Source organism: Leptinotarsa decemlineata, unplaced genomic scaffold (genome assembly GCF_025532065.1).
Source record: "Leptinotarsa decemlineata unplaced genomic scaffold, Ldec_3_MD MMD2_P_RNA_scaffold_6, whole genome shotgun sequence".
NCBI lineage: Eukaryota > Metazoa > Arthropoda > Insecta > Coleoptera > Chrysomelidae > Leptinotarsa > Leptinotarsa decemlineata.
In genome coordinates, this window is record NW_027412533.1 from 9,756,344 (window position 1) to 9,828,432 (window position 72,089).

Consider the following 72,089-nt stretch of genomic DNA (forward strand, 5'->3'; position numbering starts at 1 on the left):
AACACGTCAATACGGAGGATAACAGAATGGATTCTGAGAACCCAGAAATTTTGGATAGAGAACTAAAAGAACATACTTAGAAATGACCCACATCAATAACGAACACGAACAAGTAAATAGATTTTGAAAATTTGAGTCAAATTTTTACATTTTTACTTAATTACAAGAAAGACAAGGAAAATCATCAGAATTTTTCCTCATTCCACTCTGTCAAAATTAGACATATATAAAAATTGTAATGCATTTCATTTCTGTTCGTTCTGTTCCAGTTTCTTCATTATTGTCCCGTTAGTTAGTGTTCCGTATTTAAATCTTTATGAAAAATTATTCATTTCAGTTGTTCTGACGAAGGTAACAGATCTACCCAAAGATAATAATGAGTCTTCTTTGTAACAGCACTACCAATCTGACTGCAACTCCACAAAATCCATTTATACAGCGTGACTCACGGTCGATGGTAGGTTAGACGTTTCTGGAAAACGCAAAGCATGATTTTTCTGAAAATTTCACCTCTCACATTTCCTTACCTGTTCTATCGATCTAAAATATTTTCAGCAATGCGGCGTTGCTACTTCTATCAAAAAGTCCTACAACTTTATTTTTTTAATGGAACACTCCGTATATTAATACATTTTTGGCATCGCTCTAGTATTTTAATACTTTTTTGTTAATAATGTCCTATACCTATCTCTATCTGTTTTCGAGATAAAAAATAAATTGTGCTAAATGTGCTCCAAAACATAGCCTTAATTGAAATTAAGTACATCAGTACCCTCAATTCATGAAAAGTTGATATTTTGAAGATAGTTTGGACAAACTCGAAATATTCTAATAACACCAAGAAATCGACTCCATATCATACAGGACGTGCTGAAATTATTATTATTTCCATTGTGCATAAAAGTAGTCGAAAGTTAATTTTTTCAAAGGAATCCTCCTGTATATCACCGATAAATTGAAAGATGGTGAAAAATGCTTCAAAATGATATGCATGTCCCTATACCTAAATCGTCAGGTTTTCTTAATAAAGCCGTTTTTGGGGAAAAATAGTTATTCACGTTTTACCTACAAGTGTTGAAAGCGGCATTTTATTTTGTGATTGGGGATTATTGCAAAACAAGCATCAGCAAGTGGAGCGAACTCACGAGCAAAATAAAATCACTTTTAACAAATGTATCATACATATTTTTTGTATAACGTTACTGATGATAATAAAAAAAATTATAGGGTCCATGGGATTTGAACACACGATCTTTGGATTACAAGGCGTATGTTAAAACACAACAAACTTCAGCTTTTCCTAGTTTCCGAGTGTCAATATTTCTTTCTTAGAATGAAATGAATGTTTCGTTGTCCTGTTTACAAGTTTGTGGTTTTCTACAGGCGCAGTTTTAGTTCTGAAGTTTCTGTATACCTATGTATATATTCATTTTCAAGTATGGTAATGCAATTTGTAAGGTGATTTTTTTCATTTGCTTTTCCCAGATGAAGTTTTTTTCTATTGAAGTTTTCCACAATATTTTTTGCCTATCATTGGAGAAATTCTTTGATTTTCTTCCAAAGCTCCGATTATTCCGTCGAATGTCGGTATTTCTTTATTAAAATGAAATGAATGTTTTGTTCTCCTGATTACAAGTTTGTGCTTTTCAACAGGCGCAGTTTTTGTTCTTAAGATTCTATATACCTATATATATATTCATTTTCAAGTATATGTTGATGCATTTTGTGAGGTTACTCTTGAGAATAAATTTGATTTAATTTGTTTGATTGTGAATTTATGAAAGTATTGATTTTCAGTGGAGACCTGGTGAATAGGTAAAAAATATAGTACTTCAACAATTGAGAAGCACACGAAACCACAACGACTCGTAAAAACAGTTGAGAAAGCATTGTTTATGCTTCACAATTTGACTTAGTTCTAATATTTTCAATAAACATCGTATGTGGACGACAAACTTTCCTATAGTCGAGTAACACTAAGACAGTAAATTACTTATTCAATGTGACTCCATCTATCACTTGATATTTCTTACAGTTTTTGCATGTTACCTCAAGAATAAGATACAACGGCGATTCGATATAAACCACAAACGACTAACATTGATTCCTGACTAACTGGTGGCTTATTTGTTGAATTCATAAGTAAAACTTGAATGTTCAGTTTTTTCTGCACTAGACCCTTGCTGTCAACTGCCTTTCAAAATATTTTATATTGGGTGTTAAGATGACAGATGTGAAATGTCGAAACCTCACAGAAATCAGAAAACAAAATTTCGGTAGTTTATCACTGCTTATCTCCATTATCCGCTCAATTTCCTTTCTTTCTTTTCATATAATTTACTTCAGATTATAGTGCATGCCTATGCTTATGTTTTTGTGCTTTCGACACAAATGGAATTTGAACGCATTCTTCCTCCACTGTAACAAAAATGCTGTTTCTCTAAGCGCGTTTCGATAAACAAGTTAGCATCTTCGGAAGATGAGGAGTTTTTTAGACATCTACTGATGATGCTAACTTGGTTAGCGAAACGCGTATCGAGAGATAAAATTTTCATTCTGGTAATGAAAAAGTATTCTTAATAGACTCAGTTCACGCCAGTCGTTCCATATTCTACTCAAGAAATTGAACATTTGTATATACCCACTAGATTTTTATTGCATACAAAGATTTAAATTTCTACATTTCAACCTTAAAATACACGTTCTACCTATTATCCCAAATCAAATAGTGTAGGTAATTTCTTTTTATTCAATTATTTTTCCATTCATTCATTTCAAGCAGTTTTAAATTTCACGCGAAAATTGAATTAAACTAAAAATAACAACTGGTGTGATGACCGCTGACATTTCATATCTGTTAATTTGTGTTCAGCTGCCAAACTGCCAGATAACTAATTCTCACAAAAGATATTGTGACGCTGAGTTCGTATTCCTATTATAAGATTTGAAATGTTCACATATACTGTGTCATCCCAAAAGTATGCACCATATGAGAAACTTCTTTATTAATGGTTTTTCGACAAAAAGTTATTTCTGAAAAACTAAATATGCACTAACAAAATACAGTAAAACACACGTGATATACGAGGAGCCTTCAAATATTTGATTTTTAGACAGGAGTAAAATACTCTTATTTTGAAAAATCTCGGAAAATGATATTTAAAAAAGTTGTTCAGCATTAAACAAAATCTAGATTTGAAGTCATGACCATCTTAGTGAAGTTTTATTTTTTTACCCATTTTTTTACGAAAAAAAAAAGTTGCTAAAACGATAAATAGACAGCATCCTGTATACGACCTTTCATTTTAAAAGCCTGCAATATTACAAATTACACAACTATGGTGTTAACTACGGTCAATTTTTTGAAGAGCAAAATAATTTTCAAAGTTTTTGGTTCAATTTTTTTTAATTTTTTGTTGACACCGAAAATTACTCAAAATTATGCAGTATTGTAACAAGAACCCAATATTCAATAATATCAAATCACAAAACATCGAAATGAAATAGGTATTTTGGAACAAACTCGTTGATTTTCTGGAGTTTATTACGGAGAATTATTTTGGACAAGAAAATCTCCAGAAAATCAACGAGTTTATTCCGAAATACCTATTTTATTTTATGTTTTGTGATTTCATATTATTGAATATCAAGCTTTTGTTACAGTGCTGTGAAATTTTGAGCAATTTTAGGCGTTAACAAAACATAAAAATAACTGCACCAAAACCTTCGAAAATTATTTTACTCTTCAACAAATTGACCGAGGTTGACTTATGTAATTCGTAATATTTCAGGTTTTTAAGATAAACCGTCTTATACAGGATATTGTCTATTTATCGTTTTAGCAAATTTTTTTGTAGTGCCCATATAAAAAAATGAAAAATAAAACTTCACTTAGATGGCCATGACTTCAAATCTGAATGTATTTTTTGATGCTGAACAACTTTTTTAAATAACATTTTCTCAGATTTTTCAAAATAAGAGTACCTACTTTAGTAGGTATTTTGTATTTGTATTTTGTTGGTGCATGTTCAGTTTTAAGGAATGCACAAACTTTCATCAAGAATAACATTTTGACGAAAAACACTTGATAAAGAAGTTTCCCATGTGCTGCATACTTTGGGGATGATACTGTATGTGCCTATAAGATTGTTTTTTATTCAACAGTTTAGTGAACCGCTCAATTAGCAGACATTTAGTATTCCGGATCAGAAATGAAACGAAAAAATGTTTGGAATATATTCAATAAAAAACAAAAATATTCAGCAGCATCAATGAAAATAGCTTCGGGTCATTTGACGAATGATAGCGGAATGATTGAACTTTCGAAAAAAAATCAATTTCGCCATATTCTAAATATTTACCCTACTCGATGTTCAGACAGTGATAAGAACAATACTGAAAATATTCTACATCAATATGAATGAACTTGTATGCTATCTAAGAGGTGAATTTGCATTAGAAATTTGGAAAAAAATATATATTTGGTCTTAGGCCGACTTCATAGGTCAGTCATTTTAGGGAGTTTGCCTAGGAAAGTGGACATACCCAGCTGTAAATTTGTATAAACTTTGTATTTTGGAATCATTGAAGTATTCTCAAAATTCACATATGATAGACGCAACTTCAAAAATTGGGGTCACAAGTCAAAAAAACCGACTTATTGCGCGTTTTTTGCCAATATCTCGTTTCCAATGGGTTTTTTGCTAATTGTATTCATTATCAATATTGTAGGGAATTGAATTCTCTACAATTGTTTTTTCAAACATTTTTTTATACGTTGAAGATAGAGGGCAGCGCGAGCGCAGATTAAATGTTAATTGAAATCAACTGGTTGTCCCGATTGAAATCAGCTCATTTAACGTTTATAAATTATTACTCAATGAATGATTATGAATAATTTTCATTTTTTATCAACAAATAAATTATACTCAAATATATTTTTCATTAATTGTTTATTTTCAATTCAGTATCAATTTATTTAATAACACTTACCTGCCCGTGTAGTTATAAATTTGTAGAGGGAAAAATATAACATTATAATTCAAATCTAATCTATAGTAATTATTCTTTAATAAATAAAAATTAATAGGAAAGAAATAAAATTTTGAAAAATATTTTTATTGAAAAATCTCATTTGATACATTTGTGAATGTCAAAATTAAAAAAACAGATGAAATAATTAAAAGAATAATGAGTTTTAATTTCAATTTTCTTCTTCATCGTCGCCGTCTTCTCGCAGTTGTAAAAATTCAAGGGCGTTATCATCTTCATTGTCATCTTCACCCAGATTCGTTTCCAATTCTTCCATGATTTCTGGATCAAAGGACCTATCTTCGTTAACATTGGTCTCATATGGTACATCATTGAGACAAGCTTGCCCGTTACACTGACCACAAGCTGAAGAGCATTGCAACCCTGCTTTCCTGCATCCACATCTTGAACCACAACCACTTTTGGAGTTACAGAATATCGTATTGAGTAACTCATCTGGAGCAGGTGGTAAAATGGTCTTGATAGGTTCTAGCAATACGTTACGCATTGTCCAACTCCATTCCTGGGATTCCAAATCATGTCTTAACCAAGTTTGAACTTGGTGATAAACACGATCGAAATGTTGGTGAGCTGCTCCACTTGTTGGTGGGATATTTGATAACTGCACAGACTTTAGAGCATTATAAACAGCTAATAAAGTTTGCAATCCACTATCAAATAATCTTTGAACCGGGCAGTTTTCTTCTTGAAATGCTGCGGCAAGTTCATCCAAATTAGATAGTTTCTCGAATGTTCCCAAAAACGTTTTTTTTTTCTTTTTTAAAGAGCGCAAAAGTCGTATCACAGCCGCTCAAAGCGTGAAGGAACAAAATGTGTTTTTTAGAACTTGAATATTTGTCGAAACTCTTAGAGGAGTATATTTCCGTGTTCACATTTGCTTTGCCAACTTTTTTAAAGAAAATTTCTTGTTCAAGAGAAGAGGCTACCAGTTATGAAAGAATTTCAGAGTTTAGAAATTTCAAACAAGATTTACCAAATTATTTTCTACTCAAAATGCAATTACCGTAAAAAATAATACAATCAAAAAGTAATCAAAGTATATCCCTCAATGACTTTTTGAAATACAGGAATAAATTGCATTATTAAATTCATAGATCGGTTCATTAATGAGAAAAATATTTAAATATAATGTAGTTGTTACTGAAAAATGAAAATTATTTATAATTATTTATTAAGTAATAATTTATAAACCTTAGATGAGCTGATTTCGAACGGGACAACCAGTTAATTTCAAATAATATTTAATCTGCGCTCGCGCTGCTTTCTATCTCAAAAACGATTCAACGTATGAAAAAATGTTTGAAACAAAAGTTGTAGAGAATTTATTTCTCTACAATACCGATAATGAATGACAACCATCCTGTGAAAATTGACAAACTCTGATGACGGTTAAACACCTTCTCTTAGAATGCCACCAATATGAAGCCGATCGATATCGATATAACTTATCGGATAATATCAGAACTTGCCTCAGTACCCAAGCTATAAGGAATGTTTTGAACTTTCTGAAAGCAACAGACCTTCTCAACAAAATATAAACAGTTATCGTATACTACAAAATGGCTAATGACCTCAGTAGTCGATGCCAGAATAATAATTTAAAAAAAATAGCATAAATCCCATTGGAAACGAGATATTGGCAAAAAACGTGCAAAAAATCGTTTTTTTTGACTTTTGACCCCCAATGTTTGAAGTTGCGGTCGTCGAATCATATGTGAATTTTGAGAATACTTTTATGATGCCAAAACACAAAGTTTATACTTTACAGCTGGGTATGTCTCCGAAATACAGGCCTAAATCAACTTAAAATTAATGGACAATTCATATTTTCAGGAAGGGATGAGAACACTACTAAGAGAATCATTTATCAATATGAATGACCCGTAAACCCTCTGAGACGTGGAAAAAATGTATAAGATGATGATTCTCTTATGTGTCTCATATAACTAACAAACGACTCTCTCTAGAGTACAGAGACAAAATAGAAAGAAGTGCAAAATTGTGAAAGTATATAATAAGAAGTAGAAAAAAGCCACACCTTGATGTACCTATTCCCATAAAATATTTAAGCCCGCCAGTATTGAATAATCAAGTGAGCTCATTGTTGCACAAATAAAAGAATAGTTGACTGTTATTACTTGCAAAAAAATGAGAACTTCCTCTAATAATCGCAACTGAATAGCCATGACGACCCAGTTATCCATACTTACAAATCCCTTATTTATGAAACATAACATTCGACCTAACTACTTATTAGATCGTTGTCGCTATCCAAGCAAGAAAAATGAACGTAATACTTAAAAAGATTTATTAACAAAAAGTTCCTATATGCTCATTTTCACACTTATGTACACTTTGGTAACATTAAGAATACTGAAGTATCATTATTAATAGTTTATTATTCAATAGACATCATTGTTAAAGTAGTTTCTACATTTAAAAAGTTGTTTATGCGTCCATATGTATCAGTTTATTGAAGCGTTGAATTACGTTCTGAAAATTCAATAAATATATTACCAACAAAATGCATGTGTTTACTGTTTACAGAACCGTGACATGTTTGTTACTATAAAATATCTTCTTCAGACGTATTGAAAATATGACAACACGCCTGATGGAACTATTGTGGAGTTAAACACGTGTTGAAATTTGATAAACTACTGAAAATGTCACAATAAATTGTCGTTCGAATATAATACATAAAAATTTGCGATATATTTAAAACTGCTGGGACAATTCAACTACAATAGAGTTCGAATACTCATTACATAATGAATCATTCTAGAAGGTCCAGGCTGTGAGCACTATAACTTTCATGTCATATTATTTATTGTTCTTACTTATAGATTGAGAGATATTATTTTGAGAATAAGATTTGAACATTGTTTTTTCAGAGTAGAATCCATTCAGCCCATATATATTTACGTGGATGAACCATATTTTATTAGTGTTTCATCTTAGTGAGGTTGCAATTCAAAGAGTTTCAAGAAGAGACTTATCAAATATTTAGACATAAAATTATCAACTCTGAAAGCTTACAGTTTTCGTGTTGGTATTTTCCTTTGTTAGAGTCAAGGCTCTCTGGTACATTTAGTCAAGGTCAGTATGTTAGATATGAAAAATGAAATATATGTAAAAGTACATATACACAATGAAGTAGCAAAGTAGCACTTTGGCTACTTTGCATTACTTAAAACTTAGGAAAAGCAGATATATATCAAATTTGTCAAAAAACCTGATGGAGAAATGAAGCAAAAATTGACTTTTGGGCCATCATATTATTGCAATTGAGAATATTGGAATACAATATAAATTGATGAGCAAATCGCTCGAAATTATTGCATTCATTTACCCTTCCACTCATATTTATTCATCCATTTTCTTATCAACTATGAAATTATATGAATAATTCAATGTCAGGTAATGAAATTGTGAATAAGGTAAAGTCTTTCCACACCCGTTCTATAATATTTTTGCCATACAAATTTTGACCTGGCCATAGAACTGAAAACATTTTGTTTTCACATTTCTTCAAGGACCAGTGGACAATTGAAGTACGAAAATTTATAATTAAACCCCGTGTTTGCTAATATTTTAATATTTTATAATCAGCGTTATATTGCTTTTCCGTTCAGACTTTTATTCAAATCGTAGTTTAACGAAAACCAAATCAAAAATTCTTGGGAATTATTGTACATATTTCCATTTATTGATTGGAAACAATTGAATATTGATAAAATTGAAGTTCAGTGGTACTTTTCGCAAATATTTTTCTGGATTTCATTTCATTCGTACAAGAAGGAATTTTAGTTCATTAGTATAATAAAATCACCTGTCCATCATGAAATTGCATTCCACAAGAAAGTAAACCGTAAACATATTTGCACAGACTTCGGTCTCACAGCGTATGCATATATGCATATGCATCAATCTCTCTTTGGCCTCTTTTATGATTTATTGAAGTTTTTGACAGCCTTTTCGTCAATAGAACATTATACAGAATGCAAAAAGTCAACAATTTCTGTTTCGAAGAATTCTGTCTAATTGGAATTAACCAAAAACGGAATGGTCTATTTAAAACAAATTTTTGAATATATTCCCTGACGATGATTCGAAAGTATGTAATCAAATTCGGATACATTTTACATTTGTATCATAATTTAGCGATATAGCAAATTCAAAATTATATAGATTCTACTGCTTTTATCTCATTTGTGGAAATAGCCTTTGGAAAATGTGTAATACACTCTTTGGAAAATATATATATTCATCTGTATTTCCCTGAAGTGATTATATTCATGGAATACCTGAGTTATGAATAGAAAAGTTGTGAACAGAAACATGTTAATTATTTTTTTAGAACTTCGTTATCATTCAATGTTTGTTAAAACAAAATTGAAACCATGGGTAGTTGGAAAATTGTATTTACATGTTTTGAGTATCAACCAAGATGAAAAATAAAAAATGGATTACAAGTAGCTGGTTTTTCAAATGTCTGATGCTTCTTAAATCTTTTTTTTGTGTTTTCGAATCCAGTGTTCATTCAATGCGTCTGTGACCCACAATCATATGGAAATAATAGATTAGTCCATTTTTGGGCTGAATTTTTCAGTTTGATGTTTATTACACTCTTCAGATTCTCCATTAATTTAAAAAAACTGTGTATCACTCACTCCTAGATTTTGAAGTAGTAAAGTGAAAAACTGTTCGAATTTTCAGTAATATAGTTGAGGTAACGAAATTAATACCAATTATATTCGAGCATCACTATGGACGACTTGGTTGATAATAATAATAGCAGAGAAAATCAAGTGACCAAGATAGTTGTTAACTGAGGGTCTGTTACCCCTCACGCAATATTTCATAAGACAAAAAGAAACTTATTTTTTACCACTGGGATTCTCAACAAATCTTACTGAAGACATATGGAAGCACTTGATGTTATTCCAACACATACGTTATTTTTCTATAACACAGTGGAACATAACCTAATCGATTACAATAAGTATATTTATTAATAAATACAAAAATAAATAACAGTTTTCATCCATACATGTTAACGAGTTAATCTTCATTAAATAAACCATGAATTTCGATAAATTATTTTGGCATAATATTTGTATAGCAAAACCAATGAAAGACTATTTGCATGCAAATAAACATTTCTCATTGAATTGGAAGGTGTATTTGTCCAATTTTGAGGTGTAACTCTGGAATGAAGTTGAAATATATCAACATCGAAGAAATGAAGTTGAGTTTTTTCAACGGAGATTTTTTATACTACTTCACTTATTCAAACTTCTAAGTATAGGATTATTGTAGTAATAGCGAGAACAATTCGCAAATTATAACAAAAACAATGCTAAAGAGTTCAACGCAATTGGAGACTCTGTTTGGCAGTGAAAATATTTTATACAGGTAGTTTTTTCATTGTATAATGATGAATTGAGGACAACTTTTTTCAATTGATGGAAACAAATAGAAACATTTCACAATTTCTTACACATTTCTTACATATACCAAGCGGTTCATTAGCTATGGATTAACGTACGTGGTTCCTATAAAAAAGGACTTTCAAACTTTGATTAATTTATGGTCCGCTTTGAATGACTAGTTGATGATTATTAACTTCTAGAGTCTTTTTCTGTAGAGAAATATTTTTTCAATTCTGTATGTGTGATTTATAATATAACAATCGAACCGCTAGGTATATACTAATAAAACTATTTGGAAAACTTTTTTCAAAAGAAAATCACATGTAAAACCAAAAGCAGGGGTTTGCGTTGAAAAAAAATCTTGAGTTTTCATTCACCGACTTTTATTAATCGGTAATGATCAAACCACGAAATATCTTCAGAATTTTCATCTGAAATTGCCAAACGTGAATAGGTTCACTTTTTGTTATTATTATTGACATAACTATTATAATCATTTTTTATCGACCTTTTTTTGGGTAATGGTTACCTTCCACAATCTGAAAAAATATAAAAATTATAATGGAGAACTTTATACAAGTGTAGAAGGGCAAACTTTTTAGTTTACCCCGATAAGTTACTGCGTAAAAATCAAAGTATTTTTCACAAAGAAAAATCTTCTATTTATCAGTAACTTGTCGTATTTCACAATTTTGCCTATCAAAAAAATATTAAGAAATGATACTTATCTTTTACGTTTCGGAGGCCAAAATCTGCCTCCGTCTTCAGAAATGGATAAAAATTCGAATTAATATGCAGTTATTCCTGCATAGGCTCTCAAAAAAGGAATAACTGCATATTAATTCGAATTTTTATCCATTTCTGAAGACGGAGGCAGATTTTGGCCTCCGAAACGTAAAAGATAAGTATAATTTCTTAATATTTTTTTGATAGGCAAAATTGTGAAATACGACAAGTTACTGATAAATAGAAGATTTTTCTTTGTGAAAAATACTTTGATTTTTACGCAGTAACTTATCGGGGTAAACTAAAAAGTTTGCCCTTCTACACTTGTATAAAGTTCTCCATTATAATTTTTATATTTTTTCAGATTGTGGAAGGTAACCATTACCCAAAAAAAGGTCGATAAAAAACCGATTTTTTCCTCCACAAAAAATGACTTTCGTTGAATATTATAATCATATATTTGAAAATTAAAACAATCACTTTTCTGAGAGGCTCCAGATATTGAAAACAATATGTGGCGTTTCATATGAAAGAATATAATTTTGATTCTTCTTTGATTCACAATTCCACTTTGTAACTGGTAAATATTTAAAAATCTAGAACACACCCTGTATAGAGAATGACTCAATAAACATGTTCAATCTGCTCGCAATCTCCAAGATTATATTTTATTGACTATAAGATATAATCAAAGTGTGAACTTGGAGAATTAAAAATCACGTCTAAATGCATTCTGCATATGGAATATGGAAATGCTCAGAAATTCGCATTTATAGCTTGTCATCAACCTCAAATCAAAAAACTTTTTGAAATAAATCAAATACGAAAAGCATATCAGTGAATTTTCCCAATAATGTCACGGTGTTTTAATAAAATTCATTCAATTGCTTGTCAGTACTTAAAACTTGTTAATACAAATTTTGACTATACCAGGTGAGATCAAAATCATTGTCGGTGCCATTCAGTTGTTTGTGAAGTAATATATTTGATTATCGAAACGAAGTTTATAGTTTAATAAACAAATATTTCTACCGATAAAACAAAAAAATTATGTTGATTCAACTGTATTTTTTATACTATTTGGTAGGATATAAAATTATCTTTTTCAAAGTTATAACACAAGTGACCGTTTTTATTCAAAATGTCGACGTATAGGCCACTTTCTTGTAATTTAATATGGCGGCACCATGACGTCATCTATGGAAATATTGCCAAACAACTTGTAATGAGGAACAAAAGACAATGCATGTTCAGTTTTCAAGAAAAATATGAACAATTGAAATTTTCAACAATTCACGAACATTTCATTGTTTCACTTCATTCTTTAAAAAAAAATGTTGAAGATACTACGCCATTCATTTGTCTGTGCCAGTGAAAAAGTGAACATTTTTACAGCACAGCAAATGTTCACCTACTCGTTTTTCACTAGCACAGAAAAATGAACCGTATACTATCTTAGACAATTTTTGTAGTAGAAGAAGTGTTTTGATGTGAAGGTGTGAAAATATCAACATTTTCGATATTAATGAACCGTTATGCTTTTAAATTTCTCAGCAGTAGAAATATCGATTTCAATGAACTATGACTTCGTTCCAAATATACATTTTTTATCCTACAAACAACTGAATAGCGAGATATACAATAATTTCTTCGTCACACATTATAATTCAATAACCAATATATGACTTTTATGAGAAAATATTCGCCGTATGGAAACCTCTTTCTGTAATCCTAATAGGAAATAATATAAATTGCACACAGTTAGACGCAATAATATTTCTGGGCAAATTTAGTATATGATTCATTTTTCAAAAGTTTGTTTATTTCAGGAAAGCGGACCCATAAGTGCAGGAGTAGATCAATATTTGACGATATTTGATATCCAACAATATTTCACACCTAAACTTCATTCTAATACATAATTTCAGAATGAAGTTGGAAAAAAAAGGAAAATGACGTTATTCATGAATTTTGTATATTTCAACACACACATCACATAGTGAATAAATCAATGAACATGTACAACCCACTCGGGGTATTAACCTCGATGAAATTTGAGGGTAATACAACAAAGTTAGAGCATGCGAAATATCGATCTATCACAACTGAAGTGTATTTGGGAAATTAAATAAGGTGAAATAAGATTAGTGATGGTGAACGGAGCAGGAACTGAAGTGTTTGTGTTGGGGGAAAGCCCCTTTACTAGCGTTTCTGTTCATTTCAAAAACTGAATGTCGCTTTATTACATTTCGTTAATCATTGATTGAGTAGTGCATGGACGTACAGTCATGACAAATACCTCATTTAATATTATAGAAATTGTCCTTCACAGTAAATTTTTACTTTTCTATTTTTTCACAGCAACAATTTCGTGAATGTTTCCAAAAATTTGAAGAGATTTGAAATCCAAGACCCAATGCAGTAGAAAAAATTATTTTCGAGGAATTCAGTTATCAATTACTGTTGCTATTAACGAAACGTCGCAATGCAATTTAATTTGCAATATTTTTTATCAGTTCCTTTCACTTTTTCATTAGTCATCATCGTTTCTCTTTATTTTCACTCTTTTTTTGGTGTGAATATTATTGACGTTTCAATTATTGTTATTAACATCTCTTTCTTATCAAAAGTCAATTCAGCTTGTATAATTAACAGAGTTACATTGGGTTGGGTAAAAAAGGAAGTATGCAATTTTCTGGGAAAACATCAGAATGCCAATAATTTCGAAAAAGATTTTTGTGGTTTAATTGCAAATCTTTTTAAATATGTCATGCCACAAAAAATTATGAGGCACTGTTCTCATATGTCATTCTTCATTTGCCAGTTTTTGATAATTTGTGATAGTTTTTGACTCAAAATATTTTGAAGTCCTTGAGGAATTTTATGAAGTTCAACTAATGAACACGTGCTTGCTGGAGTCACTCAATGAAGGTTATCAGATATCTAATATAGATATCAGCGATTCATTTGACAGAACTACTTAACCAAAGACAAATATTTCCTACAATCCAATTATGCCATTATTCATAGCTCATTTCATGTTCACTTTTTCGCTCTCACGGATTCTTCATGTTCTGCCTGAAAAATATTTCGGTTCTGGTAGCTTAAAGAAGTTGCCAAAATTAAGTTCAAATTCTATTCCAAATTTTGAGTTTATTTTAATTTTAGGAACCTCCATTGTTCTACTGAACACTTCATTTGTTTCTCGTTCAAATTGAATGAATTATTGAAACATAAAAATATATTGGATATTGAAAAGAGTTTTCTTCATCTACTGAAGATGCCAACTTGATTGATGAAACGCGCATCGAGAAGAGTATTGCATTTCTGGTGATTGAAAAAAGTGTTTGTTTTGTAAATATCAGATTTCTGAAACAAAAAGTGGGCGACTTCTTCTTAGACAGAAAGAAAAGAAAGAAATAGAAAGTAGTGACAATGTTTTGAAATGATTTTGTAAATAGTGAAAAGGCATTTTTATCTTCGATCGAACCTAGAAGTGAAAGGTAATCAAACTATATTGGGAGATTTCAGCAGATCCATCTCATCATAACGATGCTCATTGAAAACCTTAAAAATTATCGCACCTTATCAGCAACAACGGCTGGTGATTACAATAACGAGGCAATATGTTCGATCATGTAAACTATTGCGAAGATTATAAATTAGAGAACATAACTAAAGAAAAATGAAGAAGTAGATCAAACTAACTAACCAAGTTGGTGTCTTCAAGAGATGAGGAACACTTCATAGCTGCTTTTATTCTATGCCAAAAGTTCCAACAAATCATATGTCAATAATGTGCTAAGAATGCAAACACTTTGGAAAAACAAGAAATCTGACACGATTTCTAAAACAGTTTCACAGAGTAAGCTGCCACTGAGATCTGGGGCCCTGATGCAGAAGCTTTTCTGCAATGCTGAAGACTTCAAGAGGAGACTCCACCTCAAATAACCTAGCAGCAGCATGCTTAAAATTGCCACAAATAACAGTAAATATAGATAGAAGTTGTGATTTTTCGAATAGTAGGAGAGACAACGAAGGCAACGAAGATGTTATCTGCGATAGAGTCACCTAGAGGAAATATTAATAGGTCAGGAACTGGAATATACGGCAGAGGTAAATGCACATCTGCTTTTCAAGGATTTGCAATGTGTTATCACCCTTTTTTGATTTGTATTCAGTTGTTAATAAACAACAATGTCATACTCAGAGTATTGATGAATCCAAGAAAGACATTGGAACTAGTTTTTGAAAATCTTCACTGGATACCAGGACACTGGTAGAAAATAAAAGATGATGGATGCTCTAGAAACAGATTAGCTGTTGAGCCAGCTGTGAATATACTACGATTACTGACAAAATATATGGATTCACAAGTAACACAAGTAACACAAGTAAAGAACAGGATGAAAATATACTTGGGGAAGAGAAAGTTTAAGAAATAGGAAAAACAAAGTTCTGCTTCAAGAGAGTTTTATAAATGATAAAAACAAAGTATTGCCTCAGGAAATCAGGGATCGGATCGGAATAATTCAAAGTCTGCTCATTTACTGCTGTTCATTTAGAGATTATCATGATTAAAATGGGGCTGCATGAGGAAGACGTCAGACATGCGGATCTGGAAAGGCAGATCCGCATGTCTCTTGCAAATATAAGACATCATCCAGATGGATGACAAATATCCCAAAGAAGAGATGTACAATTCAGTATATGAAGAAATAATTCTTAGAATATTCAGATTGTCATTGAAAGGTGGATAGGCTCATAGCTCTTAGCTTCATAGCAGATAAAAAGATACAAGAGGAGAGACTTAAAGAATATTCAACAAGAATATTGTGGAATTCGATAGTATGGAATAATATTTCGTAGCTGTGAATACAATTGATCCTCAATATTTTATTGCGTGTTTTCAAAAGTTGTTCAATCAACCAGTTTGCCAAAACATTAAATAAAGTTGATGAACATCCCATCGCCTTCAACAGTAACTCAGAACGTCAGTAATACAACCCTCTTTTTTTATGGTTTCGACAAGGCGCCAGAACGAATAATTCGCCAGAAATGCTGTTCGAAACTCGTAGAACTGAATAAAAAAGGGTCAATTTCTTAGTAGCATTTCGAAACGAAGAGCAATAACTCTTACCGTTACAGCTAAAAGCGGGAGAATGCTCACTTATATGGGTTGTCATGGAAAAACTTCAGTTCAAGTTGCAAATCGTACATTACTCAATCTCTTCATTAAGGTAACGATTGATATATGAGTAAAAGGAGTTAATTTTTACATTCGAGGATAAAAAAGTAATCTATTCATGCACAGGAAAGTGATATATAACTTTACAGAGTAATTTACGATTTGTCTTAGTTGTATTAACAACTTGGCCCAAAGAGTTATAAACAATTCAATCACAAAAAACAGGTGGTCTTTTTTTGCAAATTGCAAAATTTCATAAAATACCCTATCAGATCAATTTTCGCAATTTTCCTCATAGTTATGCTATTGTACATTCACAGTGTTTTTCAGGTTAAATAATAGATGAAAATTATTGATTAACAAAAGCATGAATGCTGTAATTTCTTTAAATCATATACCAATTGAATGATTGCACTTGATTTTCTGGCACAGAATGAAAAAAAAAAAATCCACACTAAGAATGTCATTCTGTGCTCATCCCTCGTTTCAACGAGATGACGTCATCAGATTATCTGGCTGAGATATTTATTTCAGTTTCATCCAGAATTGTTTTTGTTAGATCCAGGGTCAAATATTTTCAATAGATTCTCCTTAGGTCGTGATTTTCAAAATATTGCGATATACTACCATCGATTGATATTTATTTGGAATTTATGGAAAATATTGTCACACTAATTCAAAAACATTGTTGATCATTCAGATTTATTACTGCAAATGTCGAATAAGTTTTGAAAAAGTCATAGTATTTCAAGATATTTTCACTAGTGAGTCACCCAATTATCAAAATAGTCTATGCATGAGAAGTAGCATGTTTTTTGTTTCATTCTCTTATATCAAGAAAAAAGAAATGTTTATTTGCAAATGCAGCACTTTATCAGAAGGTTGCTATTGGTTGGTTTTCATAAAAAAATCATGCCAAAATATTAATCCAATGAACTAAACATCTGCATCGGGTGGGTATTTTTACATCAATATAAAATATATATAGAAATGCAATATCTCGAAAGGAATCAACACAGTCGTTAGAATACAAAAACGATTTTTTCTGTTAAGTAAGTCATTCGTAAGTAGTACGCTATATTTTTTCAATTCCAAGTTTATTTAAAAAATGAGCAATGATTTCGACAATGGGGATTGCTTTTATATCCGTGAACGTATAACTTTCATTCACAAATTTATGTATTTTTTCTCACAAATAAAATATATTTGTTCTCACAAATGAGATATATTTATAACATCGTAATGTTACAGTGACATAAATATTGAATTGTGAAATATTACGAATTTACGAATTAAAAGGTTGTTTTTAGTCTTCAGAATCTTGATCTCTCCACTAATTAATTTAAAAATTTCAATATTTGGCAACTCTTCAAATTTTCATTTCAATATTATTTTCTCTTTTGTGAAATATTAAATCAAGATTCAAAAATAATTTGAATAAATTGAAAATTTCATACTCAATCAAAATCACAGTCAAAATTTAATTTTCAATCGATCCAAAAGACTGTTAATTCAAATTTTTTTCAGACTTTGACTTTCATCATTTCAAATTAACATATTACGTCAGATTAGTGGGTGATTTCAGGTCGAATATCTGAAAGGTTTCTGTGTCAAAACTCATTTGCAAAATCACTACAAAGCAATTAAAAAAATGTACTTGAATACATTTACTGAATTGAAATTCTTGCAATCCTTGGTTAAAATGAAATTTCTGTTGAACAAGGTCGTGAGAGATTCAAAATATGCAAATTTCACAAATACATTGCCAAAAAAACACTTTAGTAGCTGGTAAGTAAGAACTAAAAACCATAAATCACGGTATCATAGAAAGAACAATAATACAGTTTTCAAATTTTTTCAATAGGTTAATCAGTATTGAACATTTATAAGTTCTCAAAAGAAGGTGGAATCATGCACCTATCAAATGTCTAAAATAATAAATCATAAGGAAGTTGAATCTATGATTTTCAACGAGAACATTTCTATAAGTGCTGTTAGCGTGTAGTGGTAGTTTGCTAAAATGAATCTTCACGACTAAAACATAAGATTCATGAGTGAGTACTTGAGACTTGGTGCATATACCCACCTTCACTATGATTCCACTAACATTACTGTCGGGTCAGAACAGATTTAATTTGAATTGGAGGTTAGGAAAATATTTGAACATTAACTCAGTTGTAAAACTTTAACTTTACCTTGATCGAATAAGTATTTTTTTTTGTCGAATATTAGTCGTGAAATAAAAATAATTGTTGCTCTCCTACCTTTTGTAAGAGGTAGGGATACCGCTAACTTGCGCAGTAACCCTAATGTAATTTTCAATAAAACTCAAATCTGATTAAAACAATTTATTGTATGATTTTCACTGTAAAGGGTTTTACAAAAACCGCGACACGTGTTCCTCAATCGCCTAGTTTACGATTGAGGAAGCGTATAGGAAAACACGTGTCGCGGATTTTGTAAAACCCTTTATAGTGAAAATCATACAATGAACTGTAATAATCAGTTTTAATATGGATTTTCATGTTTCAAATGTTGAATCTTATATCACCAACATTTCTCGAATAATTACGTCGTAACTCATTCGATATAATAAATTTTAAAACGTATTACTCTTGAGATTATAGAATTTCTCAAGTCGTACCTTGTGTTGTGAAAATATTTTGCATTATGTGGCAACACCGCAATAGGTATATTTGATTTTTTAATAAGTTTTTTCTGAAAATGGTGACCTAAAGAAACTAGAATTGATTCGTAGTGCATATTATTTGCATGAAAGAAGCGATATTAGGAAAGAAAAATCGTGTATGAATAAAAACACAAAGTCGCTCTTGAATTTTTTTCAATTAGTGTTAAATTCTTGATCAAACTCAACTGACAACTGATCAATACTTTTTCTGTTCTCGATGGTTCGATGAAATTGATGAATTATTTAATATTTGGATTCGGCGTTGGTACCGAGGTTGCTACCTAGTACATAATGGAAGTGAAAGTATAACACCAAAAATGCTATAATTTCTAAAAAAAAATGTTTTTGTCTACTTTTTTGATTCAGGGTGAGTTGCGATATTCACTTGAAAAATATCCATAACAGAAAAGAGCGACAATTGTTTCTTATTCATGAAGGATTATTGAAAGAGACACGACAAATACGTAGATAATTGCAAAAAAAAGTATTCAGTTACAATTTTCAATTCACTTTTCCTAACATAAAAAAGGAACTACACTGCAAATTTTTTTCACAATATTTTTGAAAAATTGTGGAAAAATCAAATATCCATATTGCCGTGTTGACATATGCAGTAAAATACTTTTACAACACAAGGTATGACACGGAAAATTCCATAATATCCAGGGATGCCGTATAAGTTACAATAACTCAATGCTAGGCATACATCACTTAGATGAGAACGGTTTCTTCCTAAGACAAATTCTTTCTGGGATGCGTTCGACAAATATTGATAACATACATTTAAGTTTTATCAAGCTACCACTTACAAAAAAGGTGAATTGGCAGAATTATTTTTCTTTCACGACAAATTCTTGATAATTAATTGACAATTAAAAAATATTTTCCAATGATTTTACTGCAAGTGACATTACTTACTTTATAGAGTTTGTTACCTTTATTTTTGACAGTTTGTAGGTACTCACTTACGTTGATCATTATTGAAATAAACAGACTAGAAACTATTTTTTTTGATAATTGAAGCACTAGGCTCGGCATGAATTATATTTTATCCTGTTTTTGCTAAAATAGTTTTTAAAATTACCTATTGGTACCTGAAACTTGAGTTAGTTTTTCTACTACAAGATACCCACCCAATAGAAATGTTCAAATTGCAAAATAATTATCTAGGTATTATTACGTATATATAAAAACTCTCTAAATCAGTCTTTTGACCGTGTATACTCCATTAGTTACCTAATACGTAAACGTCGTCATAACTATATTATTCACAATATTCACAAATATTTTGACTACCAGTCAAATATCACACAGGGAGAATACAATTTATATTTACACATGCGTTTCTGCAAAACTCAACAGCACTGAGTCAGAAGTCGACTTGAGCAAATCTAGACAGTCCTCTGCAGATAAATACAATAATTTCATACAATGTAGGAACATGCCGAGTCTTTGGTATTTTATCATTTTCGGACGTTTAAACGTCGGTACCACATCCTTCCTGATAACCCTCATCGGGAGAATTCCTATTGTGGTTCATGACTCTTTTCAGGGCTGTTACTGGTGGAAGGACGGGCACTGCTCCCTTTTGCCACACCCTCAGAGTTTTAGCGTTAGCTGGTAGGCTGACTTGTGTAGCTGATGTAAGAATTTGATTTTCAAGTTTAGTTTCAGTCATTGGGAGGCCGTAGTCCTTGGGATAAGTTGCCCCGCGATTGGTTCCTTGAGCAAGTCTGAAGTTGAGTTCTTCTGCCGAACCACCAGTACTAGTTCCGTCTCCAATTATAGGAGTCTTATCATTGTAATGGAACCCAGCGTTGTTTCTGATTATATGAACTTTGTCGTTTTCCCATAACCCAGAAGGGTACAAAGAATCTGTGTTTCTGCTATATTCACCACTAACAGACTTATCGAAAATAACTTCCGATGAATTCGGATCTGGAATTGTCTCTTCGATTTCAGAAACCTTTGCATCATTTATTAAGTCAGGATTATTTCCGGAATGAGAGGGAGACACGAAACAAGAACTAGACATGATACTACCGTTTCCATTGTAATGGGCAGTCGAATACGGAATGTCATTTAAACGAGGAGGCTTTTGCACAGGATTGCAGAAGTTCAGTTCTGAGGGTGATTTATTTTCTGTGAAAGCAGGAGGTTCTACAGGAGAACTCATTTGGGACGATGCTGATTTACCGTTAGATAAGGTTCCTCCATTGATAACCGTCACCACTTCTAACTGGCCTGGTGTTTTGCTCTCTGCAAACGGTATCCTTCTCAGTCTAGTAAGTAGAATGGAAATAACAATTAATATAAAGAGAATCAGAAAAACTAAAGCTGCGCTGAGCCCTGCTATTTGTCCATTCCCTAGGGAAGTGATTCCCATTGGTTTCAGGGAAACTCGAAGTGTGAAATTCGCTTCGGAACTGCCAGCCCGATTTTCAGCCACGCAATAAAACTCGCTGCTGTCAACTTCTTGTACGTTCGTAAGTATGAGATTACTTCTTTTTTCCTGCTTTCCTTCTTCGTGAACATGAATCATCTGGTTGGGAGAAAATACTGAATTATTTATTAGTTGGCGCCCGTTCCAATACCACTTCACTTGAGCTGCTGGGACGGCATTGGCTCTGCATATTATACTCGCATTTTCGCCGGATTTAGCCTCGATATAACGACTAACTGGAAGGATTTCTGGTTTGCAAGCAAAATCGTCTACGTGCAGTTCTGAAAACGTTTTATGAATCACTCTTTCGGGGCCTCCGCTACAAACCGGATCTTCTGGATAAGGGATGTTATTCTTCACTAACCACTCCTTCACAGATCTTAGACGGCAATCGCAATGCCAAGGGTTGTCGTGCAGCTCAACACCGTGCAGCCGACTCAAAGTTTCGACGGTTCGAAGTCTCAATTCTGATAGGCGATTTCCATTCAGTTTCAACGACTCCAACATTTCAATATCCTCGAAAGCTTTCGGCGCAACGTTTTGGATTTCACAATTAGATAAGTCCAACTTCACCAATCCATGGATGGCTTGGAATGCACGCGATTCAACTTTCTGAATCGGATTATTCGACATAATCAAATCTCGAAGAAAAGGGATGTCTTTGAAAGTTTCCGATGGAATGGCAGTCAGCAAGTTTTGCGAGAGATCCAATTCAATGAGGTTCGTTAGACCTCTGAAGGCGAGGCTGTCAATTTGTCCAATTCGACAGCTCCTCAAATAGACTCGCTGGAGATTCACTAAGCCCGATCTTATGAACGTTTCTCGAGGGAGAATCTGGAGATTATTAGCAGATAAATCGAGAACTTGTGTTTCTGTGTCTATGTTTTCGGGGATTGTTATCAGTCCCCGTTCCATGCACTCCACCGTTTGTTTACCTCCTTTCCACTTACACATACAAGGGGAAGGACATATTCCTCCCATGGAATTAGTCGCTTGCACTGAGATGAGAGTCACTAGGGACAATAACCAGCACACGAGACCGTCCATTTTTCGCCGAGTCACTTTCCGAACATCGGTTTGAACGTATCGCAATTTTGCGAAACCGACGAGATAAAACTTCTAAGTTCATTTACGACAGATTCTAACCCCGCACCATGAACGCACAACATCGACTGGTGAGTGAGGCTCACTCTTCGTGTTCCTCACCTCTCCTGTCTTCACAGTTGCCGTTGCGCACTGGTTCACAAGTAACCACCGCATCAACGTACTGATTTTTACTTCGACCCCCTTTTATTATTGCATTCTTATTTTAAGCCATTCATTCTTAGTTGCAGTCATTTTATTCTATTACTCGCTGTTATTTGATCGGGGTGGAAGAGCGGTATTTGTTGATATGTAATGCATAAAGTTATTTGATATTTTAATAAAATATAAGAGTATAGAGAGCTTCGAGATAGAGTTTAAGATTAGCCGGATGAATAAGAATCATATCGCGAAGCAACTTTCAAATCACTTTTATCTATGAGAAGATCACAAAGATAAAAAGAGTATTAAAAAGCGCAAGATAAAGGACCCTTTTTTTATTTTTATTAAAAACAAAACACGAGCACTACAGGAAAATCCTTAAGGCGCTCTCAGAGCAGTGCCTCTGCGAAAGTAGCGATTCACATTGGATCTGAATCGCTGGAGATTAAATCCATTTGAAAAACGTTATTAGGAAGTTTATTTCACATAAACGCAATTCTCCAGATGAAAGAATTCTTAAACAGTGAAGTACTGAGTTGAACCTCAAAACGATGAGCAGCCACAGTCCGTCGCGTATTTCTGATATGTAACGCTATTGGTGGAATCAGATGTGCCAAGTCACTTGAACACTTCCCGTGAAAGTATCTATAGAAGACAGACAAATCTCCAACCTTTTTTCGATGTTCCATGCTATCACGGTCGGACGGTTAGCCAGTCGGTTCGACGTGGGTGCTTTGTTCACTCACTCAAATCGACCACCGTGTTAGTCACTGGTTCAAGCCCCAGGCTGAACGATCAATTTTCACTTGCTATCATCCAACCCGTGTTAGAAATCACACGGTAAAAGGTAAGACCTCGTTAGTTCTCAGCTCGCACCAGTTTCGACTTCTGAGGGTTGTGGTTCGAAGGGTTGCGACAGCTGGTTAACGGAAAACCAGATTTTAAACAGATCAAGGTTGCACGTAATGTTCGCGTCTCCAATCAGGCGGATGGCTCTTTTCTGGATGGAAACCAGCAACTTCAGTGTATGTTTGGGGGCAGGGCTCCATACATGAGAACAATACTCCAAAGAAGGTTTGATCTGAGCTTTATAAAGCATCAAAAGTTGCTGGGGTGTGTACAGTTTTGTGGTTCGGAACAGTGTTCAAGATTTAAGAAGAAGCCTATGCAATTCCAGCGACATGATTGTGCCCACTGCATTGAAAATTATCATAACTCATCAGCATGTCATCTTGTACATTGATAACTTTTAACAAAGCGATATTTGCAAAAATCTGATATTTATTGAGATTATTCTACACTGAAAGCATTCTAATTTTAATGAAAACTGGTGGTAATATTCACAAACTCCAAAGTTGTGTTTTATTGTTGTGTTTCTATCTATCAAGTAAGTAGTGTATGTTGATGTATTTATGGTGTAGCAAATGACTGCATTTCTTTTGGATTTTCTGAAAAAGATAATTGAAAAAAACATCTTTACAGGTGAAAAAGCCTTCAAATTGAAGTTGAAAGTGAAAAATGTTTCAAAGAGAACAAAAATTTTGATTATCACATTCGAATCTTTTCATCACAAAATGACAGGGAAAATAACAAACAATTACTTTTACTGCTGTCGCATAGTATTCACCATAGTATTGTCAGAAATTGAAAGTGAAAGTTGTTTCAGAACAGAAGTTTTTGATATTAAGGTACTGTGAATTTACACTAACAATTATTGAAAATTACATTTTTTTTATTGACTATCGAGACGGAAAGATTGTTAAGGGGTAAGGTTGAAAATGTGCTAAAATACGTATTTTTTATTTGTAACAAATTGTATGGATACCAATTATCATAAATTTGACTGGAGTTTTAAAAAACACTAAACCGTTATTTAAACACCTCGCCAAGTATTTCGATCACCAAGTGATCATCTTCGAGAGGAAGATTAAACAGTTCAATCTTCTTCTTGAAGATGATCACGTGATCGAAACACGTGCCGAGGTGTTGAAGTAATGGTTTAGTGTTGGAATAAAATTCCAGTGATATTCATTACTACACCAAAAGTTCCAAACAGTGCATCACTAGTATACCAAGCTTCGTTCCCACACAGCACTAGATATTCATGGAATATTCCCTGTATATCATAAAACGAACGTATATATTCCAAATATTCATAGAATATTCTTGGAATATATACATGCTTTTAGAATACTCATAGAATATGCTTGAATGAATATGGCAGGATTATTCCCGAAAGAATGTGCATAGAATGTCTATAAATGGATTATTCTCCCTTGAATATTCTAAGAATATTGTCGATCGAATATACCATATGGTATATTCTTAGAATATATCCCCACGGTATATTTTGGAATATTCTATACAATGGAATTTTGAATTATCTTATAATAACGTTTCCAAAAATTCAATATTATTAAAAACAAAAATATTTGAAGATCTCAATCGAATGCATAACCTAATGTATATAACCCTGATAGTGTTAACCAGTTTTTGAACTCAACGCAAAGATTCTGGATGAATTGCTCCAACAGCAACTGTTGGAAACGACAAAAAAATTTGAATGGGCCAATAAATGAACCAATTGCATCAATAAATTGGTTAATTCTCATCCTATTTGTCTTTTTGTATTTGAAATTATTCAATTACAAAGCGAAAAATTCTGGAAACAGAGAAATGGGGAAGTGAATAATTGGAGTAAACGTTTCTCATTGGTCAATTGAAGTGTAGCGCGCGACAGTCGAATAAGCTCTGTGAAAGCGGCTGTCCCTTAATGAATGGTACATTTGCGTTTGCGTTAAATTCGACATTTGATTCAACATGGCGGTTGACGTGGCATGTTCGCGTGTTTAATGCATGGTGTGTTGGTATTATTATCAAAGTATAATTCTGTCACGTTCAGTGAACCATTTATAATTTGGAGTTGTCCAATTTGCAGTACAGCGAATAGTTTGATTTTGGATCTTCAAACAGGAGAGTTGCATCTATTCAGTCTTCAAGAAAAGTAAGTAAAATGCAATAGTATCGATAGTAAAGTCATGGTGATTAACCTACCCTTCCTCATTTTAGGTTCGAGGAGAGTTGGTGTGTGGGATTTGTTGGTTTGACTAAGTACATGTTTGAACTAGAGTGATTTCAGTTGTGTATCTTCAATAGAGAAAAGTAAGTGAATGACACATTCTTTTGTATCATTTGTTTTCATAATTTTTATCACTCGTTTTCAAGATAGTATCAATTTGCCAAAAAGGAAACATGTGGTACCTGGTACAGGCAGGTGCGCCAAGGAACGGAAAACGTAATGATTACTTTTCAACAAGACAATGCAAGTTGCTCTCCAAGTCATAAAATGTTGTAAATGTTCATGAGTAACCTATGCGAAAAATATCTATTTGATTTTTATTCCAGTTTTATTGTGCCACTTTCAAATAGTGATAATGAACGTTAATGTACATTTTGTTCCAGGTATCACTATTGAAACACTGGCTGATGCATTGTTGGACAAATATAAGGAAAACTATTCTGGTGAGCAAAGTTTGGATAACTTTGAGTAAGTGAAATTCATTGAAGAACCCATCATACCACTCATTTTAAATACTTCATTTGTGGGTTTATTTTTGTAAGTGAGAAACCTAACCTAACCTATTTCTTGATGTAATACATTTTTTCTTTTTCAATGAAATGATATATTTATTATTTTTTAATTAGTGCTGATGAATTCACAGAGTTGTTATTTTAGTATATTTTTTAGTATACATTTGTTTGAGAGTAGGAACATCCTAATTTGAATATATTTCTAATATTTGTAATATGACAGTATTCGGGAATATTTTATTCAGTGAATAAATATTTTGAATTAGATTTTTTATTTTCAATATTGGTTGAAACGTCAAATATTTCAGTGTATATTGTTTTTAAAATATATTTGTTTATGAAAATTATGTGTTTTATTACTTGTGTGAATCTTGTATCAAAATGCAATATATACATGCCTAATAGCGGTTACTCGTCACATTCTTGGAATATTCCAAATATTCCTAGAATATTCATAAAATATATTTAAAGAATATTCTATGGTGTTTCTCTATTGTATATTCCTACAATAAACTAAGAATATCCTGAATATTTTATGAATATTCCTCGGGTTCTATTCCTGGAATATTCTTAATAGAATATACCTTAGATATTCTAAGAATATTATAAGATATTCCAAGAATATTCCCAAGGAATATTCTTAAAATATATCAAAGGTTCGCCAGGAGCACTTCCAGGGAATATTCTCCAGAAGATATATATATCCATGGCATATTCATAGCATAATACAATATCCTTAAATGTATATTCATGAAATATACCTGGAATATCTATTGCTATGTGGGTTTACATATCTATCTTGAAATTTGACGAAAATTCGATAGATTCTTCTTCCCCCAGTCGTATTTTGAAGGATAAAGAAAAAAGTTGGAAATTATGTTGATTGTTTTAGCCAATCCAAGCTTACATACTGAATTGTAGCTTTCTATTACCTACTTCCGGAAGTTTCCAAACTATTATTAAGAAAATATACGTTGGTACGTTCAATCACCCTTTCATTGACATCATATACTGAGAATTTGGATTTTCCATTCAGACCAAAACTATTAGAGTTGAAAAAACAACGAAAAGTACGGAAAAAGTAAGTAGTATCTGGCTTCCGTGAGCTTTATCGTGCTCTCGGATACATCAAAAAGATATGGAAAAAAATAAACAAAAATAATTACCATTATGATCGATCGACTAATAACCTAGTGAATTTGAATGCCATTGACCAATTGAACATATTTTTTTAATGTGGAAATAATGCACAGAGGAGCTTCAAGATAAATTAAATCGATTGTCCACTGAATTTACTGATTGGTGCATGAATAATTCGCTAGTAGTAATCTCTGATAGGACTGTATGCATGCAAATTTTCTGTCGACAAAAGGTAGATGATTCATCTGTGAAGTGCAATGAATAAATAATAAACTTAGCGGAACACTCCAAATTTCTAGTAACATATATCAACAGTGACATTAGCTAAGATTTTGCTCTTGATTTTGTATGTGAAAAAGTAAATACAAAGTGGCTTCCATGCCCTACTGCAGTTAAAAGATATTTTGGATATCCGACAATTCATTAACGTGAACTATGTCAATATATTAGTTGTGGATTTGGCCGCGGTGGTAGTGCGTCCGACTCACTATCGGAAGGTCGTGGCCCCCCTCGACCAGATATTTTTCTCGAGAGAATTTATCTGGTTGAAGCTGGAATGATTCTGCAACCATGTTAGGAATCACACGTTAAAAGGTAAGACCTCGTTAGTCCTTAGCTCGCACATGTTTCTCAACTTCTGAGAGTTGTCGTTCGTATGGGGGCGTCAGTTGATTAACGGATAAACTGACAGATTTTCTAACAGATATACATACACATATCCTACAATGTCAATATCTGCGAATCGAATATTTATTTCACAAAAGAGTTTTAGGAAGCTAATCTTCAGTCTCGAAATAACAGATTCTAGTGAAGAAGAATTTAGAAATCATAAAACTACGACCCTACTTTTTCCGTTTTAAATGATTACATTTTTCAATAATCTTCCAGTTCATTTCAGTTCAGAAATTCGACATGACAGTCTCTTCAAATCCGAACTATAAATGTATTCATTCACAGGAAAACTGTTTTATACTATTACTGAATTTCTGAGCATAGATTCGTAAAATAATACGTATAGTCGAAGTAATCTTTATTATATTGTGAACAGTTAAAGCTATCGGCATCTCAAAGGCCAAAAAACTAATACAGATAAATAATGCCGCTACGAACTAGTCCACGTGGACTGAAGAATTGGCGGTTCGTATTGGATAATTTTTACCAATCAGTCAATCATAAAACCGAGTTTTATGATTGGCTGAAGAGTCATAAAATCAAATTTGAAGTCATGTTACGGTGACGAATAGAATGTGGGGATGAGTTTCGCCGTTGTGTCGTCAATGTTCAGTTCAGGAACTGATCGCGATTTGAGTGCTGAAATTCGATAATGGTGCAGTTTTAATCAGTTAAAATTTAATCTGTTTAAAATGTGGCGTCCTTGGACAAGTACTAATAGTAATAACGAGTGTGATAACAACGCAGAATATTTCCTGTGTAGTGATTCCAATAGCGCTGGTGAACAATGCGAAAAAGAGTTACCAGTGAAACACAGAGAGTATGTTTCAATGTATATGAGAATCTACATCTCAAGTTTGGTTTCGAGGGAAACAAACTATTACAAGCAACATCAGATTTGACCAAAATTCCTTTCTCAACTGTACGTAAAATAGCCAAAAACAAACCATATGAACACAAGACGCGATGTAGTACAGGATTACCAAAACCTTTGTAAGTTCATTTAATAATGTCATTAAAAAAACAATATACGATTGTTACAAAAGCAATGAGATTCCTACAAATGAAATTATAAGGAAAAAATTGAATACTTCCAGTCATAACATGAGCTGCTGTGACAAAACTCTTCAGAATTAGATAAAGAAACTAGGATTTAGATTTAAACTAATAAACAAACGTGAAGCAGTTATGGAAAGCAGAAGAATAGTGGAATTGCGTAACAAATAACTAAATATAGATAAGAACAACGGCAAATTTTCTATTTAGACGAAAGTTGGTATGACACTCACGACACAGTTACGAAAGGGTGGACTGATGCTTCAAGAATGTGTAGGCCTAACACGCCTGCAAACAATGAATCGCGACTAATCATTGTGCATTGCGGAGGAAGTAAAGGATGGGTTCCGTATTCTTTGAAATTATGTGGAAAAAACTTGAGGACTGCAATGTTGAATGGCATAAGAACATGGAAGCTAATATTTTTGAGGAATGGTTTGAAAACACATTGATCCCAAATTTGGATGCTAATAGTGTAATAGTTCTTGACTACGCTTCCTATCATAAGCGACATCTCTTCAAAGTACCGAATAAAAAATCCAGGAAAGATGAAATACAAAGTTTTTTAATGGATAACAATTTGTATTATGAAGATATCTATACCGAAAACCAACTACTTACAGTTTTACATCGAGTTGATTTGGGGTAAATTGACACAAAGTATCAGGCATAAAAATAATTTCCCGAAATTTGATAAGAAGGTAATAGAGCTAGTTGAAGAAGAAGTATCTAATATTACCGAAGAAGACTGGCAGAAAAGGATTAAAAAAGTAATTTTAGTTGAAAAAGACTATATCAAGATTGGACACTTCCATATTAATGGTGGAAATAAATTTATTATTGATTCAAATGATGACAGTAATAGTGAAACAGAGAATATGGAAGAGTAATTATCAGAAGCTTCAAAAAAATTTAGTGAAGTGTTTTTGAAGCAGTTGATTGTATATATATATATATATATAATATATATATATATAATATATATATATATATATATATATATATATATATATATATATATATATATATATATATATATATATATATGTGAGTAAGTAGTATTCAGAAATATTTTCAATCATCACCCTATTATTTGAAATCCTACTTTCCCACTCATATATATTATTAGGGAGTTAGCTCTCTAACTATATTATTAAAGGGGAACTGTTCGAAGGTAGGTTGCACTATATCGTTTACTTGAACTATACATATTTTAATTTTTTTTATAATGCATCAATGAATGGCATCGGTGTACATAACTTTCTATTCAAATCCAAATCGATTTTGACCTAGATGTGTACCTCTATAAATACTTCAATATCCATCGTATTTCGTTCGTATTTATAACTTATGTTATGTTGATGATCTGAATATTTTTTTGTCTGACTTATCCGATATCACTTTATCTTCAATGTGGATTTAATAAATATTTTTATATATGGAATTTCTCACAATGTATCAATAATATTTCATTCATCAAATCCATTTCGACCAAATGTCTTTACTTTTTCTTAATAATTATCTCACTTATTCAAACCAGTGTAATGAAAGCAGATAATGTAAAAATAGTGAGTCGACCAGTTTTCCTCCTTATTTGACCATGAAAATAATAATGAATTATTCTCCTAATTACCTTTATATAAAACTAACATAATACCTATCCAGTTTATAATTTTGAATATCCCTCTACTTCAGAATTATATGTATAAATCGTCTTGCCGTCTTTATATTCTTGATTCCGACTACCATTCATTTCAATGAGATACACAACCTACGCATCAATGACCGTTTCTGACGAACGTGTTCATTTAAGGAGTGGTCTCAGTCTCGGAGTCTCCAAAGCCCATCAGATAAAAAACAGTTTCGATCATTTCCTTAATATAACGACCAACACTTTCCTGTGGAGAGAGGTGAAAAGATTCACATTGTGTGGGTTCAGCTCGGAGGATTCAAAACCATTGGCGGGGGTGAACATTTTTTTCAAATATCGGAGAATGGTCAAATATTCTTTGCAAGTTCATTGAATTGTTCATAAATTATGTAAATTGAAAGGGGTAAATTTTTAGAAGAAGCAGTTTTTGAGAAAAAGCTTTTTGTCTCTTTGACTTTTTACGTCTCCATTTCTGTACAAAAAATGCGCAGGAAATTTCCGAAGGAAGCAGAAAAGCAATGAAGTTCGAAATGAACTATTCATAAAAATGTGTAGATTATGCATAGAAGTTACTCTCCCGAAACAACTACTTTCTTAGGAACATACATTGAATTACACGAAAGAAAAATACTTTCGTGTATAGTCGAAGTAAATGGTATTGTGTACACTCAAAGTTGTCGGCAATAGAGCTAATCAAAGAAGAAGTATCTAATAATACTGAAGAAAACTGTCAGAAAAGGATTAAAAAGTAATTTTAGTTGAAAAAGTCTATATGTAGATTGGACACTTCCATATTAATGTTAGAAATAAATTCATTATTGATTCAAATGACGACAGTGATAGTGAAACAGAGAATATGGAAGAGGAATTTCAGAACCTTTCGAAGAAAGTTTGAAGTGAAGTTATTGTGATTCTTATACGATCAGAAATGTTTATTGAATAACGAAATTAGTTAGCTACCTAACTATATTATTAAAGCGGAGCTGTTGAAAGGTAGGTTGCGCTTGAAGTATACTCTGAATGTTTTTTATTGAATTGATTCATAAGAACGCAAAATAATGCTAATATTATTTTACATAACGATATATAATTTCTCTTACATGGAACACTATCATTTGAATTTTCGTAACTCTTTCATGTATTATATTGTGAAACGTTCCTATGAATCAATGAATGAATAATCTTATGAATGATCTCTGTTTTCATTCCATAACGATTATTTGAATATAAATTTTTATATAATTTAATGTTCAAGTGAAAAATGTTTTGTGTAATTCAATTATCTTGTGAAAGTAGTTGTTTCGGGAGGAATTTCTCTTGCAGTTTACATATAAAAGTAACTTCTACGCATGAGCTTCACATCTTTATGAAGCGTTTATTTTGAACTTGATTGTTTGTTTTCTTCCTTCGGCGGTTTCTCACATGGAACGGATGGAAATATGACAATTTTTTTTGAGTCTATGTGAGAAAAAAATATCTTTCGATTTCTGTCCTTCAGTCGACTGAAACAAAATATTTTGATGATATCATTCAATTCAGTGAGTGATGACATAAATTCAATCAATTTTCATTTTTCATTATTGAGGATTTGTGTAGAAATGAAAATGTGTTCTTCAAGTGTATATATATTCTTTCCTGAACGTGATTAGTGAACTTTATCTAAAAAAATCTAATGTGAATCTCAAACAACCAATGTGAAATCTGATCTAGGTGAAGTTTCTTTCTATTCTTTCTTCATCTTTATTTTATATAAGTAAATGTCAATTTCTGATTGCATGAAATAAGACTGGTATTGGTACTGAAAATTTGAAAAGAACAAATTGTTGGATTATATCCAACAACAGAAATTATTTGAAAACAAAAATTTTATTTTTATTTCTAGTTTTAGTATCATCTGCAGTTTCCTCAAAATTATTTTGTGAGTGAGTGAATGCCGTTTCCCTTGAACGTATAATGTTTACTGATTCTTATTGTGGAATTCATCAAATTTATAAAATTATTACAGCCTATTTTGTAAAATTTTAAGTGGTCTGCTCTATTTTCTTTGAGTAATAATTATGTTTTGAAAAATAAGCGACTTGACCAATTGCTAACCAACTGGTACTTAAAAATTTTATAGTTTCACTATTATATTCCGTTTTTCTGTAGGTTTTTACGACTGTTGTTTTGTCTACAACAGCGGTGGTTGAGGCATCATTCAGAAATCGAAATTCTGGTTTCATTATATTACTGATGGATGTGGTTCTTATCGACACATGTACAAATTTGAAAAATAGCCCCGATTGAGTAATTTCTTGCAGTGAAGATGTTGTTTTTCAACTTGAGAGCAGTAGAATATAAAAAGTTTTTCTTTGAATATTTCGGAAGAAAAAAATGTCAAAAATTAGCTGATGAACCCGATTTTTCCACAATAAGTAAAACACGGTTCAGGTGAGTATGTTACAATATCATTCATAGATAAAAAAACGGTTACAAGTTTCGGAATATATTTCGGGAATGTTTATGTACTCTAAGTTACTGAAATACAAAACATACTCTGTTTATTCACAATCTCGACAGTTCTCTATTCACAATCTCGACAGTTCAGGGAATATTTGGATAGAACGGAAAACAAGATTTTCTTACAAATATTTCAGAAACAAGTTCAAATATTGAAAATACTTGAGGACCTTCCTGCTCTTTACAATGATTTATGTAAAAAAAGTGATTTTGTTTTAAAATCAACGGAAAATATTCAACTAAGTACATTGAATTAACTGACTTGGAACCGTTTTTCAAATTTGGCAGCGTGACCATTATATTAAAAATATTGATATTTAATAATATTTTCCATGTGAAGTTAAAATGAAGCTGTCATCAGTCATCAGCGTATGTCTAATCACTCAAATGGAATCAACAAATATTGAAATTTTGATCATAACAAACTTCAATTATTGTTTCCTGTTGAAAGTTTGTCATTTTGGTTTTACTTTGGTAAATATTTTATTTAATTTGCACTAAAATTTTCGTGAAAATTAAAAAAAACATTTTTTTTGAAAAGTCCGTTGTGAAAAGAGCTTACACAATATATAAATAGGTGAAAACAATAAGATTATCACATTTTAATTATCATTTAAACCGTTCTTCTGGAAATGAAGAGTATTCATGTTTGAACTAACTCATAATACTATGTAGAGAGGTGGGTAGCACACGTTGAATTTATTTTTCTTTTTGGAAAACTGTGTTATGGTCTTTTATGCGCGTTCTGGATGTCTTGCAGTTTGGTCTATGTGAAAAATGGGACAGTAACCAACGACAATTTATAAACTCCTTATGTATCTTAGACTAAACTCTGTTTTTTTATTTTTGATGTGTGCTCAAAATAATATTGATTTTATACGCCACATTCATGACTCTTTTTTTAGAAATATATAATAGGCTGGCCTTAATATCGTTCTGTGATTGTCCTACTCTTCTCTTAAGATCTGGTGAATTTCCTTCATAGCTCATCTATGTAGCTTTTGGACAGTGAATAATTTATCATAATCCTTGTTTACATTGTTTTCATTGTTCATTAAATTTAAGTTTTGTCTGAAATTCACATCAGACGAAGGATTTTATGCTGTTACTCTTTGTGTTGCTACATATTTATGGAAGAATCATAAATGATGATATCCTTGTGTGCTGGTTTATAAAAGAATTTGTAAAATCGTGTCTTTTAATAATTTTTGTAATTCATTGGATTAAACTTATACAGCTGCTGTAAAATACACTAGGTACAAGAATTTTTTTACCAGCAGGTAACATGTATATTTCGTTTCAGAATATGTGGTACTTCCTGTTTGACTATAGCACTAGGTGCTGATAGATTATCTGTCACACTAATAGTTTTGATCGGAAGAATACTGAATAACAAATTCTTTGGAAGTGTAATGCTTTGAATTTCATTGATCAATTGATATGAAGTTTTCAAATTGAATTTGGAATGAACATTATTCCGATTTTGAATGTAAGAATGAAGGAGCTGTAAGAAATAACCACTGCTCTTAATGGTGTAGTTATATTTGTGAAACCTAATTGATGAATAAAATTCGGATGTTTGTGGATTCATCACTATTAACATAGTTTTTTTCTTTTTCATTCATGATGCTACATTCTTCCAATCTTTTTTTAACACTAATTAATGAAATATTTTCTAAAATATCGTATGTGTCTGCATTAATGTTATCTACAGTTTTCACTACAATTTATTCTATACTTATGACAATAACGTTCTGCTGCTAGTGTGGAAGTTATGTTACTGCTTCCGATTAATCTTCGATGGATTTACCTTCATCCATCCTTTCATATTTTGGAACTTCTGCAGCAAAATCTTCATTGGCAGAATAATTTCGCAATAATTAGGTTTTTTGTACGCCGCTGTCTACAAAAATTACCTGCCGACCACAAAAGATTGGGTCGTTCCATTGAGAAATAATAAATAAATTGGAATAACCTGTCTCCGTAAATAGAAGCCGTATTGAATTGGTTTCGGAGTGGAACGTGAATCGAAACGAAAGAAAGGTGTTAGGATAGTAACCTTGGAGCAAACCATTGTCCGATCACAGAAAAGTATTTCTTTTGTGTTTGCTCGTACTCCACACTAACTTGTTTCTTCTGAATTCGAAATTGGGGATTAGACCTCTGAAAAGATAGGAAGTTGTGTACTCTACGTTTTCTGAAAACTACCTGCGGAGCAGCAAAAGTATCGGTCTCGGTAGAGCACGTATGGGGCACAGTTGAACGTGAGGGATGAATTGAAGCCCGGATTGTTGTTTATTGTTCATTTTGATGAGACTAGGTGCTAATTTATGTAGGTGTCACGAAAAGTATTTATAATTTTTCACGTGTGCATTCATGGAGAGGACACAACTCATTTTGAGATAATTCTGCATGATACTTTTCTAAAATGAAACGTTCAACATTCAGTTTCCGCGACCGGTGAAATCAAATTTGAAATATATATATATATATATATATATATATATATATATATATATATATATATATATATATATATAAATATATATATATATATATATATATATATATAAATCGATTTAATTCGTGAGGTTGCAGTCAATAGCTGGGCTGTTACAAAGAAAACTCTTTGTTATATGTCAAGCTTTCGGTATATTTCACACCTTCGTCAGGACAACTATAATAATAAGATTATATATCTTGTAAAAAATATATAAATATGGAGAACTTACTAACGTGAGAATAAAATATAAAATTCTCACGTTAGTAAGTTCTCCATATTTATATATTTTTTACAAGATATATAATCTTATTATTGTAGTTGTCCTGACGAAGGTGTGAAATATACCGAAAGCTTGACATATAACAAAGAGTTTTCTTTGTAACAGCCCAGCTATTGACTGCAACCTCACGAATTAAATCGATTTATAGTTAATCCAGTCACTAATTATTCTGTTATATATATATATATATATATATATATATAAATATATATATATATATATATATATATATATATATATATATGACTTTTCAAGAGAATATTCAAAATCATCCAAATTTTAGTAATTGACTAAACAAATGAATTCCGTCGATGAGCTTTCATACAGGAGTCAGTTGTTTTGCTACAAAGTCAGGAACGGACTACCCCCGATGGTCCACACCCCAAAACTTTGAAATGACAGATATTTTTCAATATTTTTCAACAAAATAAGGTTACTTGGACAATTTCATGAATAAAAGTACTCGTGTGGAAAGTCGATCGGAGCAACGAGTCTTGATAAAAATGTAGTTCTACTCGACGACATCAAACCCGCTCGTCCACCATTATTTGAAATGAATAATTATCAAAGCAGAAATAACAATGATAACGTTATGTGGAGTACTATGTGGAGTACTATGTGACATATTATGAGACGGTCTGTGAAACACTAGGTACTAATTCTAAGAAAATAATACAGACTCTATTATAAATTAAACTTCTTGAAAATATTAAAAAAAAATGTACGAATCAGTTTGACGTTTGGCAAAGGTAAAACAATTTTCATCTTCCAAACCAACTGTCGCCATATTCGGCCCGAGTGGGAAATAAAAATTATTATCTACCTTACTACTTTGACGCAAATAACTCATGTCGTAAGCATTTCCTTTATTGATGGCCATAAATCATTTTAGAACTAGTTAAAATATATTCTCCTAATGCTTTTTCTGGCTCATTGAATAATAATAAGTATAATAATAATCGCCTTTTATTGTTATTGTCAATCGACTAACAAATTGATTGACAAAATTTAAATGAATAAAAAAACAAGGAATACATTTTAAATTGTAAATTATCGGTGCTTATATAGCTAACAATACATATCATGATAAATTGAAATGAAGTATGAGCCATAAATGAAGTAAGAGCCATAAATGAAGTAATTATTATGCCTGGTCGCATAAATATGTTTACTGCTTACCAAGTAAATGATGCTTTAATTTATATTTGGACTCATTTATATTACATAATTTGAATTCATCAGGCAGAGTATTGTACATTTGGATGGCATTGAAGACAAAACACCTTTGAAAAATGCAGTTTTGTGCTGAGGCATGGTCAGGATAGATTTGTGATATTTTGTGAATGTATTTTTGATCGAGGAATGAATTTTTTGATCAATGCTGGAGAGTTAGGTTCATTAAAAGTTTGTGAGTGAAGGTACCTATGTAGATCTGCCTTCTAGTGTACACATGCCAGTTGCAGTCAACAATTTTATGCGAGATATGTTCATATTTTGTTATACCATAAATCAGTCTTCGCAGCTATTTAATGAGTTTCAGAGATGCAAAAGATTTACCAATAAGATCTTTTATGTGCGGAGAAAAACACATGTTGGTATCTAATACTAAACCCAGATTTCTGGCTGAAGCACAGATTTCTAATGGAGTATTATCAATTTGAAAATTGAAACTATTCTTCATGAAGTTCATATTATTTGTACTACCAAAATATAATAATTTGGATTTTTCAGAATTGAGTTTCAAGTTGTGTTCTTCTGATGAATGGAAATACTTTTCTATTGGCATAATTGGGAGTGAGATTCTCAAGCTCGAACCACTTCCGACGAGTGCTTCTCACATATTTTGTTCTCTGTGCTGTCCCATTGACGTCTTACGAACCTGATTTCGAACAATTTTGAAATGGTTCTAAAACAAGCAAATATCTAGTTACCCTTATCATTTCACATCCAGTTACCAAACATTTACATTTATTACATTGACTTATGAACATACAGAAGATGGGTTATTTAGCAAATATAATATTATAGAACTACTAAACTCAATATTGGGGTACACTGTGACATTATCACAATGTACCCCACCTCACAATGTCCCATACAATCCGAAATAAAAAAATAATTCAATTAGTTATAGGTTAGGTATACCGGTAAAGTATGTATGTGTGTAATATATATATATATATATATATATATATATATATAATATATATATAATATATATATATATAAAACAAAACCTCACCACGATTTATAAAAAACCAGCAGATCTTTTTAAAGAAAAAACCACTAAATGAACATTTTTTTGGAAACTTCTTCCCGCGAGTTATAAACAAAACAAATTATAAGCGTTCAAAATGGCGGTTGGTTGTGCCTGATTGAACAACGTCATAGCGGTAGAAGAATTTTAGAAAGAGACGGAGATAATAATAGTCTCACACTGTGCCACATGCCACGATGAGACCCATACGACCTTACGTTTCGCTTTTAAAAAAATATTGAATTTGCGCAGATACTTTTCGGGGTGAACTATACTATAATTCCAAAATAATAGGCACTGAATTCTTTAAAAATTACTGCCGTTTTTGCTTTAATCTGTCTCTTGTAGTGACGTGCGGAAATTATACTAAACAGATTAGGAAAAATGATGATAAAATATAGAGAGTCACAATGTTGACAACAATATTTTCGTTTTATTGCAATAATATTTCAGAGAATTGAGTGCCCACTATTATGGAATTATGCTATGGCAGTTTGACGTTCGCCATTGTTTCTTTACATTGTGGAAGTTGAAAATACTCAAAAGGGTCGATGAAAACACGCTTGCCATTCAGCAATATGTTATAACTTTCTTTCAATATCAGTTATTTACGTACGTCGGTAAGAGTAATATTTCAAGCAAAAGGGTAGCAGTATATTTTTCTAACGAGGCCTAGGTTAAAATCAATGACAAAACCTGTATTAAGAATGGACAACGTTTTATAGTGATTTCCAATAACATTTAATACTTCAATAGCCCATTGAAATTCAATAAGTTCTTATATTCTGAACAGTAGAATTGACGTAATTACAGTACCTATATCATTGAATGTTTTGTGTATGGCGTATACAGTGCTTTTCAGATAAAAGTATCCACCTTTAATAACTTTTGTAATACTGGTATTTGGGAAAAATCCAAAAACACGTCAATTTATGTTGGAAGTGGCAAGCATTATGGCTTATTCAAACTTACTGGAAAAGCCACCCCGTCACCCCTAGCATCATCCCTTTTTTTTAAATTACTTCTCATATTTTTTATGTAAAATTTGGATACTCCTCTTTGAGTTGATTTCAAAAATGGATAATACTTGTAGGTTAAAGTGGTTAGTTTATGAGATAAACAATTTTTCTTTTAATAGCACAAATTTTACTTATTTTTTACTTTCACCTTATTTGCCTGTAATAAAATGGGTTGTACAACAGTTCAAACACTTTAATCTTTTTAACTGTGCTATTTATTATGAAGTTACAATAAGTGTTCAAAATGAGTACCATTCACTTCCATACTGGATTTAATTGTCGACATTCATTTTCTATCCTCTCTCGTAAATCATCCAGAGATTCTGGTTGGGTAGCATAAACTTTTGTTTTTGAATACCCCCAGAAAAATAAGTCTAGGGGTGTTAAATCCGGTGACCTAGGTGGTCACTCCATCATCTGCCCTCTTCTACCTTATCCAACGAGCGGGGAATGTTTCGTTTAAAAATTGTCGGACAGGCCTAGCATAGTGTGGGGGAGCTCCGTCTTGTTGAAATACCAGTAAATCTTCGAAAAGGTTATCATCATTTCCTATTATTGTTGTAATACGTGGGTCAACCCCTTCCCTGAGTAACTCAAGATATGATTCACCATTTAATTTTTCGTTGATGAAGAAAGGTCCGACAATGTGGTCACCTAGGATACCACATCAAACGTTTAACTTTTGGGATGTTCTGTTTGGAATTCACGCATAATATGTGGATCACTTTCAGCCCAATATCTACAATTATGCCTATTTACTAAGCCATTTAATGAAAATGAGCATTCATCAGAAAAGCAATTATTGTTTAACAATTGTGGATTGTTATTGATAAATTGCGTCATTGATTCGCAAAACTCTAGACGACGATCAAAATCATCTTCATTCAACTCGTGCACCAACTTAACTTTGTATGGGTGGTACTTGAATCTATGTAGAACTCGGAAAACTGTAGAAGATGAAACACCGATCGCTCTACTTATTGTTGACAACGATTGGGGTTGTTGAGCCTCTAAGCTGACTTGCCCTAAAATTGCCACTTGGATTGCTTCGTTATTTACGAGCCCCTCTCGCTTATGCACTTTATTGCAAACAGACCCTGTTGTGGTAAATTTCTCCATCAGTTGAATTACATACTTATTAGTTGCATGTCTTCCGTCATGTAATTCGTTAAATATTCTGGCAGTAGCTCTTGCATAATTATTGTTTTGGTAGTATAAACCTACACTTTCAATTCTTTCTTGCAAAGATTAAACCATTTCAGCGAAACAAAATAAATAATGTATCAAAGTACACTATCAATAGTGACTACAAATTCTAGTTGACAATGTCAAACTTTAATAAAAAGTAGAGTTTTTTTTGTTGTTTGGATTTTTGAAGTAGAATAAATAGCACAGTTGAACAGATTAAAGAGTTTGAACTGTTGTACAACCCATTTTAGTACAGGCAAATAAGGTGAAAGTGAAAAATAAGTAAAATTTGTGCTACTAAAAAAAAAAATTGTTCATCTCATAAACTAACCACTTTAACCTACAAGTATTATACATTTTTGAAATCAGCTCAAAGAGGAGTATCCAAATTTTACATAAAAAATATGAGAAGTAATTAAAAAAAAAGGATGATGCTAGGGGTGAGGGGTGGCTTTTCCAGTAAGTTTAAATAAGCCATAATGCTTGCCCCTTCCAACATAAATTGACGTGTTTTTGGATTTTTCCTAAATACCAGTATTACAAACGTTATTAAAGGTGGATACTTTTATCTGAAAAGCACTGTATAAGTGTGTACACTTTTGAATACATTTAAACCCGAAAGAGCATCAGAATTTAATGGCCACGCGGAGCGTGGCTTCATTCACTACCTGTTTGGCAATTCGAAATTTCGTCATTCCATATTGATTTTGAGTCAATAGATATTCAATCAAATATTTTACAAATATTGAATAGTTTTGGAAACGCCTCACCGCCAAAATAGACTTTCATAAAAGTGATACATGAATATAATAACGAAAGACTCGATTCAGGGCATCACGATATGATTCAATGTAGACCATATTTTTCTTTTGTGAACACAACTTCAATGAAGATAGTTTTGTAATAATGTTGTAACAAGTGAGAACAAATATTTTCTCAGCACTTGAAGTTTTATACTATACAGTATACAGTGTGACCCATTTGAGATGGAAGGTACCCTTATATAATCTTCATTTCCCAACCGATTGGAATAATTGATAATAATAATAATAATTGCTTTTATTGATAGGAAACAGAATATATATATATATATATATATATATATATATATATATATATATATATATATATATATAGATAAGTACTTTATGATCACTCCCATATTGATTAAGAGCCACCGTAGACAGCTGTTCAGCCTATTGGGCATCGTCAGTACCGGGCAGGCGGTCCTCGATTGAAGACAAAATGAGAAAAATCAAGAAAGTACTTGATGAAAATAGCTGCGTTAACGCAAGCGAAACATATCTATTAATTTTTTTCATTTTTATGGAATTATTTTCCAGCATCTTGACTGCATTAACCTTTCTAGATTTCATATATATATATATATATATAATATATATATATATATATATATATATATATATATATATTATATATATATATATATATATATATAGAATAGTAGTTTTTCGGGGATTCGGTCTGATTAGAATAAATATTTACTCTTTTTAGCTGCCCGAGCTTTCGCTAATGTTTATTAGCTTTATCGAGGGCTGTTATTATATATATATATATATATATATATATATATATATATATATATATATATATATAAATATATATATATATATATATATATATATATATATAATTACCAAACCTCCTGCTCCTTAGCTCACTCAAAATGTCAGACTTCTTATGAAAGAACGTGATAAAGCCTTTCAAAAATTTAAAAAAACAAAATCTGTCAATGATCGTGTGAGGTATAAAGAATTGAGAAATTATGCCTTGTCAATAGTTAGAACCGAAAAAAGGACATATCCCAAGTCTGTCTGTTCTGAAAAAATACCACGCAAAACCTGGAATGCTCTTTCTTACCTCAATGTTCGTTAAAAAATTCAAAAAAACAATATTTATTACCTAATCACCTCCCGAATCCCGATGAAATAAACAACTATTTTGCCCAATTCATACAAAATGTTTCTAATAATTGTGAATGAATTTCATAGCGATGATTATTTAATCAGGCAAGATAACTTTTCATTTCTATTCAAAGAAGAAGCTAAAGGAGCTATTCATGAAATCCTTCAGGGGTTGATAATATTTCAATCACAATGTTGAACCTTTGTAGCCCGTTTATAGATAAATATATTACATATATCATCAATTGTTTTTTTAAACGTTCATCTTTTCCAGACCGTGGAAAATTGCCGTTGGGAAACCCATTCCCATGAATAATGATCCAGCTAGTTATTCTGATCTGAGAATTATCAGTATACTCCCAACCATGAGTGAAATTTTTGAAAGAGTTATTTATTTACAAATTAATGAATATTTCAATACCAATAATCTGTTATCTCCATCGCAATGTGGTTTTAGGAAGGGTTTTAGCACGGCTACAGCTTTTGCTACTGTCACACAAGACATTGTTGTGGGATTTGATAATGGAATGATTAGCACTCTGGTACTATTAGATTTTTCGAAAGTATTCGATACCATCATGAGCTGATTTGCATAAAACTCAAATATTATGGTTTTGAGAGTGCTGCCTTATTTCTCATCTGGCCTTATTTACTTGGTTGATCTCAAACAGTTGTTGTTGATGGTCATCACTCCTTACCTCTCATTATTCTATCAGGAGTACGACAGCGTTCCATTTTGGGACCTTTATTGTTCATCATTTATACCACTGACATTATCTCGTCCATCAAGAAATGTAAAATACAGGCGTATGCTGATGACATACAATACATGCACTTTAAAATCGATGAGTATGCTGAGGCACAAAATCTCTTCAACACTGATCTTGATTTGATCAATGGGCTATCAAGTGAACATGATTTTAAAATTAATCCTAATAAAACAATGATGATGCATTTTGGATCACAGAAGAATCGTAAATTTGCAGAAAACATTTTCCATTTCTAACTAGGTCATACTATCTTGACTCCTGTCAATACAGCTAAAAACTTATAGGTAATGCTTGACACTGATCTTAGATTCACTAGTCACGGTAAAAATTTAATGAAAAAAGCTTTTCTACACCCGTACTCTAACAATACACTTATATGACTATAATCCGTTTCATAATGATATCCATTATGATACAGATTTTTCATAACGATACAGATTATCAACCAATAGAAACCCATAATTTTTCAATCATATAGAAGGAATACCATCGACTCCATTTAAAAGATAAAATTAATTACAGTTGTTATATTCAATATAAATATAATTAGAATCTTTATAGTTTTCATATATCCATGATAATACCATTAAGTTTGTGTTTTTTTTTAAAAAATATGAGTTAATTACTGTAAATGTGTTCAATATAAATATAATTTTTTGGGAAAGAAAGTTTTTGGCTTTCTACTACTCCATCTGATACAAAAAAGAGGGATGAGAGAATCTTCCAAAGAAACGAAGGAAGTAATCAATTTGAAACTCTATACATGAATGTGTAGATCATGCAAAGAAGTAACTTTCAGACACAAACTGAAAGAAAGTCCTCCTGAAACAGCTACTTTCATATAAACATTGAATTACACGAAAGAAAATAATTCTTTCGAAACAAATACTTCTATATGAACACTGAATTATACAGAAGATACTTTTCTCTACTCAGTTTGTATTTCAAACATTTTTTGTGGAATAAGAATCAGATATCATTCACATGAGTTATACTTTGAATGAATGGTAATAAATTGTACTCACATAGAACACTGTCACCCTCAATGGTATACACCGATGTTTCGCCTTAAGACAATTGTCCTAAGGCTCTTCAGTACCAAATTGGATAACATTATAGAAAATACACACACTTCATTCATGAATTACGATTTTGAATGTCACGGAATATATAAGCTTGATCTGCTTATGTCATCGATGACATCGTAATGACATTCATTCACCTATTTGATTTAATCCCAGCCAAGAGGAATCTTATTTGAATTGAAGGGGTTTTATTTTTAGGAGTGGAAGATTTTCTCATCCCTCTTTTTTTTGTATCAGATGGAGTAGTAGAAAGCCAAAAACTTTCTTTCCCAAAAAATTAATCACTCCTAAAAATATAACCCCTTCAATTCACAAATATAATATTTATAGTTTTTCATTATTTATCGGTTTAGAAAAAATAGCGTATGCAACTCTCATGTAATGGTTATTAATACACTCGCATATACCATACAAAACTCGCCTTCGGCTCCTTTCGTATCCCGGTCAATGCTCGTGTCTTAATAACCATCATTACATGATCGTTGCATAATATACTAATATGTCATTGAAACTGTTATACTGTATTTTTTCATTTTGAGCCAACCTCTAAAAAGAATGCTCTGTGATAGTTTGATGATATGCCGTTTCAACTACTGTGTCTTCATATATGGGACATACTTATAATATTCACATAAAAAATAGAATACAAAAAGTGCAAAATTCTTTTTGCCGCCTAATTTATGGACTTCTTAAGTATGATTCAATTTCTAAATCCTTTGTTTGTTGTTTTGTTCATAAATTAATTACTCTTCCCCATTCTCCCCTTTCAATATTAAAACTAATTCTGCGTGAAAACATTCACTCAAGAAACATTAGACACAAAAACAAATTAACTATGCAAAAACATCATACTGTACAGTTTCAGAGATCATTTCTTTTTGGTGCTGTAAAACTCTATAATTAATTGCTTGAGTAATTGAAGAGATTCAGAATATCATGAAATTCAAATACAAATATAAAAATTATATCTATGATAGTCAGTAATGTCAATTTTTGCTCACTGGACAAATTAATAAACAACAGATCAATTAAATTAATTTATTTATCAACTCTTTTTATATGTAATCACAAATTATTATTTTATTTACGTTTCTCATTTCATGGAACCATCACTATCAATTGTTTGTTTGAAGGTGATTGACAATGTTTCGTGATGAATTTCACTAGTTCGGACTTCCATTGTCTACTATATAAAATGATTTGAAATCCCTGAAACAAGTAAAAAAGAATAATTAAAAAAGAATAGTTGAAAATAACAATTATATTAAGCAACAATAAACCTGAAATGAAATGATAGTGAAATAACCTACAAGTAAAAAATAATAATTGAATAAATAAAAATTAAAGGAATGAAAAAGAAACTGTTATTTCCAACTGAAGGACGAATTCTTTACACAAGATGAGGGACTGCCAATGGGATCGCCACTTCCACCAGTCATAGCCAACATATATATGGAGTGCTTTGAAACTCTGGCCATTGAAGAAGCCCACAAGAAACCTCGAGTCTGGTTGAGATATGTTGACGACACCTTCATAATATGGAACCATGGGAATACTGAACTAGACGCCTTTCTGAAACACATCAACAGCGTGAGACCTTCCATCACTTTCACAATGGAGAAGGAAATCCACAATGAATTGCCATTCTTAGACGTTTTGGTGAAGAGGACCGACACTAAGTGGGAAACATCTGTATACCGAAAACCCACTCATACGGGACAGTATCTGAACACGAATCCAACCACCATCAATCGACAAAAGAGGAATCATCAAGACTCTATTAGACCGTGCTTTTGGGCTCTGTAATACAAAGGAAGGTCTCGAGAAGGAACTAGACATCATCAAAAATGATCTTCAGCGGAATGGATACTCCAAAGCGATGGTAGAAAAGACTTTGGCTAAAAGACAGCAGGAGCCTCGCAAGGAAGAGAAGCCGTCACAACCAGTGCTTGCACTTCCCTACATCAGAGGATTATCGGAGAGGATAAGAAGAATTGGTTCCAAGTACAACATTAGAACCTGTTTCAGATCCGGTAACACTATCCGTAGCAGCCTCACGAAAACCAGGCCCCCAAACGCGGACTGCGATTCCAAGAATTGCATTTACCGGATACCCTGTGAGTGCGGAAAATCCTATATTGGTGAAACTAAGAGGCCATTGAATGTTCGCATTGCCGAGCACAAAAGCACACACACGCGGAGAAACCAGCAAATCAATAAGCAGACCATGTTTGGACCCATCAACACAACATCGAGTGGTCCCAAGCTGATATCTTGCACAGAGAGGAACATTGGTTCAGGAGAAAATTTAAGGAAGCCGCATACATGTTGTCCAACAACGTATTCAGCCAGGCCAGCGTAGATATACGAAACATATGGAAACCCATCATCAAACGAAAAATGACCAACTCCCGCCAAAACGATCATCTCTCACGGAATCAGTGAAGCAGAAAATGGAAAGTTGAGAAAGTGAAAGTATTTCAACGACCTATATCTCTCGGAGGAATCAGTCCAGTCATCACCCGAAGACGATTGTAGATACCAACAATCGAAACGTCGTGAACTAACGTGACTTGGAATCTCTACACTTTTTAATTTTTTATTATTTTCTTTTTTTCATTCCTTTAATTTTTATTTATTCAATTATTATATTTTTACTTGTAGGTTATTTCACTATCATTTCATTTCAGGTTTATTGTTGCTTAATATAATTGGTATTTTCAACTATTCTTTTTTAATTATTCTTTTTTACTTGTTTCAGGGATTTCAAATCATTTTATATAGTAGACAATGGAAGTCCGAACTAGTGAAATTCACTATCAATTGTCTTATTTTTGTATGTTCGCGTGGATTATGGAGTGGTGCTTGTTGGTTGAGTTAGAGTAGCTTTGAGCTAGACTTCGCCAAGGAGTACCAGAATCTCCTGTAACCTATTTTCATTTTCAAATGTATCTTTGTATTGGTTTTTTGTAATAGCAATAAAGCCGATTCATTATTATTATAAAACGGCGTGCAAGACACATTAAACACATTATAATACTATAATTGAAAAGAAAAAAAAACGAAAATAGATACTAGCACTTGAAATTCAACATGCTAAGAATTTCATTCATAAGAAAAAGATGTTTGATTTTCTTCTTGAATATAAAACAATTTAATTTTTTAGTTTGTTAGGTGAATTGTTAAAGATCCAGGTTATGTAATATGAAAACGATCCACGATAATGGAAAGTTTTGTGGTGGTGTGTTGAGCAAGTTCCTGAATCTCAAATTTAGATTATGAACGTCGGTCCGACGTTCATAATCTTATGAGTTTGATGTAGAGATAAGCAGGCTTCATGTGATTTATTATTTTGTGAAATAGAGTATATGCATGTAATATATGCCGATTTTCCATATTCAACCAACCCAGTTTTGGTAAGTGATGTGTCACATGATCCCGTCTCCGCGAATCAGTGATCAACCTGACGCATGAGTTCTGTAATACTTGCAGTCTTCTCTTATCGTTTTGTAACAGATAAGGACCGTACACCATATCAGTATAGTTCGCATGGGATAAAACAAGTGCATCGCAAAGAATTTGTTTACGATTCAAGATTTTTTATATTGTCATCTTCGCCTATTATTGGTAACGACACGTTATCGATAGTGATGCTTATATTATTCAAGAACTTTTTCCTAGTTGCTGACTTCCCAAAAAGCATAACAAACGATTTGTTGACATTCACTGAAAGACAATATTTTTCCGAAAGTTCATTCAGACTTTTCAATTTTATATTGATATTTCGGCAACTATCATCTACAAAAGATTCCTCGAAATGCATGTATATCTGCGTATCATCAGCATAACTATGTATGTTTGTGTAACGAAGATAACGAGGGAATTAGGAGGTATATATCACAAACAACAACATTCCGAGTAGCAAGAAAATCTGATTTGATTTTGTTTAATATAATAAACTGAGAGCGATCACTAAGATAGTTTTTCATGAGTTCAACCAAGTTGGGTGAAAATCTGAGATATTTTAACAAAATCAATAAAAACTGACGGCTAATCGTGTCGCAAGCTTTTGAATAATCTAACAATACAAGTAAACACAAATTATTTCTATCGACCGAAGTATGAATATCGTCCATAACTTTCAACAGGGCAGTTGTACAGCTATGCTCAGCTCGAAAACATGACTGAGTAGGAGGCAGTATATCAAATGTATCAAAATAATCGCGCATTTGAAATTTTATGATTTTTTCCAGCGTTTTTGAGATCGCACAGGGGATGCTAATTGGCGAAGGTCATTGATACTCTGGGGATTTGCGGTTTTTAGTAACGGGATAATTTGAGATTTTTTCCATGATGAGGGATATGCAGATTGTTGGATGTATATAATGAATATATGTGTGACATGGGGAATGATAAAAGGGCAACAAAGGAATAACATTTTGATGCTAATATTATCAGCACCAACCGCATTGGATTTTATTGAGAGAAGTGTTTCATACATCACATTTTCCGTTATGTCATGGAAAGCAAAACATTAAAGGAATAGTTGTTGGAAAGAATTGATATGATATCATTACCTGGATTCGAAGAAAGTGAAGAGCTATTACAAAAGAAGGTATTGAGATCATTTTCATTGGTAAGCTCTTCAGGGATGGTTCTATTGGATTTTTTATGTATGTCCAAGGTAGCTAAATCCTTCCAAAATTTATTTCTATTACCTTTGAGACGGAACTCCAGGTAGGCCTTCTTTTCCAACTCAATTGTGCGGTTTGTGAGGTTTCTCATTTGCTTGTAATAATCTCTGTGCTTCTTTTGAATCTGTTAAAAGCTCTATCACGCAGTTTCATCATGAATTTCAAGATTGTTGTCACCCATGGATAACTTTCTTTCGAAATTCGAACAGTTCCAAGAGAAAGTTTTCAGGATAATCGAATTGAGTGAAGAAGTTTTTTCATCTATATTTCTCATTTGATAAATTGAGCCTGAATTGGCATTCGTAAGATCTACCAAAAAAGCATCATTATCGAAATTATTGAAATCCCTGTATGTTTGTATGTATGAAGGCAAGAATTTTGGACTATCCTGTACTGATTTTGTATGCCACTAGATTGTGATCGGAAAAAGAGGAACAATCAACTACAGCACGGTCGGTGATATATAAAACTTCGGATCACATTATAAGATCAATTAAAGAACTTCGTGTCGCACTGTGACGAGTAGGTTCATTAGTCTGGTTCACATGTACTCGATTTAGCTCTTTTTGGTGACATTTTTCAGCCCTGTCTAAAAATTACGACCAAGGTGTCATTCGATTCGTATTTTTGCCTAGAAAGTTAAACAATTAAGTGAAAAAAAATGGGGCTTTAGTTTTTTCTTAATATCTCGGAAAATCTTCAAAAATTTGGAAATTTGAAAAAAGATTTGAAAAGATCAATGAATTTGCGTGAAAAAAGTTCAGACTCCCGAAACTGTATCTCGATTATTTATAATTTTTACAGGGCCCTGAAAATAGAGCCAAAAGCGGGTAGTCTGGCTTCCGCGCGCCTTTCGTCACTCTGACATAAAAACAAAAAAAATATTTAAATATATTAAATGTTAATATTGAGGAATGAAAAAATTCATGTAATGTTAGGATACATCAATAAACAATAATCCGCAGTCAAAAAATTCTTATCCCAATTTTAACGTTAATTATAAATTTGTTAATTAATAACTTTTTCTGAATTGAAAGTTAATATAAAAATCCCTATAATTATTAAACTAAAACCCTGGCACTTTTTTCCTTTGGTGAAGTTATCCTTAATAGGCAAAAAAATAGATTACCGTTGCCAAAATAGGAAAATTGTAATTTTTGATTTTTTTATTAACAATTGAAAATTATAATTTTATAAAAATACATTACAATCTTTTTTTTAAATTTTTTATTGTTTCAATGTCTCATGGCTAAAAAATAATTGATAATATTTTTTTTAGAGCTATTGTTAAAAAATTTATTATGAACAAATACATTGTTTATGAGCAATTAAAATTTTTTTTTGCATTATGTTAATTGAAAAAAATCATGATTTTTAGAAAAAAATGGTTCCTCAAAAAAATTTCTTTGTTGCTAAAAAATGCGTTTGTTAATTAACAATCGTTTTTTGCAACTAAATATTAAAATTAAGGAACCGATTTTTTTTTAAATCATAAATTCTATTGTTCTTTAAGATTTTGAATAATTTTTTTTATTCTATTCTTAATTGTTTATTTGAAAAAAATTGTTATAAACAAATAATTTTTTTAAATTTTTTTTCCAACACTTTGTTCTATAATAAAAGTAACTATGTTTCCTTTTTTTTAAATTTATTCTATTTTTTATAAAACTTTTATTATTGTGATACCTTGATACTTGTCTTTTTCATTCGCTCGTTCGCTTTCATAATTATAACAACTTTTAAACTATTGCAGTTATGACAAATTTGCTTCAAATCTTTTTTGTTCATTATGGATTTATTAAAAATTGAAGCCTTTTATTTAAGTTGTAGTCCTATTATTTATTTAATTATTGATCGTTATTTATTGAAAAAAGGAAAATTTCAAGTTTTCAGGGAATTTATTAAATCAAAAACATACTGAAAGTTATTTTTAAAATTTATTTAATCATGTTTTGTACAGTTAAAAGTTTTTTTTATAATTTCTATTATTTTTTTTGTAATCTTTTAGATCGTTTTAGTGGCGGTGGCTCATCATCTGTGGTTTCTTCTGTATTTTCTTGTCCTGATGTTCCTTGAACCACCTCCTCTTCGACTTCTTCAAGTATCGGTTCACAGTATTCTTGAACTCCTACTGGAAAATCTTGATAATCATTAAGGTCGTCTTCATTTCCATCGGGATTACTATCGATAGCCCTTAATCGACCGATCATGATATCAGTATCATCATTGTCATCATCAAGGGATGGCCTTGTACTGTTAGAACATGTTTCACCTTTACAATTTTTGCATAAAGATGAGCAAGGAAGCCCAGCTTTTTTACATCCACATCGATTATTACACTCTTTTATACAGGCACAATTAACCAGCTTAAGTAAGTCGTCAGGCGCCAATTTTTCCTTTGTTACAGACGATACAGACGAAAAAAATATCCTCCACTATTGTGCATCTATCTCTGATTGAACAATGACGAATACGAAAAGAACTATAGTTGTATCATTATTATAGTGTATAGTAACATAACATATATAAAAAGTCACTATTATCTTTCTCCAATTGAACGAAATCCAGTAATTATTCGATATGCATGTTTTGCATGTAGACAGGCTGACAGGAGAAAGCAATAAATGCAACTAAATAAATACATCTTGTTCCACAGCAGTATCTCGGAGAATATGAACCTTATTCATTTTATATTCTTCAAATATGACATTTTGTCAGATTAGCAAAATAAAATGATAAGTTTCTTTTACATTTTCTTTAAAATATTAAAATGTTTCAGGTTTTATGTGATTGTATTATATCCGACAACACCAGTTTTTATGGCCGACGCGCGACGTGTATGTACAGCGAATAACAACGCAGCCGAATTGTGACGTCGATAAGTTTTGAGAAAGCGTTCTGATGTGAACTTTGAGTGAACATTTCTGTTGACAGATTATTGCTTATTCAACTATCCACTGAGATCTGATTTTGTTCATTCCTCAGTATCCATAGTTGATAGATATTTTTTCATTGAGCAAGAATGTTTGGTATAAGGTCAAACAACCAAAACCACTATTGGATTTTTCAATTATAAAATTTAAAAGAATCCTTAATATAGAAATCATTTTCAAAATCATAGGCATCAGTGAGAATTTCGATAACTTCGATTTTATTGGAACAATAACTAGAATTCTTAATGATAGGATAATATCACGTAACACTACAGAAACAGAACATAAAACAAATTACCCTAATACTAAAGTTTCACGTAGAGACGAAAGTATTTCCAAATGAATAAAAAAATTGACTATTATAATCTTATCATGGCTAATGACCTCAGCAGTCGATGCCAGAATAATAATTAAAAAAAATCTTATCAGCAACATCAGTAACTTACTGAAACTACACCAAATATTTAATACGTTATAATTGTTAACAATTTGTACAATATTTGTGAAATGAAAAAACAACAATAAAAATTAATTGGCGCCCCGGGACGACTTCATTGATTCCAGTGGCGCATTTGCTTTTTCAGCTGCAGAAAAACCCGAAAAAACCTGCGGCAACACATCATCTGAAGATCTTGATCTGTCAATGTCCTCTCTCAGAGTCTCCAATATATTCAATACATCGCCAGGATACTTTGTGACACCGTCTTTCACCAAGGCGTAATAATGATCAAATTCAACGCCAGAACCACAGTAAACAATGACTGCATGAATATTATAATAGTGGTCTGCTAGATTGATTCATCTATTTCGAACCATCGAAAAAGTTTGGTGCTTCCGTCAGAGGTTGAGTTTTGTTTGAAGATCATCACTATCAAATTGACTGGTGTCTGAGCTATACTTGTATCCTTATAACAGTCAGTTTGTTTGGCGCATGTTTGGCAATGCAGTCGATCATCACCTGTGAAAAATCCCATCTTCAGATGATTTAACAATAAGCTTTGCACGGACTGGTTATTAGTCATATTAGGAAACGCTAGATGAAGTTCCAGAAATTCACATACGTTTTTGCTACCTTTTGAACATTTACTACAAAGTAAACAAGTGAGGATTTTCCCAGAAAAAGATTTACAAACACAAGACGAAATTGACTGTATAGAATCATTGAATCCAGAGCGGTCAGAAGTACTGATTCTGCTATTGTTTTGCCCGCGAAGAGTATTCAACAAGAACCTCAAGAATTCTGAACAATCCTCTTGTTGTCCTAACGAGTATCTGGTGGACTTCAAAGACTCCAGAAAATCGGTTGGAGGGAAAGATGATACATTCTTACGAAACTGCAGCTGGATGAACAGGTGTTTGAGAATAAGTAGGAAACATTCTCGTTCTAGTTTATCATTAAAACCTCGTTCTTGAAATTTTTAGTCGTAAACAACACTTGTAAAATGCTATTCATGTAGCAAGTGTTTTCTAAATTATCTAATCCAATTTTTTTCGCAAAATTTTCAAGACAACTCTCTACTGATTCGTAAAGAAGAACATGTTTCACATAATCTGCATAAGAACCATATCTCAAGCTGCGATCGATATTCCCAAGTGAAGAAGGTTTTCGTAGATGGATCCATTCGGCTCTTGCTTCATGAAGCTCTTCCACTGAAACGGAACCAGAACCTCGAGGACTGCAACTCATATTTGGGGGCAAGAATGATCTAAGTCCATTTACCGTACTGAAAAAGAAGAAGATGGATCAATCACTTGTGAATGAACCTTGATAGGATGAATATCCACTTATATCGGCTTGGAACAGATGGTTTTTACCAAGGTTTTGGTATTTTTTTCTTTTCAATGTTTTGCCAGACAATGAAAATCTTATCAATCAATAAGTCTATCTTTGAAATTAACGATTATCCTATCAAATCATCATGCTTCATCGAAAAATGACATACACTGTGCATCATAAGTGTTACCCCCTCCCTATCTAACTCGTTACTAGAAAATCGCCGAGGCACGTCGATTTTTTATTTGTCATCATTGTATGAATAGTTCATCCCTAATTTCATCCCTTACTGGAGGAGAGCAACCCTGTCGAAAAATTTAAATAGCATGGGGTGGTGAGTGATAACCAATTTGAAAGAGGGTTTTATCCTCGATTCAACCGTGCAAAAAGTTACCCCACAAACAGGAAGGCAACTGAACTAACACTAACGTTTTCTGTTATAACAGTAAATATTCAAAATGTTTCCCGTTGACCCCCTGGCATAAATAAAGTCTATTTTGAATTTCAGTCCTGACGCTTTGCAAAGTAATTGTTGCACATACTTCCGTAATCCGCGCACGCAACTCCTGAATAGAGTGACACTGTAGACTTAAGATTTTAGGTAACCCCATAGGAAGAAATCTAAAGGAGAGAGATCTGGTGATCTTGGAGGCCATTCCACAGATCCTCGGAGTCCGATGCATTGTCCTGCATAAACAGTATTCATATAAGTCTTCACAGCAAGGAGAAAATACACTAACTTTTTGAAAAACGGTCTATCAATAGGGCGATCTGAAAAACGTTCATTGAATATTCGTACAGCCTCATAATAATTACAATGAGTGTCACCAAAAATAACAATCGCTTCGCATTTCTCATTTAACGCACGTGGTGCAACCATTGTTTGATTGATGAATAAAACACAACTAACAGCTGAAATAAACTGACTCGCCCTCTTTGTGATATCAGTCTCTTGAATTGACCATTCATTCTCAAACATCCTAAAACACCTACATAATCGTGCAGTTAATATCTACGCAAATGACAAATTTGTCTCACTTGACGTCTAAACCAAAACCGATATCATACAGGGCCGAATTTTCAAATCTGAGGTTGACTGTGCTACGTTAATTGTCGTTATTCTTGAACAATCAAATCTCTTCAATTATTTTAGCAAATTTCAATTCCTTTGCGAGGTTGAATAAAGAATAAAACTCTCTGTCAAATAAGCTATCACTCATCAAGAAAGAGTAATGCAATTTTATAAACTACATGTAGTTTATGAAATTACTATGGATCTTCATCAAGTAACCGCCGAATCAATCAGAAAAAATAAGAGTAATGTAGCCAAGTTGCCAAAAATTGATTCCATAATATTCAAAAGATGAATATGGGTACTTTTCTGAACCTTCCCAATTTGGTTTCAATTTATGAGCCACCGAAAGATTATTTTCAGTATGTTTTAGAACTGGCTGAGATAAATTATTAAGAACAAACGATGAATAAATGATCAGAACTCAACAATCTCTGTGAAACTTATACATTCTTTTTGAAAAATCAAAAATGAAAACTCATATAAGCCTTTATTCAAATTTTTTTTGCTTGATTTAAAAATGTGTCAAAATCAGTTCCATGGTTTCGTTTCATATATGTTTTTCCTGTTTTCATATAAATCCATTTTTCATTCATCCTGCGTGTGTGTTTTATCGCGTTATGACATATTTGTAATGATTAATTGCCCCAAATGTCGAAGTGTATTTCAGTGTAATGTCTTTGTGTCTTAATTAAATTGGGAGATATATGGCAAGGAAGCTGTAGAATCAGGTGCTCACAAATAGTTTCTGAAATCTGTACGTTCCCTCCCTGAAAGCTAGCATTCGAAATGAATGGCCACAGAGTAAATGATAAATGTACAGAACCGTTTAGCGCCTGCCTGTTTACAATTATCTAGTTAAATATTCATTCTTCACGAAGTTTCCCAGCCATGAATGATAACGATTCTGAAAATCAAGTCAACAAATAGAATCTGAGGTTTCTCGAGTTATGTTGGGTTGGTGTACCTAAACGTGTTTTGATTGAATATGAAATTATATTAAACGAACGTCGTTTTTGTGAAAGAAACCAGCGTTTTTCACTGAACTTTTTTTGGGTTTTCTCATCTTTCACTAACTGAAGAATATAAAAATTGAAATAATGTGAAAAGGATGAACTAGTACTTCTATTTATTAGTACTTTGTCGTATTTAATAATTCAGCCTATAAAAAAAGATAATAAATTTTACAAATACTTACATTATTATTTATAATTATTTATTACATTATTCGTTCCAATTCTTCACAATTGGAACAAATCTAATGACTTAGTATGTTTTATAATATTTTCAATACATCCTTGATAGTTGTCGAAACAGTTTAAAAATATGGAATATGTCGAGTGACAGATGCGAGTACCACGTTGGAATCTCAGCAGGGAATTCGATCGTGTCAATCACACAGAATTATTGCACAAACTCAATGCCTACGATATATCAGATGCCCCACTTACATGGTTGAGCACATGTCTGATGCCGAGAGCAATATGCAGGTGTTTTCTACGAAAGTGATGATATTAAATCAATAATTAACTCTAATGAAATAGATATTGGTTAAGGAGTACCACAAGGTTCCATTATACGGCTCATCTTATTCGTGCTATATGTTAATGAATTCAGTGGAGCTCTTGGAAATAATTCAGCTAGCTGCACAATGTATGTTGGAGATTCAGTTCCAACCAAAAATTATATTGATATTTAACTGTTATACACATAGTTGATTTTATAACGGAATGATCGTTTGAAGAAATCGTGATGGTAAATTGGTGGCGTTAATGGACCTTTGGATCGAACATTAATTTTATAAATATTTGTTTGGAATGGAGATTTTTCTATGAGGTAGGTTCAAAAACTAAGATGAATTTTCATTCTTCTCAAAAAATATTTATTTATTCGCCATTTTCTATTTTGTCCCCTCCAAAGTGGTCTCCCTCAAATATAATCAATTAGTACCAGTGTTTTCACCAATCCTCGAAGCTAATCTGGGAAATATGTTGGCTGAATGATTATTATATTGTTTTTGGCCAAAAAATTATGAACAAAGCCTTGAACTATTTTATCACAATACCAGATGTTTGTCCGTATTGCTTCTAGCAAGAGTCACATAACTTTAAGACAATACTCCTCATTGACCTTGCAAACATGTGGCCAAAACTCCTGATGGACTACTCCACGGTAATCTAAAAAAACAGTGACTAATACCTTGACATTTGATTGAACTTGGCGTGCTTCTATTGGTCTTGGCTCTCTTGGACTCTTTTAAGGACGATTGGTCTTTGGTTTCGATGATTCGTCCGCAGTTATGACCCTTTTTAGCAAATCTGGATCGCCGTTGACGTCATCCAACAGTTCCTGACCGATGTTCGTGCGATGGTTTTGTTGGTAAAAATTCAACAATTTTGGAACGAACTTCGCTGCAACACCCTCTTGTCTAAAATTTCAAAAAAACTTGCATATCATGAGCAAATCGATACGCCGACATCCTCAGCAACTTCTTTAATAGTGATTCGACGATTCTCCATAACAATTTTCCCTACTTTCTCAACATTTTCATCGGTTGTCCACCACTTGTGATATTTTTCTGATTCAGAGTACAATCACCGTATGCCACTGTCAACAATTCAAACTATATTTTCACCCAAAATTTGATGCAAATTATTCGATCCGTTTTTCTCAATAGCAAAAAATCTCTAATGGCATTTTCAAATATGTACTTACTGATAATTTGTGAATTTATATAAAAAAAAATTAAAAACACAACTGTCAGTTAGCTAAGAAATATCTAGGATGCGACTAACAAAATTAGAGGTATCGTACATTGTATAAATTGGAGATCTTTTCATTATATTTGTTGGCGTAGTGTTGAGATAAAAGGTGACACTATTCCTAGATGACCGTCTAGAAACACAAAAACATATGTAACAATTGAGAGCAGGTAATGATATTGTTTATGACCTTGAATAAAAAAATAAATGAATAGTATTCACGCCTTACCTCGAGACTACAAAAATTGTTAGTTTCACGTAATTCATAATAGGGTATTCCTACAGTAGGATACGTGCATTCAGGTTTAGGAGACATATATTTCAGGAAGCGCCTCTGTAAGGCTTATAGTTGATTTATATAAACCTGATTATGAAACGCCGTTTTACTTTTTATTGTCACAAATATTCATTCCTCAATTTATTTAACTAACAATTTATTTGTTTGAATTTAATTGACTCATGCATTTGGTCGACACATTAAAAACGATTGTTCCCAAAATTTGTTCTATTTTAAATGACACTTGATTTAAAATATTACATGAATAAAATTTGTTATTTGAATAAAAGAGAGTAATGAAATAACTTGAAGCTTTTATTGATTCCGAAGAAAAATATTGTTTCAGAGTATTGGAACGCCAATTTATTATATATTATGGTGAAAAATAGTCTATATACATATAGTTCAACTCATCAATAAACCAACATTTTAATTCAACAATCAATGGAATGTATTATTCGAGTAAATTCAACAAACGTTTCAATTCCGCATATAATTTTGACCTTTCAATAAAATGTTAGTTATTTATATGACTGTTGAATTACAATGAAACTTCAAATTCACTTTCTAAAAGTAAGTTTGGGAATAAAATTTCAATGAATATATTTGAATGGCTGTCAAAATTTTTCCATGAAACATTGTTGGTAATAAAAATAGACTTTCGTTTGTCTGAAAATATAGCAAATTAACTTTCCATACTAAATATTTTTCAATGAATAATAAAGATTGTTATATTTCAATTTTATTGAAAGTGTTCAATATTTGCAACATTCACTTTGATGCATTCAATTTAAAATTTGGTTACAACTTTTGTGCAAAACATTCTCAAGCAAGTATCATTTTATTTCATCAGGTTTTTAAAAAGCTAATTTCTGACAAAAAATTAAATTTTTTGATGATTTAAAAGTTTCTTGTATTTGAAAGATAAATTTAAAACGATTGTTGATAATTTTAATTCGGCGCTGGTATCGAGCGGATTTATCAAGAACTTCAATTGTTACATATGGCAACATGCTAGTTCATTTATAGTACGACAACACGCCGTTCAACAGTGGCGCCAAATAAAATAATTCAGCTCATTTCAAATTAATTCAAATCTTTCCTTTGGAAAGATTTGAATTAATTTGTTTGTTGCATTTCAGTGATACATGAATCAAATTGTTTGTTGATAATTTTTATTCGGCGCTGACGTCGGGCGTATTTTTGCGGAACTACATAACTGCATATAATATGTATGTCATTGGTCATAGTACGGTAATAATCCGTTCGACTGCAGCGCCGAATAAAAATTATCAACAAACAATTTAATTCATGTATCACTGAAATTCAACAAACATAATAATTCAGATCATTTCAAAGGAATATTAAAAAAAGTAAAACGGCGTGGCACGCCGTTTTACTTTCTATTGGTATTTTGTAAAAATGAATTGTTTTGATTGTTGCTTTTAGGTGATACATGAATTAAATTGATTGTTGATAATTTTTATTCGGCGCTGCGGTCGGACGGAATATTGTGTTACTATCACTAAACTATCATGTTGCCAGATTTAAAAATTCAGTTTCTGCAAGAATCCGTTCGACGCTAGTGCCGAATTAAAATTATCAACAATCGTTTTAATTTATGTAACTATAATTATCAAAAAACCATTTTATTCATGTTTCACAGAAATTGTAGTAAATTATTCGATAGTTACAAAAAAAGTATATATGACGAACATTTACTTCCAAAAATTTCAAACAATGAATCTATATTATAACTGTTCGCAACTTTTCATCAAACAAATTAATTCATGTAACATTTTAAATCAAGTGTCATTTAAAATAGAACAAATTTTGGGAACAACCGTTTTTAATGTGTCGAACAAATGCATGAATCAATTAAATTCAAACAAATACATTGTTAGTTGAATAAATTGAGGAATGAATATTTGTGACAATAAAAAGTAAAACGGCGTTCCATACCTGATAGTAGGGACTCCAGACAAGAGTTGCACATTCCAGTCTAGACCTAACAAAAGTGAAATAAAGTAATTTCAATGTTGAAGCTTTTTTGAAGTATTTTGTATTTCTGACTGAGAATCTATACATGCTATAAGCAGCTGTCAGAGTAGTGTCAATATGTTTATTGAATCAAAAGTAACACCTAGATCAGTGAGTGTGTCAGGACGCTCCAGAACGTGATTGTCTATGACGTACGTGTGTAATGTCAGAATCGTTTTCAGTAAATGAGACTTTATATTACATTTGGATATGCGGAGAGATAGATGATTCTTCCGACACCATGTAGCAACACGATTTAAATTCAGGGCGACACGTTCGCAATCATTAGAACATGTTATTTTGTGATAGGGTTTCGAGTCGTCTGCGTATAAAAGGAAATTGACATCAATCTCAGCTTCGATATCATTGATGAACATATTGAAAAGTAGGGTTCCTAGGTTTGACCATTGTGGTATACCAGATGTGGCTACATATTCGATAGACCTGAGACCATTGAGTTGGACATACTGCCTATGGTTGTAAAAATACGATTTGATGAAAATAATTGAGTCATTGGGTAACCCAAAAGTCAAAAGCTGGTTGATCAGGATACTATGGTCAAGTATGTCGAATGCTGTAGAGAAATCAGTGTAGATGACATCAGTCTGAGACTAACAATCAATACCCTCCGCAATACATTGAGTGATTGTTAAAAGGTTGGTGATGGTTGAATGTCATTTCATAAAATGTGTTGATTGGGGCTAATAATGCTGCTAACATAACAATAGATTGTCTTCTCAAGAAGCATCTCAAAAACTTCACAAAAGTTGCATATGAAAAAATTGGTCTGCAATTTTTTATCCCACTTTTATTCCCTTTTTGAAAATTGAGCAGACTTTCGACATTTTCCATATTGATGGTACAGTTGATGTTTTCAGGGATATATTGATAAAAGTTGTTAGTGGTTCAACCAGAGCTGATGCACAATATTGAATGATGAATGCTGGAATATGATCAGGTCCCGCAGTAAATTCAGGCTTCAATTTTGTTAGGGTATGATAAACATCTTCAATACTAAAGTTTTTGATTACTAGGCTTGTGTTCACATAGCCACTTAATGTTGACACTATATAAGAACCACTGAAGATATCTGAAAAACCATCAAGAATATCTGAGGGATCATCGAGTAGCTTGCCTTCATGTAACATTTTATGTCCGATTCCGTTCGTATATTTTGACTCGTTAATGAATGACCAAAACTTATTGGGGTTATGGTTTGATTCCATTCAAATCTGGATATCTGATTCCATTCAAAAAACCCAACTTTGATATGACATCTTTCTCTGAGTCCCCTGGATATTGGAAAATATTGATATCTTAAAGATTTGTTATCTAAAATTTTTATTTAATAGAAGCTCAATTTGACGCATACTGTATAGTTTCATATCGCTTGAAAAACGTAAATCTTTTCAATTATTCCAAAGTTTTCCGAAGTGACAAGAAATTTTTAAGAAGCAATTACATTGACACTGATTTAGTGGTTCATATATTTTTGTAGAAACCACCGTCTCTCTGATAAATTACCGCATCAGTAACGCTAACGATGCGGTAGATGACGGAACGAACTCAAGTTTGAATTCACGAAAACACTAAGAGTTTGAGAATGTAGACAATGAATAAAGTTGTTTTCAATTCACTTGATTCTCATAATAGTCCGAAGGTGTGACAAATCAAAAATTATAGTGGTAGCTGAAATCTATATGTATTTTGGGTGCTGAATACAAATTTCAACTTTGTGTCCTCGACAAATTACATAAACATAACTTTAGAATTCCGATAATATTTGAGTTTGCTATGGCGCGATGACAAATGACCATTTTGAACACTGCTAAATGAAAGGATTTGGAAAAGCTGAATACACTTATTTGAATTAATGAATCGAAGAGGTTTTGTATTAAAGTGTATAATATATTAAAATTCTTGCAAAGTGCTTTCGACTTATGTCATCATCAGTGCTCACCTGAAAGTAAGTGATCTGGTTGAAAAGGGAATTTAGTGAAATTGGAGTTGTAAAATTTAAGGTTAAGAAATTTGGAAAAATTGTTTGAGATTACTTACTTGTCAGGCAACAGGAAGTATCAAGATAAGTGAATTGTACATTGTAATATTTAAATTATATAAAACAAAATAGGCTTATAGCCAAGAAAATACATTTTGGATTCAGGCCATGTGGTTCAGTCAAAGTATCTTATGAAGAAGGACAACTTGAGACAGAATGTGTCAAGTGTCATGTTAAAATAATGGTACCAACTTGAGGAGTGGCATTATTTGATTGAATATGTAGAGGAAAAATATTGAATAAATTATATCATAGTTTTATCATAGTTTAATCATAGTTTATTAATATAATTTATTCAATATTTTTCCTCTACATATTCAATCAAACCCATAATGGGTACTACATCGAATGTTTTGAAAGTTCTTTGTCTTCTGTCGAGAACGATTGATAATAAAGCGAATAAAACACAGCTTTTGTTTTAGACCCTGAGGCCAGAGAACATTGGTATATGCTTAAACCGTAGAAATTTTTTGAAATAATATATTTGATTTGAATTGGGAGATGAAGAAAACTTTCATGAACTAAATGATATCTGTGAAAAAAATTGGAATCCGAAACATCCACAACTCTTTAATAAAATCAAGAACTCAAGAACCTGGGAGGAAGTTTTCCAAAATTTGTTAATTTTTTTATCCTGAACTAACAAGAAATATTAAGATCGTGTTGTTTAGATCGTTGGAAGAAAAAATAGCTATTTGCCGTTCTATTTGCTCTTCGATTCGTTGTTCTACTTTTGCGGAATGTTTTATGTCTGTATGAAGCTCAAAAGTATAAGAAAACCATCAACAATAATTTTAGTAATACTTTATTGAAATGAACAGTTAGTTTACAAAACCGCAACAAATGGTTCACTATACAATAGCCCTCTCAGGCGTAGTTAACACGGGTTGCGGTTTTGTAAACGGTCCACTGAAAATCTCACGATGAAGTTTACTTGAATACGTTATGGGTTTTCATCAAGTACTCCATCACAAATCAACAATAAACCAGTTCAAACGATCTTTGAAACATTTTATGAAAGATATATTACTCCAAAATGCATGCTCAGAGTTATGGAAAACTGATCATTTTGACTAAAAAAGGATGGCTGATAAGTACTCGCTTCGGCGGTACATATACTAAAATTGGAACGATACATAGAAGATTAGCATGGCATAGAAATCTCAGAAACGAAAAGTATCCTTTATCTAGCAGTCATGATGTGCAGATCAAGAAACCACACCAAACAAAAGAACCCTTCACAAAGGAACTATCATCTACAACTGAACACGATGCAAGTATAAATAATACGTTTTGGAAGTTTTGCAATAAGAAATTCAAAACTACAAAAGGTTTGAGAATCCAGTCCTCAAAAATTCATAAATCTGAGTCGACAACGTTTTCTCCTTCCATTGTCACCTGTGCACTGGGTCTGATTATTGAATTAAGATCTGGTGCAAGTTCACCAAAGCTATCAATGATAGAATTCCTCTATACAAACTCCTCTCTCTGTAGAGTATTTATCACGTTGCCTTACACAGAAAACAGAGTCTCTAATTCTATTGTCATCTCGTCTCAATAGTCTTTTGTCCCATATAGCATATTTTCTCTCAAAATACTCTTTGGCAATCCCCAAATTATTATATACTTTGAGATGCAGTCCAACTTGAATGTGTCAAAAGGAGTTACAGGAATTCGATTCCACCTTACGCCAATCTTTACAAGAAATTACCACTAATGAATTCGAAGATATCACTTGGAGTCAAGCTACTCTCCCAGTTAACACTGGCGGTTTAGGTATCCGATTAGCCTCATCCCTCTCACTGCCAGCTTTTCTTTCCTGTTATAACAGTCGTTTTATCAACTCGATTCTTTCCAAATATTTACCTGGAATATTACTTGGATGGTGTAAATAAATTATTATCTCAAACGGAAAATACCCTTCTCGAAAATAAAAAGTGTCAGAAAGCCTGGGATCATCCAATGATTAATTTGGTTCATAATCAAATTCTTGAGTCAGCTGAACCTTCCGATATTCAAATGGCTAGACTCAAAGCTGTTATGCCCAAAGAATCTGGTGCCTGGCTAAATGCCTTTTCCGTGGCTTCTTTGGGTACCCTCGTAGATTATGCATCTTTTAGAATTTCGATAGGTCTTCGGTCAGGTTCTTCAAATTGTGTTAGTCATAAATGTGGTTCCACTGTAGAAGAAAATGGCCTCCATAGTGGACATACATCTTCCAAGAACTGTACGGATAAATCAACCAAACGGTTATTTAAAAATAATGCGAAGAGACCCCTCGAAAAAAAAATTGGAACTTATTCAAACACTCGTAGTATTGCAACTGTGCAAATTCGTTTTATGTCGCCGTTATGTCATGGCTTGAGTTGTTAATTTAGTTCTGGCAGATTTTCAAGACATCATTCCGTTAATGATCTTATAAAAACAGCTCTAGCCACTGCAGATGTTCTTTCAGTTCTTGAACCCAATGGTGTGGTGGAAAGCATCCAGACGGGATGAGTCTAATTCCTTGGAAATTCGGGATCTCTGGTTTGGGATTTCCCCTGCGTAGACACAGTTGCAGTTGCACCCCTTGCTGCAACGTCAAATTTCAGTGGTGCGGCTGCTATGATTGCAGAAAAATAAAAATTTCGGAAATATTCCACTTTGCTGTGTTCCTACAGTTTCTTTCCTGTTGCACTCTGAACCTTTGGTGTTTTTGGATCTCACGCTTCTGAATTGTTGAAAGAAGTTTGTAGAAGAATGACGAACTTTACCGATGACAACCGCACCTATTCATTTTCAATTAAAAGAATTAGTGTCGACATCCAAAGGGGTGATATTGGGTACTCTTCCGTCTACTCAAAAATCATATGAAATATTCCTGAACCCACGAATCAAATCAAAATTTCCTATGAACAGCGCAAAATGGAGTAAACTGATTGACCATACCCCGATTTTTCCAGAAGATGCAGAGAAAAATGAACAAGTTCTGGAATTATCATTCTCTCACAAACTCAAAAAGACTACCATAAATCTATCTGATTTAGTTTCAAACAATTTAACTTCAAATTCCTCATTTCGTCGGTCCAATAATGGGGGGAATCATCGCATCCGTGATTACTAGAAAGGAAACAGCAGTGGCGAACGTATCAGCAACAGTTACAACACAATTAGATCAGTGATACATTCTTTAGTGAAAACCCTTGGGCTCAATGGGTTGAAGAATATTAGCAACACCTCTTTCATGAACAGTGTAATCTAATGTTAATCAAATACGAGATGGTTACTGGAATATTTGAAAAAGAATGAGTACATGAAATATATCAAAACTAGTATTTCTAGTATGGAAGGTGCGTTCTCTCTAACATAAGGATTCAGAGTGTGTGTATGAGGTTTTGAGAGAAATGATGAGAGAATATGATGCAATCTTATGCCAAAAAATTATTAGTAATTGCAGATTACGAAAAGTTATTCAAAATATACTAAAATGGGGTAGAGGATGAGTGTTTACTTCAAAGTACTTTTGGTTATTGATTGATTTCTGTATAAATGAAAATTTATTTCGATACTTTTTCATATATTACGTTGTGTAGCATTCTTGTAAATGATGTCTGTTTCAATATTATTACGAATATGTATGAAGTAACTGAATATGAAAAAATAATTTTCGATTGATTCAATGTTCATATATTCGAAAGTAATTGTTCCTACCTGTTTGAATCTGCCTCAACTACACAAATTTCCCAAGGATATCAATTGAAGTTATTAATTTTCTACCTTTTTCGTAAGTTACTGAAATTTTCCTGTAAGCGTATTATGTGACAATATTACTTAAATAATGAATATACGTCATTTTGTTTTATGCGAAAAAACTGCGAAATTTTCAAGACGGGAACAAATTTAGGTCTCAAAAATGTCAAAATAAGTACCCTATAAATTTCTTTTTTTCGATAGGTATCTCATTGAATATGACAAGTTACATAAACAGATGTTTTTTTTTGAGAAAAATATGTTGACTTCACAACGTATGTTCATTTCATGTCAATTACCTTCAAAAATTCATAACGTATCGAATCGGGTAAAAAGTTCTTCGTCACTAATTTTAATTTTTTCAGGTTTTGGGAGGTGAAAACTTGATCTTCCTCGCTAATCTCTTGGTTGCATGATCTGAAAGTGAAAGCAATATTTTACTGCACACATTGCAGCAGAATTCTCAGTGATCCAATTCTTGGAACGCCTCCACAGAAAATTGTAATTCACGGAGAAGAAGGCAAGAATAATGTTTCACCTTTTGATGAATGAACCAAAACATGACTGTTATCTTGTAACGTCTCTTTACAACGGGGCATTCTCGGAATGATCGCATGCAACTTACGTCTACCTGAACGTATTCATTCATTCAGGTGTCAGATAGTTGCCGTAAGGCCGTAAGCCGTAAGCAGATGTTTATTGCCGTTTGTAAACCGGCGATAACCCAGTCGACTTAAATCAGACATAAACGATCTTCCATTACGTAACGGCGACATAACACGAATTTGCAGACTGGCAATACTACAAGTGCTTGAATAAATTCTAAATTTTTTTCGAGGGGTCACATATTTTCAACAGGATTCTTGAAAAACCCAACAAATGTATTGGAAAGTCTGAGTGGAAATAATGAACAATAAAAATTATAATATGAATTACATTTAAATCGAAGTTGGAAAAAATAATGAAGATCCTAAAAAAACTAAGTGATTACTATCTTTAATGTTACCTGTGTGAAAAAGAACAACAAAACGGTGTTTGGTAGAACTTTTTTTTAACTTTTAGTGAACTTTATATTCTTGCTATTACATTTAGAAAGGGTTTTAACATAGTAGGCCGTGCAATACTAGTTTGACATTGAAATTAAAATACTAACAACTAGAAACATTTAGCGCAACAAATGGAAGAACATATCTTCCATTTGTTGCGCTAGAATCCACCTTCTCTTTTTTCCATAATGTGTATAATTTTATATTGAACATAGATTACGAATCTCATTAGTTCGGACTTCCATTGTCTAATAATATACAGGGTGGGCCATCGAAAGCTTGACATGGAGGTTTTGGGTACTAATCTTGCAAATTCGAAAAAACGCTCAGACAAGTCGATTTTTATAGGGAGAGGGACAGTTTGTTCTTCATTTGCAGTGTCGTCACTTCAAACCCGGAGCAGAGGGGTGAACAACCCTTGGAATTTCAATTGGGAATAGGGGCGAGTCGCACTCCGTTTGAAAGATTTTGGAGTTCTCTAAACAATAGTGAACATTTTTTAGAATTTGGACGTATTTAAAAGAGTTCTTTTCGATAATTAACTTTTTCAATATTGTTAAAAGCAGCAAATTGTTGTATGCCACTGCTCAATTGGAATGTATTTGAAACTCTTTCTTTTGTTTCTTACGCTACTTTTTTGATAATTTTTCAGTTCTTCTCTGATAAGAGGACTATTACAATTGAGAAATGGTTAAAAATGCTGTTCTATTTCTCATTTTTATTTTATATATCTACATTATTACTAGTAGTGAGTATCGTAAAGTGTTGCTGAAGAAACAATGGTTTACAAAACTGCAAAGAAGGTTGAGTTGATTGAACTGTACTATGGAAAAAGACGTTGTGCTGCGAAAGCCGCTGAACTGTTCAATCAACAACATGGGAAGAATGTGTCGCGACAGTATGTTTTCGATTTAATTGTAAAATTTCACGCCACTGGATCTGTAGCAAATAAAAAAAGGCAAATCGAACCACCAGTAACAAATGAGGCGACACAAGTGGCAATTCTTCCTTTCTTTGAAAGATTCCCTCATCCTCTATTTTTTTGTTTCAAGATGGAGTAGTAGAAAGCCAAAAACTTTCTTTCCCAAAAATTAATCACTCCTAAAAATATAACCCCTCCAATTCAAATAAGATTCCTCTTGGCTGAGATTGAATCAAATAGGTGAATGAATGTTATTACGATGTCATCGATGACATAAGCAGATCAAGCTTATTTCGTGACAAAAAAAATCGTTATTCATGAATGAAATGTGTGTATTTTCTATAATGTTATCCAATTTGATACTGAAGAGCCTTAGGGCAAGTGTCTTTAGGCGAAACATCGATGTATACCAGTGAGGATGACAGTTTTCCATGTAAGTGCAATTTGTTACCATTCATTTAAAGTAGAAATCATGTGAATGATATCTGATTTTTTTTCCAAAACTAATGTTTGAAATACAAACTGAGTAGAGAAAAGTATCTTCTGTATAATTCAGTGTTCATATAGAAGTATTTGTTGCGAAAGAATTTTGTTTTCTTTCGTGTAATTCAATGTTCATATGAAAGTAGCTGTTTCAGAAGGACTTTCATTCAGTTTGTGTCTGAAAGTTACTTCTTTGCATGATCTAACATCCATGTATAGAAATACTTATTTTCAAATTGATTACTTCCTTCCTTTCTTTGAAAGATTCCCTCATCCTCTTTTTTTTTCTATCAAGATGGAGTAGTAGAAAGCCAAATACTTTCTCTCCCATAAAACAATATTGATATATTCTTCATAATTTATCAATCATGTCAGGTTTCCTCACTAAGATAGAGATAAAGAAACAAAATGGGAATCTGGTTCAGCAAGAAGAAAAAAAAAATGTTTCTTCAATTAAAGTATGTTATGGAATAGCTTTGACTGGGTTTTTAATACGCAAACCTATACATGATGTTTTTTATTAATTTTTAATAGCTCTGACTGGGTTTTTAATACGCAAACCTATAAATGATGTTTTTTATTAATTTTTAAATGTTTTTTAATTTTGTTGTTAAATGTTCCAAAGAAGTACATAAGTAAACAATTTTGGTAAGGCTGTATGATTTCAGGTGTTTTTTAAATTTGTGAACCTTTCTTCTTGCACCATCAGAGGACCTTGCCAAATGAACCACATTAAATTGAGATCTTGCCCCACAACTGGGTAAAAATTATTTCGTGACAGTCATTTCTGAAAAATATTTTACACTAGTTAATAATGTTCATTACAGTTTGAATTGAAGGTGTTTATTATTTTATTTCATTTTTATTTATTTATTACAGTATTCTACAAAATACAAGCTATAACGAAATTGGCGAAACTTAAACAAAATGGTGTATTAATATTATATACAGGGTAATTCGAATTCGACCCCCACCATTGGGATCTCCTAAACTACAGAAGATACGTCGAAGCTTAAATTGGAGCAAAGTTGCTGTGCTCAACGAAATCCTGTTTTGAAACGGAAAATTCAAAATCAGAATTTAATTTTTTTTATTTTTCCTAGCGTTGACAACATAGCTCAAAATCAAAAACACATTTTCATTGGTACTTTATTTCAGCTACACGTTTTCATTTTCAGATTTACTATCCGACGTTTCGTCTTCTGGCAATCATTATCCACTTTTTTCTATTATGGGCTCCATACAATTTTTTAGAAAGACAAATAGTGCTTCTCATTCTGATTTCACTGAAGTATAATTTATTATGATTTGCTCATCTGAAACTACGGGAGTAGATGTTTACAGCTGATTCTCGGCCTCCCCTCACCACTATGACGTATTAATTGCTTATTTTTGTTGGTTTAGTGAAATCAAGGTGATGTGATCTTGAAGTGTCTGGTGCATGGACCATTCAGAATTTTTTCAAGATTTTGTGTGTGTGTGTGTGTGACGTAATGACGTAATTGCTTTTGGTTGTTGGGGCATATTTTAAAGATCATCCAAGTAATGAATGTTCCATCGGTGTGAGTCCACCAAGCGGTGTGACGTCACAGCAGGGAAGGTACAGGGTTTATCATGTGCATGTCTGTATACAAACATACGTCTGCGTACTTCAAAGATCCTCCAAGTAATGAATGTTCCATGAGTGTGAGCCCACCAAGTTAGTGGTGTGACAGCTGCAACCGTTCAGCAGTAGGAGAGCGAGATGTGCACTCCACGGCGTATGGCTGAGTAATGCGTATTCATCGGTATGTCCTCACCTCTATCTCGACATCTGTCCTGTACGCAACGCGCAACGCTGTCTGTTCGTATCGGCATCCGATAATGTGTCCAATTTAGAGATTGAGTTGGTGCATGTAACTGAGAGGTGGGGATGGCTATGTCGTCTTGACGGATACGATCAGAGTGTATTTAAGAAGCGGACCAGTGTAGGTTATGTTAGTTTACATCAAGTTAGTTAGTGAGAACGTATCATAGAAAATGTATTCCTGTGATTGTGGTAAATCTTTCACTCGTAGTGATAATCTTCGTCGGCATCAGCTCCAGAGTTGCCAAGGAGGGCCTGCAGTGAAACGGGTGAGAGTGGATAATGCAACACCTATGTATACGTGCAATTGTTGTAATGTGACAATTCCTATGACCCAAGTGAATTCTCACCGAAGAACCATGAGTCATAAAAATAATGCATGTGTTCAATTGTCTGACGGTGTTCAAATTATAACGAATGCATTCAATTGCCGCCTTGCTACATACAGGGTGGAGAGTTCGATTGTAACCAGTGATTACATGTCATTTTTCAATGAGATTAGACAGAAGGTCGTTGAATTACTGGAATCGGCCACCAGGATCCATAAAAGCATCAAAGTGAATATGGAAGTTTTTGGGAATTATATTCTTCAGACTCAAGATTCGAGGGACACGAAGTCATTAATTCCCAAAATAAAATAGTGGACCAATCTTCAGATTTGAATGCTGTTTTTAATGGATTCCGTGATGTAATTGTGGCTCAAACGACTGAATTCCAGGAACGTGACTCAGGTATTTATTTTTTAAAAATTTCAATAAGATTGAATAGTAATATTTTTTTTTATAATTCAGGTTGGACTTGTGAAAAAATATTGTTTCTCGAGGTCAACATTAATGAATACAGTCCACTGGAAGGACGTTCATATGTGAAGCTGCCTCAATGTATTCAATGGAAGGAAGCTGTTGTGAATGTTCGTAATGGAGATCAATATTGTTTTGCTTGGGCTATAACATCAGCATTATATCCTGCAGATAGTCGAGTGTCTGAACTTACGTCGTATCCACATTTTTCCACTGTTTTAGATGTCACAGGTATGGATTTTCCGGTTAAAGTTAATAATAAGAGTATTGAAAGATTCGAAGATAGGAATGATATTTCAATTAATGTTTACGGTTTAGAGAGTACATTTGAGACGGGTAAAATGAAGTATGAAGTGATTGGTCCATTGCGATACTCACAGAGAAGACTCCGGAGACATGTCAATTTGTTGTTTATAACTGATGACTCCGGCAATGGTCACTAATGTTGGATCAAAGATCTTTCAAGATTAGTTTCTAATCAACTATTAGCTCATAGACAGAAAAAATATTTTTGTGACGGATGTTTGATATATTTTTCTGATGAGAGATTGCTTTTACGTCATAATATGTATGATTGTAATCACATTAGTACCACAACACCAACTACTAATTTAAAGATCAATAAATATGGTAGAATGGTTGCGGAAAATAAACTAATGTTTGAAAACTTTGAGAGACAAATGAGGGTGCCATTTGTAGTGTATGCTGATTTTCAATCAGTGCTTAAACCGATTCATGTGAATGAGCCAAATCCTGAAAGTTCATACACACATTCAAACATGCCCCATATTCATTTGCTTATTTGATAAAGTGTTCATATAATGATGATTTGTCAAAATTTGTTACATATAGGGGTGTAGATGCAGCTCAGAAATTTGTGAGTAGCATTGAAGATGATTTGAAAGAGATACATGAAAATCATCTCAGATACCCTAAACCAATGGATACACAAACTGTCGAAGAAGAAGAACAGTTTGCTGCAGCCAGAACTTGTGGTATATGTAATAAAGCATTTACTGATGGTGAAGTCAAAGTAAGAGATCATTGTCATGTCACAGGAAAGAAAAGATCACATGCCGCTCACTCGAAATGTAATTTAAATTTCAAAATACCAAACTTCATACCTATCATTTTTCATAATTTAAGTGGTTATGATTGTCATTTATTCATAAAAGAATTGTATAGGAATAAAGAGAAAGTTGATGTTATCCCGCAAACTAAAGAGAAATATATAT

At 32.5% G+C, this 72,089-nt stretch overlaps 1 protein-coding gene, 1 long non-coding RNA gene and 1 pseudogene across 2 annotated transcripts; 2 read left to right on the top strand and 1 right to left on the bottom strand.

Moving 5' to 3' along the window:
- Window positions 1-7,346: 7,346 nt before the first annotated feature.
- On the bottom strand, window positions 7,347-22,840 carry kek1 (leucine-rich repeat, immunoglobulin-like domain-containing kekkon 1 protein). Its single transcript, XM_074169918.1, has one exon. It carries the CDS (start codon window positions 22,578-22,580, stop codon window positions 20,568-20,570), a length of 2,013 nt encoding a protein of 670 aa, XP_074026019.1. The 5' UTR covers window positions 22,581-22,840; the 3' UTR covers window positions 7,347-20,567.
- A 2,088-nt stretch (window positions 22,841-24,928) lies between these two features.
- LOC141480120 (uncharacterized) lies at window positions 24,929-26,577 on the top strand. Its single transcript, XR_012464174.1, has 3 exons — window positions 24,929-25,782; window positions 25,848-25,940; window positions 26,241-26,577. It is a non-coding gene; the product is annotated as an uncharacterized lncRNA (long non-coding RNA).
- Window positions 26,578-63,119: 36,542 nt separating this feature from the next.
- Window positions 63,120-63,214, top strand: LOC111507034 (U6 spliceosomal RNA; annotated as a pseudogene).
- The last annotated feature ends 8,875 nt before the right edge of the window (window positions 63,215-72,089 follow it).

What these genes read in the sequence shown, in the direction of transcription:
- kek1 (XM_074169918.1), bottom strand. Translation starts at nt 22,580, where the DNA reads ATGGACGGTCTCGTGTGCTGGTTATTGTCCCTAGTGACTCTCATCTCA.